General features: G+C 33.6%; 4 protein-coding genes across 4 annotated transcripts in view; 2 read left to right on the top strand and 2 right to left on the bottom strand.

Moving 5' to 3' along the window:
* The first annotated feature begins 8366 nt into the window (after positions 1 to 8366).
* LOC128165581 (uncharacterized) lies at positions 8367 to 16096 on the top strand. The gene is made up of 2 exons (XM_052830258.1): positions 8367 to 8987; positions 14411 to 16096. The coding sequence occupies exon 2, from the start codon at positions 14421 to 14423 to the stop codon at positions 15834 to 15836; it is 1416 nt and encodes a 471-aa protein (XP_052686218.1). The 5' UTR covers positions 8367 to 8987; positions 14411 to 14420; the 3' UTR covers positions 15837 to 16096.
* Positions 16097 to 17217: 1121 nt separating this feature from the next.
* LOC128157032 (TAF5-like RNA polymerase II p300/CBP-associated factor-associated factor 65 kDa subunit 5L) lies at positions 17218 to 30933 on the bottom strand. The gene is made up of 26 exons (XM_052819390.1): positions 30787 to 30933; positions 29848 to 29907; positions 29552 to 29755; positions 29181 to 29246; positions 28837 to 28935; positions 28083 to 28253; positions 27842 to 27924; positions 27252 to 27370; positions 27066 to 27169; positions 25795 to 26007; positions 25534 to 25665; positions 25284 to 25365; positions 23538 to 23697; positions 23210 to 23328; positions 22863 to 22992; positions 22017 to 22080; positions 21785 to 21845; positions 21404 to 21599; positions 20847 to 21023; positions 20062 to 20174; positions 19762 to 19843; positions 19528 to 19639; positions 19144 to 19312; positions 18608 to 18730; positions 18084 to 18147; positions 17218 to 17960 (listed from the first exon to the last, which is right to left on the bottom strand). The coding sequence occupies exons 1-26, from the start codon at positions 30925 to 30927 to the stop codon at positions 17846 to 17848; spliced, it is 3159 nt and encodes a 1052-aa protein (XP_052675350.1). The 5' UTR covers positions 30928 to 30933; the 3' UTR covers positions 17218 to 17845.
* A 439-nt stretch (positions 30934 to 31372) lies between these two features.
* LOC128158105 (uncharacterized) lies at positions 31373 to 46662 on the top strand. Its single transcript, XM_052820858.1, has 28 exons — positions 31373 to 31485; positions 31634 to 31839; positions 32641 to 32754; positions 33452 to 33516; positions 34445 to 34628; positions 35489 to 35619; positions 35906 to 35938; positions 36037 to 36124; positions 36971 to 37053; positions 37293 to 37367; positions 37617 to 37714; positions 37811 to 38725; positions 39132 to 39263; positions 39724 to 39750; positions 39912 to 40167; positions 40335 to 40446; positions 41321 to 42374; positions 42485 to 42602; positions 42704 to 42868; positions 43147 to 43260; positions 43478 to 43588; positions 44031 to 44134; positions 44264 to 44816; positions 45084 to 45159; positions 45253 to 45321; positions 45570 to 45658; positions 46040 to 46116; positions 46484 to 46662. Exons 2-28 carry the CDS (start codon positions 31762 to 31764, stop codon positions 46537 to 46539), a joined length of 4977 nt encoding a protein of 1658 aa, XP_052676818.1. The 5' UTR covers positions 31373 to 31485; positions 31634 to 31761; the 3' UTR covers positions 46540 to 46662.
* Positions 46663 to 51369: 4707 nt separating this feature from the next.
* Positions 51370 to 57128, bottom strand: part of LOC128158026 (uncharacterized) — a 15810-nt gene continuing 10051 nt past the window's right edge. The window contains 3 exon segments of the mRNA XM_052820733.1: positions 51370 to 53368; positions 53616 to 53722; positions 53833 to 57128. The exon segment at positions 53833 to 57128 is cut by the window's right edge and continues 1701 nt beyond it. Coding sequence (XP_052676693.1) covers positions 53636 to 53722; positions 53833 to 57128 — 3383 coding nt within the window. The 3' untranslated portion in view covers positions 51370 to 53368; positions 53616 to 53635.

Below are 57128 nucleotides of genomic sequence, written 5' to 3'. Positions count from 1 at the left end.
ATAATTGAATGAAAGGCACATTTTTCTCGTAAACTTTTCTGTGAGAAAAAATAAACTATTTTACTTTTTATCTAAGTCACAATGTACAAGTTTTGGCTAAATATTATTTAATCTAAATGAATATCAAATTGTATCGGATATTCTGCGACACCCTGTACTTGAACCTCTTGTTGAATGGGTTGAGTGCGGTTTGAAAACTGAAATATCTATTCCTGACAGTGTCAACAGATTTTACAACCAATTTGCTATTGTACAAGATTTAACTGCTCTGTGTGGTTGTATTAACTTACAAACAAATGTTTCTCTTCTGTCCTATTAATTTTGGTTTTTTCTACATATTCTATTGTACAAGATACGATACCTTATTTTGGTGTTCTTCATATTTTGGAAACTTGACAGAAATTGGGCTTTGTCCCACTCTCCACGACTTTGTTAAATCTTTCAAAGTAAATATAATTTCATCATCTGTGATGTTCATGTTTTCAATATCAAATTTGTGAATTTCAGATAACCTGCTTGCTGGGGCAAGAGCCAATAATAGATAGAGCTTAACTGAAATTTCAGTTTCAGTTTCAAATCTTTGTTATTTTCCATGAATATGATATGTGAGAGTACTTTATTTACATCCCACATTTGCATGTATCTTAGGCTTGTTGCCTTTCTGTTGAAATTCCTGTCATAAGTAAACAAATAAGGTCATGTTTACCAATTTATTGCCTTCAATTCCTACATGGAATGCAGGTATTGCAGATCTGTTACTGTTAATTGTTCTACACTCATAGCCTTTTGAATATAACACATCTAGAAAACCAGCTTCATGTTTCACAGAGGTTTGAAATGGATCAATTTGTTTTGATTGACACCAGTTATGCCACTCTCTCCCTTTGTTGTAAGCTCTCCGAGTCCCTTGTCCTCCATCCTGCAGCCAAGAGCTCGGACGTTTGCTCTATAACTCCTGCTGCTTGTTTTTGTCTCCTGAAACCTTCCAAGCCACTAGCTTTAAGGTTTGACTGTTGACAAGTGGGTGCACTACTCCCTCTGGTGACAGTAGCAGGTATTTCATGGGAGGTAAAAGAATTGGGTTGTCTATTGACAAGGTCAGAAGTAGAGGATAGTACGGTTGAGTCTGCCATGAGTTACCATAACAAATTTTAACTTCTCTTTCAGAACGTTAGACAAACACCTCGTTATTAGGCAAAATGGAGTGAAAACATACCCCATTTTGCTGTTCTATGGCATCTTGAATGCATCCATTTCCATCGCATATTGGTCTGGACGCCAACTCATGTACTTTTTCCAGTTGTGTGTTCATTCTGTTCGCAAAGAGATCTATTTTAAATGGGCTCAACATCTGATTTATTTGTTTGAATATCCCTTTGTTAAGCATCCAGTTGCTGGTATCCCTCATCTGAAGACTCCCCAAAACTGCTTGAACATTCTGGATTCCAGGCAAATGTTCTGCAGTATTAACCATGAACTATTTGGATATACAGTGAGTATAAATCTGCTTTGTTGTTTGTTATAACAGTTCTGATCTGCGCCCCCCCCCCCCCAATTTTATTCAGGTATGCAAACAATTGTTGTGTTGTCCGATTTGATGTTAGTATGAATGTTCTGTTTGTGTTTGTCAGTGATTGAATTGCAATCTGTACTGCCTTCAGTTCCAGTACATCGATCTGCAGTTTTGTTTTTTCTGAGGGATTCCAATGTACCCCTCCTTAATTCTGAGTGAGACATACTGCCCCTCCCCACCCTGTTTGTGACGCCTGTTTCTATTACTTAGTCCGGGTTTGATGACATTCGATTTTTTTTCCATTCCAATGCTCCATCTACTGTAGCCAACAGTTTATCTCCCCTCTTGAAGTCTGGGGCAGAATTATCATATTTTGATAATTTCTTTGTGTTTTTAACAAACACTCTATCTCCTGACTTTATGGTAGAGATAATCTTAAGCGAGTTTATTTTATTTTGATCGAGGCAGAAACATGCTGACTTCATAACAATATTAAATTACATAGCCGGTGGGTTAAAGCCGGCTCCTGTCATAAGGTGGGGCAAGGGTGGCCTAGTCGCCCACTTTTTCTTGCTGAAAACATCTTACATTTACGTTTTTCAAAAAATGAATACTAGTAATCATAGATTTGCCCCCTAACCGTTTTGAAAGTATGTAAAGAATCATTTTTTCTTGCTTGTCAAGACTTTTTTATGAGTCTGCCCCCCTCCCCCTCACCCCCCCCCCCCCCAAACTTTCAAAAAAGATGCAACGTACCTGTAAAGGTGGATCTGGCTTCTTTTCAAGAGAGTCTTAAGCCTGTTATCTAGACAAATCAGTCTGAAGTTATATGGGGAAGACATTTAGAAAACCAGCCCCCACCTAGACCTAAGATCCGCGCATGTGGATATCTGTTCTGGTGCATTGAGAAAATCATCATTCTATCTAAACTGAAAAAAATAATAAATTGATAATATTATTTTGTAGTTTACGAATTGAACGGTTCAAAGGGTTAATGAAATATGCGGATAAGGAATAATCAACGATAAAAGATGTAAATATTTTAATTTTCTGCGCATCACAGTGTAAGATAATCTGTCCATGATTTTGATCATCAGTGCATTTATAAATCGGCTCCTTTGCATAACCCTATATACCTGTCTAAAATTTCTAATGCTCAACGATATCCCATCAATATTAAGGATTGTGTTTAACTCATAGCTATTTTATTTTCATTAAATACCAGTGATTGTTATAAGTGCTGAGAGACTGTACTTTGACATTCTAACCCCCTATAGGCCATTATTATGCAATATTGATCGTTTAAAGGATATATAAATAAAATTAAATTAACATTCAAGATCATACATTTCTATCTTAAAAGTAAATTAGATAAATCATCCCTTATCTGTCCTTTATATGAAGTGGTTGTTTTAGATAACAGCTCCTGTAATTTTGAATACTCGTTACGCAATGATCAAAAATTACTGTATTTATTTCAAGAGTATGTTCGATGCTGTCTGTTACCCCTAGGTGTTTTCCTGATCTGATCCTTCATACCAAAGTCTAACATAAATATCGATTCTGTTATACGTCCATTCTTACTGTTATATTTATTTTCTGTGTGTGACAATATGTATGTATATCTACATGCATGTATGAAGATTTGTATTTGTGTCTATTATTTGTGTATGTGCCTCTTGTATTAAGTTATTTGGTTGATGTGAACAAAGTGAATTTAAACGTGAAATACTTTCTTGTTCTTTAAAAAAATGATTTCGGGACTAATCCTATTATCCTTATGTGGGCCGTTTAAAGAAATTGTAAGGTAGAATAATGAGAAGAACATAATTCTGAGCACCTTCTAAAGTTATCCCCTTTTTCTTGGTGTTAAATTAAAACTCGTTTATCCCTTAACAAATTTTGATATACATGTATATGTTAAAAAATATATACAAATACAAAGATAGACCACAAAGTCATATTTAGATGCTAGCCTCATACTTCCGTAAAGGCCAAATTTTATAGAACATTTTGTTAAAAATTCTTTTTAAATTATTTGATGTTGTCGAGTTACATGAATATAAAGATCAATGGTTCTTGTCCCTTGAAACGTCAAATGAAATAAATTGAAATATAAACACAGTTTAATCTACATGTGTTTACAAAATTTTATCTGAAAAAAAAACTAAGAAAAATGACGAGGCTTTTTTAACCTAATATTCGAGCTCTACCGAGCTTTGACGCTTTTTGTGCTAAACAGATATAGATGCCTAAATTACACATCTATAAGTTTTTTGTCTACCATCAATGAAAGAGAAATCGGTGAGAGAAAAAGACTATTAGAAAGAAGAATAGAAACCAAGCCTTTGAATTGGAAGACCTTATAAGGACTCATTGAAATGAATACATGAAAAATTAAACAGTACTGTGGTTTCATTAATATTCAAGGGTATCAATTTTCGTGGATAAAGTGAAAATCACAGTTTCAAGGATACGTAAATTCGTGGCCAATGACCCTTTCAATACAAAATGTTAATAGAAATTGCATTTCAATGAACATTTAATTTCATGGATCAACTCAACAACGAAATCTACGAAAATTGGTATTCAACGAATATTGATGAAACCACAGTATTTCATGATTTAAAAGATACAATGTCGCATTAAATGAATAATTTATTCGAATAGAGAATAGTCATTAAAATAAGTATGCATAGATTCATGGAATACACTGCAAAATCAATATCATAGAATGAATGTATCTGATTTAAAGTCGATATCTAATTAGTTAAACTGTCTTCATTAGTTGAAGGAATATGGTAAACTGTATTTACATTGTTGTGATTTTTGTAAGAACCTATTTTAAACATAGGTAATCATAGATTACTAAGCTCACCGAGACGGAGCATCACCCTTATGAGACATCACCTTCATAAGACCAGCTTTATCATTTTATATGAAAATCATACTTTATGATCTTGGATATTCATGGATTCTGTTTTGACAAAATATCGTATATCATCTGATAAATTTTTTTATGATAATCATATGTTCATATGTTAATCAATACAATGATATAAAATTAAATATTGCATCATGTCATATTTCTAATATAATATATATCATATAATAAATAAAATACCGTAATAAACAATAATGAGATTTGATATTGTAACGTATGATATGACATTGTATTGTGTTATACCTTATTGTATTTGATCACATAATACAATATCATAAAATATAATACAATATAGTATCATATTACAATATCATATTACATAATACATCATAACACTGAAACATGATATTATATTGTATAATATAGAATGATATTGTATTGAATGCCACTGAAACATATTTGATACATTATATGATATTATATCATATAATACAATATAATTTGATTCCAACATTGTATCTTATCAAATGATACAATATTATGTGATATGGTAAAATATTATAAAATACATTATTATATTATACATATTGCATCATATGACACAATAAAATATATTACAATATCATATAGAACAATTTCATGTGATATGATAATATATCATATAAACCAATATCAGATCATACAATATCGTATGATGCAATATTATATAATATTACAATATCATATAATACAATTTCATGTGATATAATTCTATATTACTGAAACCAATATCATATTATACAATATTGTATGATACAATATTATAGAATATACAATATTGTATCATAGGATACAATATAATATTTTGCAATATCTTATGTAATTGTATCATGTGATGAAATAATAAATTAAAAATACAATATAATATTATACAATATTGTATCATAATATACAATACTATACATAACAATATCATGATACATAATCATATCATAAAATATCAAAAAATTGATACAATATCATATCGTATCGTATAACTTTTTATAATATAACATATGATATCATATTGTATCATATCAAACAATATTGTTTCATATCATACAATACTTTATCATAGGAATCATGTTATATCATTTATCAACAAACACATCTATCTATCGAGCTGGTTTGAGTGAGGTAGGAGATTTCTTTAGCATCCTTGATAATGGAGATCAGGCTCTGCTTCTGAAGCAACCTCTGCATTTAATTTATAATAAAGTTAAATCAACTATGCAAGCTATCATCTATAAAACATGTGACCTGTTCCAAAAAACTAAACCTCATCCAGCATCCGAAACCTATGGCTCAGATTCAGCATTCAAGCCCATCAGGTGCATTTGTATCATAAGACGCATCATCCATGCAATTTTGGTGAAGTTTGGACCAGTAATAACTAAGATATCATCATCAGAGGGCACTAGCAATTAAAACCTTAACTTCCTCCAGCATCCGCAACCTATGGCTCAGATTCAGCATCCATGCCTGTCAGGTGCATCTGTATCATAAGACACACCATCCATTCAAGTTTGGTGAAGTTAGGACCAGTAATAACTAAGATTTATTTTTTAGCATCTTTGATAATGGAGATCAAGCTCTGCATCTGAAGCTACCTCTGCGATTCATTCATATTACAGTTAAATCAACTATGCAAGTTTGAAATAGTACTATCATCTATTAAACATGTGACCTGTTCCTAAAAACTTCACTTTATCCAGCATCCGAAACCAGACTGTCAAGTGCATCAGTATCATAAGACACACCATCCATGGAAGTCTGGTGAAGTAAGGACAAGTAATAACTAAGATATCATCATCAGAGGGCACCTGTTTCAAAAACTTTATCTAACCAGCTCTTAAAACCTTAACCTCCTCCAGCATCCGAAACCTATTGCTCAGATTCAGCATTCAAGCTTGTCAGGTGCATCAGTATCATAAGACGCACCATCCATACAGGTTTGGTGAAGTTAGGACCAGTAGTAACTAAGATATAATCATCAGAGGGCACCTGCAACAAAAACTTAACCAGCTCTAAAAACCTTAACCTCTTCCAGCATCCGAAACCTATTGCTCAGATTCAGCATTCAAGCTTGTCAGGTGCATCAGTATCATAAGACGCACCATCCATACAAGTTTGGTGAAGTTAGGACCAGTAGTAACTAAGATTAATCATCAGAGGGCACCTGCAACAAAAACTTTAACCAGCTCTAAAAACCTTAACCTCTTCCAGCATCCGAAACCTATTGCTCAGATTCAGCATTCAAGCTTGTCAGGTGCATCAGTATCATAAGACGCATCATCCATACAAGTTTGGTGAAGTTAGGACCAGTAGTAACTTAGATATTGCTATCAATGGGTACCCGCAACAAAAACTTTAACCTGCTCCAAAAACCTTAACCTCCTCCAGCATCCGAAACCTATAGCTCAGATTCAGCACTCAAGCCTGTCTGGTGCATCAGTATCATAAGGCACACCATCCATGCAAGTTTGGTGAAGTACAGACCAGCAGTAACTAAGATACTGCTATCAAAGGGCACCTGCAACAAAAACTTTAACCTGGTCCAACAACCTTAACCTCCTCCAGCATCTGAAATTTAGGACCCAGATTCAGCATCCAAGTCTTTCAAGTCCATAGGTAGGTCCAGATGCATCATCCATGCAAGTTTGGTGAAGATAGGACAAGTAATAGCTTAGATACAGGACCTGCAACAAAAACTTTAACCAGGTCCGGACGCCGACGCCGACGCCACCGCCGACGCCGAGGGTATAGCATAAGCTCTCCTTGACTTCGTCTCGGTGAGCTAAAAATGTATCCGAACCATTTGTATTATACAATAAAGTATGTTCAAACTAAAACTATATATATATATATATATATATATATATATATATATATATATATATATATATATATATATATATATATATATATATATATATTCAACTGCAGACAGTTCGTTTTTAAACTGGCAAGAGCTGGATCTTGTGTAGTTTTTTGTCAGTTTCTATATGAATCACAATGCGATTTTGGCAAGAAATAAAGGAAAATATATCAAGTGAATATAAATATTGCTCAGTTTAAAGTTGAATAACTTCTCTATCCATCACTGTACGTATATCCCTGGATAAACTGGTCAAATATTGCCATTAAATATTCTATGACTCGGAGTATCAAGTTCTCAAACTATCTATTGCAATATTCTGCATCAATCCTTATGTGGTTTTCATTATGCCCTTTAAATCCACTTTTAAAAGACCCTTTCACAATTGGCGCACGAGCAGATGCGACGTAAAATTAAGATTTGGATCGTAGACTGTTGCCAAAATATTCGCACATGAAAATTCGTACTAAATTCGCTCGATCTAAAGCGACCTTTGTGCGATGCAAACGCATTAAATCTTGCGATATATTTTGCGTCTATATGCGACTGTTTTACAATAAAAAGCGAGTGTTGTATGATAATGCAAGTGATCAGGTGGACGTGCGGCGCTCGTGCGATCATCCGTTCCATGGTAGGAATGCTTGTGCGAGTCAGAGGGGGTAACATGCGCTTCTTAATCCATGACCTGCCCACCAAGGTCTTCTTTGTCTTTCATATCGTTGTCGACAACGAATAAGAAACGCCAGCACGCCCATATGTCTTTTCTGGAGTTGTGCTCGGAGATTCAGTAAACCCAGCAGACAGCGAGGAGAGATTCAGTAAACCCAGCAGACGGCGAGGAGGTATTGGCGCAGCAGCATCCATGGTCAACTGTGGTCTGAAAGTGTTGACGAAGCAGCATCCATGGTCAACTGTGGTCTGAAACAGAGATGCTTATACAGGGTGTATATGCTAGTGGCAAATCATGGCAAATTGAAACTGATAAATCGTGCAATGAAAGTAAAACGTTGCAAGATTACATAAGACACGTTGAGCAACAGTCTCATGGTCGCAAAACACACGCATAGACGGCTGGTGTTCATCTTTAAAAATCGTGCATCACTTTTGCAAGTATGCAAAACGTTGTATGACGTTCGTACTAAAGTTCATGCGTTGCATTGCAATAATTTAGGATCGCATTTGGTCGCGTCCGAATAGTGTGCATGTCCATTATTTTAAGGAGACTTAATGCGACCACCTAAACGCATTCTATGATTGCGGGACATCGTGCAACGTATGCGAGACCTCGTGCGAAGCTAAAACATTCCGATTGCAAAGTGTTGTAAATTGCTCGTGCGTCAACTGTGAAAGGGCTTTTAGATGTTAATTTCCATTTTATATATGAAAAATTCAAATAGATTTCTAATGTAATTTTCTTTCTGACCGCGTCAATTGTGATACTCAAAACATTGTTTGGCGCTTATAGACTAATTAACGAACTACTGTATGGTGGCATCGATTTACGAATGCCTAGCACAACGAGGGACTAGCAGAAATGAAAGAAGTCGGGTTGCATGGATCGATATAGGATGTGGAATTCTCGGGCTTAATGAATCACCCATACCAAGAAAGCCTTCTTGAGCAACAGCTTATAAGAGAAATGCCGATGCTTCGGAATTTGGAGGACTCTGATCAGAAGGAAGGAAGCTGTACAGGTAATATGATCTTATGAAATATCTTCCTTCATTTTGTGTTCGATATTTTATGTGTCATTTAGTGCAAATGCACTCGGATAAATTTTCTAGGAAAAGCAAGTTACGATGCAGGTATTCTGTAAAACTTGGATAGATTTTACACCAATTAATTATAGACGTTGCAAAATAAATTCTGTTTTCGTCACAGACTCTAGAGGAATACTTTAAAATAAATGGTGTGTTCATAATAAATAATAACGAAAGTGTGTTAAAATTCAATAACCTAATAAAACATTTATGTCAAGTTGGAGGATCATATGTAATTACTGTTTAATTACATGTATGTCAGAGAAGATTATTTTAACAATCATATCAAAGCAAATCATATCAAGTAACAACACCGGTGCTGTTTTGTTTACAAACTCTGTGTATTTTTAAAATAAAAGGTTGAAATCGAGCAGCCAGGCTATGTGTTTGTGGCTTTTGGAGCTTTCTAGTAGCGATATGTGATTACCAATGTCATATATTAAATACTTTTAGCTTGCTTAGTGGAATTATTAGTTGTGATTTCAACAGAGCGATTTTCAATTCCAAAAAAAGTCCTACAAGTAACCGGGTGAATAATGATGTCTAATTCATATGGATGGCTTCCCTGTAATATTTTTTAAAATTGTTTGTTTTTCCAAAATGTATTGAAAATGAAGTATTCACGGGTTTTCAGACATAATACAGCAAATGATTTTAATGTTAGAGAGATTTCGAAAGGAGTGGCTTTGATTTAATTATTCATCATTAGAGTTTTCAAAGGAATAACGATGACTAATTCATCACTAAAAAAATAATTCCCGTAATTTCGTTATTTTCCTAACGCAGGAATGTAGCAACAGGGCTTTAAACTTTCTTTTCTTATATAAATGTATTGAAACATAAACAAACAAGCTGTTTGATCCATCAAAGTTTTCAATTTGTAGGAAAAAATGATGTTGGAAGTTGATATCGAAACATTATAATCGATCGTACCCCCATTCACGGATGAGTAATTTGGTGTTAGACGCTTAGGTGTTTGAAGAAATTTGGTGCCAGAAATTTTGGCTTCTCGACTTTACGTGGGTCATTATCAAAATATGCAGCCTTTTGTGTCAGTGTCAATTTAAAGGGGGAAAAATAATGTTCTGGGGAATATATACAGTACCATTGGATTTTAGAAACTTAAACCTATATTGTTGAACAAATAAATCGACAATTTTACTGCTTAAAGTATAAAAAAAATATTATTTTCTATGAGATTTCAGTGAATTTAAGTTGTCATTAAATTTTTCCAACGTCTTTAACCTACAATATCTTCAATAATATTGAGGTTTTATTCCAAAAATCACCATTAATTTTTAAAACAACATTCATATTTTAATTTCTGCTATGCTCCTTAACAAGTTCTCTTTTAAAAACAATGAATTTGATGAGATATATGCTTGTACAAAAAATTTTTGTCATTGGTGTTACAAGGCAAATTATATAAAAATATCTTAAAATACATCAAGTAAATAATATTGTACTACAGTTGGAATCCCCCAGATCATAGTGACATCATTCCCTGCAACTAAAAAGATAAATATATCAGTGATGACTTCATTGTGATAGAAAATATGGCAGAAAATATTTGTTTGCTCCGAAAAATACAATGTAAACTGTGTCAGTGGGATAACGTGCTATTTAAGGTTTTCTATTATGAAAGAACAAAAAAGTTTTTCACATAAATGATGAATGTTTATCACATTATAACATAGGCTATGTAGCTTTGTGTAGTATCTGTTCTCTTTGGTCATACTGCTACATTTACTATGGATACATCAGTGGTATAACGGTCAGTGGTGTAACCAAAAATTGTTGTTACACCACTGAAAAAACTGTTACACCACATGACATTATTTAATTATTTCACTTTTTCTTCCATTTCATATATATTTTGAGCATTTTGAACAATTGTTATTTATCAATTTTACAAGTTAGACACTGTCACAATAAAGAGAGCTTGACTATTTAATTGCAGTTGTGTTTTCTTAATCTGGAAAATGAGACCTGTTACACCATTGACATTATTTGAAACACCATTGACATTTTGTATGCTCTAATTATGTTTTACTCATTTAAATACATGATTAAAAGATAAAAGTAAAAACAAATTTAATCTAATAAAGAAATGAAATTATCCACATTTTATTTTTATTAAAAAATCAAACTTTTTAATGACTTATAGTGTATTATAAGATATGTTATTCCACTGACATTTTACATTCCCTATTATGTTATACTAAAATCTTTCAAATGCTTAAAGGTAACAAATGCTAGCTGAGCTTCAACAAACATACATAGACAAAGAGGAAGTGTATATGCGTTGTATGCATTGATTTTGGAGAAAATTGGAGAAAATTCAATTTAATTGTCCAAAATCTATGATTGATATGAGCTGGTATAGTATTGACGATGTTGTTTGTGAGATTGATGAGGCAAAGAAAGTTCGAACTCGGTACAAGGTGGATAAAAGTGTGTGGAAGCCAATAGTAAAAAATATAACATCAAAGAATGAGTGAATTACTGTAAAAAAAACATCTACATGCAATTTTTCTGTCAGTGGTGTAACACTGATTATAAGTGGTGTAACAGTGTGTCTATCTTCAGATTATGAAAGAATGAGGCACGAAAACTTTTATTTAAGATCAAATTTATCACGTTTTAAATGCAATCAAAAATAGAAATTAGTTTATTTTACAAAATTTAACATGCTTATCTCTTATTTATTATCGCTAGGTCAGTGGTGTAACTTTATGTCAGTGGTAAAACATAATAATCAGTGGTGTAACATGAACATTTTTCTCCTAATAAAATTAACTGACAATAATACATGTATATTTGAAAACACTAGTGCATTTTTAGTAATGTCTTTTTTATGCTCCATTGAAAGAAAAATCCAGTTGTGTTCTTTTTAATGCTCAAATTAAAAATTTGTTGGGTAACAGCAAGACTTTGTCTCAAATGTTATGTTGGTCACTATGTAAATGTGTCAAATATTTTCTGTTATCTAATTCTAATAACTTTAAATGAATTTTGTTGATATAAGCTTTATGTCCATCATTTTAAAAGAATTATTTTATTTTATTTAAGAATTTTTTCCTATACTATATACCTGTTACACCACTGACAAAATGTTCACAGTTAATTAAATTTCAGTCTAATTATCAACCAAATGGTAGATTCCAATGTTTGCAAATTTTTAGATGTTATACTTCATTGTTTGTTAAATGTGTTTTTTGCAATCAAAGTAATTTTTTCAGCAATAATTTTCTCATGTTTTTCATTTTTCAAAAGTCTGCATATTTTGATAATGACCCACGTGCCCCCCCCCCCCTCCCCCCTCGAAACACAAACCAGGCACAAAAAAACCTGCTTCATAATATTCTCTGAAATAAATTAAAACAGTTTAAATTGCATTTTAACGATGAACATGTATTTATTCAAATAAATCGTTTTTTGTTAAAATTGTGTTTTCTGTTCTATAAAAATCGACATACGATCATATCAAAACGCATTGTAAAATATTTCGTCACATGTAGTACGAGTGTGCTTATCAAGGGAAAAATTAACTTTGGTTGACGATTGTCTGTGCAAAGTTTGACTGTTGATAACATTTATGGAGCATTAATGCAATACATCATTTTTCCCACAGTCGGTTGCAACAGTCACAAACCTACTAGCTATCGCGGGACAATATAGCAATTACAGAGTATTGGGTTACATCTTCATTAAATATTGGTGTTGGATTTCATTATGAGATCGATATGGAATACACAACACGCGGATGAGTCATCGGCTTCTGTTGGAATTCGTCAGATCAATATTCTCCGATATGGGTTGCGTGAGAAAATCAGATTTCCTATACATATCAGCAATACATAATAATGCTTCTCTCTCTCTCTCTCTCTCTCTCTCTCTCTCTCTCTCTCATTATTTAACCCTCGATGACCCCCCCCCCCCTCCACCCACTGTCCAGCTTCGACCTTTTTTCTCATCATTTTCACTTTAGGCATTTTAGATTTTGACAAATATATTGGAAACAAATGTATCAATTCTGCATAATTCTTAGTTGTCATTTTAAATTATGACGGCACTGTATTGTATGGCATATCCCAAGTTTATTCGAAACGAAAATGTTTTACCAATTCATAGTAAAACATATTTGGTAACGGAATAAAAGGCCCACTGTTCGAAAAATCTTCTACCTTATGTAGCTACAATTAAAGGCATATTAATTATGCATCGATTATGTGTAATTAAATCGTGATTTCGTCCGAGACCGGACTATGACAACTTATGTGTTTATTCAGCGCGGTACTCTTGAAAGTGAATCAGAGGTATAATTGCTATTAAGTTACCCCCAACAGCTGAGTTAATAAAAAAAGAATAAGGATTATGACATCTGTTTATCTGGTACAAAGGGACACAGAAAACATATAACTACGCAAAGTAGAACGTGTCAATTGAACACGTTAATCCGATAATTCTGGGATATCCATTTGTCAGAGTTTTAGGGATGCCCATATTGTAAAACAGCTTAAGGTAGGTTTCATGATGGAAAATATTACATTTTAAATTTTTACTTTATTATAGTTAAACAACTTTTCATTCACTTTGAATTGATGTCAGGTTGGAGAAACCGATTCATTTTATGTATGCAGATTTAAATATACATTATAAGCATTAATGATTTAGCGTTATAAAGAGAACTAGGTGACAAAACTTTTCCTGATTAAATATATACAGATTTAATAAAGTATTGTAGAGTTGCAATTCTTTGGTGTTGTTCATGCGGATATGATGGTAGCGAGCATTGTAGAGAAAGAATGCACCCGCAATTCACGTCTAAATTTCTCTCAGAATCTCTCTTCATTTATCCATATATTGTTAGTCAAAGTAGGTAAATAATTGTTATTGTCAATCAGTAGGTTTTATTGATGGAACAGACAATTCTTCCATTTATGCCGAGTGCAAACATTTGGAGCATAACATCGGTCAGTGACGCCCGACGTCCGTCTTCTTATTGTAGCTTAAGTCGATCGATCCAATCTGTACGTATATTCAACCTTAAAACTTCAAGACAAGCGCGGGGCATTTTTGGGGAGACTGGTGCCTCCGCTATTTTTGTCAGCCAGCATGTTTCATATATTTATGAATAGGAAAAGAAATTATAGACAGGTGGATTGTCCATAATTTTAAGACGGTGTAAAATGAACCTGAATGTTGGTATTTCCAACAGACTGGGTCTTCTAAGACCTCACTGGTCAAGAATACCATACCGAAGTGTCTTGATAGGAAACTAATTAAAATTGTTCCCTTTTAGACGAAAATATGCTACATTAATGAAAAACTTTGACAATAATTTCTCATTCTAGGTCAAGAACAATGAAGATTCGACAGCTTCTTCCCAGCAACTTCTTTCAAAAATCCAAAAGTAAAAAGAAGAAACATTTTGGCAAATGCAAGGACAATTTAAAAGAAACAAATACTGTCACTGAACATTTCGACCATGCCGAAGTTTTAGTCCACTCTCGTGAGAACAGTATATCCAATTTGGTGGATCTTCATTCAGACTTGGACACTTTGTTTGAAACCCTCCGATCAAGAGCAAACCGAACGCACGCGACTCAGCAAACTTCGGAGACAGAGTTACAAACCCTAGAACAGAGCGTTGTGACTTATGAAAATATAGGACAATTCAACAGCTTGAAACCAAGAACGAGGATTCGAACCAACCCTTGGATTCAGGTTCCAGCCACTGAGCTGTGCATTTATCAGTCGGATTCGGACAATAAATACGCTGAAATTCAGAATTTAGGGAGTCGAAAGGAAAGCAAAGTTGTTGAAAGACTTGTAGTGTGTAATATTCCCGAGAAAGACGACATACTTGAAGCGCAAGAGAATCTTTTCATTTCGAAACGCCAGAGACGGTCTGCAGAAAAGAACATTGAGACCCATTATCGCTGGTCTATAATATCCGAGGGTGACGTGTCTATTGACTGGGAGTGTCACACATTTGATGAAGACTGGGACAATAGCAACCTAACATACACTTATAATGCACCATATGAAAATGACCTTGACTTGATCCTAGAGCAGGGGATGTCCGAGGCCGACTACACACGAGTTTCTATTGAGGACCTTTTACAGGAAATCGTGTATGACACCGATTATCACAAAAATACCACAGACGATGACACAGAAATGGCAAACAATGAAGACCGTTCAGATAATTCTAGCATAATTTCGTATCCAATGACGAATGCTAATGACGTCACAAGGGAGGGTTTAATGCAAGAATCTCTGGACGCAGGCTACGCAAGTCTGACTCGAGATGGGACTCTAAGCTCGGACGACGATGAAAGAATCGACATCGATAATATGAACTCTAATTTGTCATGCCGAGAATTTTCGCCATTGGAGGAAGATGACAAACCTCAAGAAATGGATTTCGCCGTAGGACAGGAAGCGGAATCTAGTGAACGTACGTTACCGGAAGTGAAACAAAGTCTTCAAGAGAAGATAAACCAGCTACGTCTTGAGAAATTAGTCGTGCAGAATAAGATTAAGGAGGCTCAGGAGGAAGAAAAAGCCCGGATAGAGCAGAGGAGGCTTCTGGAGGGTAAATTTCCAGCGGAAAGAAAATTATCATTGTTCAAAACCCTGATTGACCTAAAAGAAAGACTGGAAAACCAAACTATGCGTATACAGAGAAGCTACTCAGCGGTTTTAACCATGAAGAGGAACTTCTCTCGCCAGAAAACCCCAGTAATTTGTGTGTCCACCAAAATTACGTTATAGGGAGTGAATCGGAAATTGAAGGACTTTTTTTTTTAATTTTGAACTTATTTAAAATGTTTTAAGAACAATAAATTATCTTTTCCTTACTACCGAAGACCGCTTATATTACGTACGGTAAAACCGTATATTGATTGCAGGTGAATGTTTATTTTGTAAAGACAGATCTTTTACTTTTAGTGCTTGAGTTTAGAAACTTCGTTGTAACAATGTTGTAATTGCAGTTTCTTCATTAGTTTTAAAATAAATATATTATTATACTTTTTTGGTTTCGTTCTATCTCGAGGACCCTAAGGAAGCTATACACATTTTCCCCAGGGTGAAAACGTAAATTAGTACATAATTGCCACTGAAAGGTATGCATGAGCCATAACCTCAAAGTGGAAAAAATAAGGACACAAATGAAAAATTCTGGAAAATTAATTCAAGGTGTATTGACAGCAACACAATCCCAAATTTACTTATAAAGTTTCATATAGATTGAGTTAATTCAAATACCATATTCACACTACAAAGTGTAAGTATTCTCATTACTATAGTCATTAGATGGCCAGACCTCAATGTTGAAAAGGGCCAAATATCCCAGAAAAATACTAGATAGTTTTTTGGTAATTTGCCCATCTACACATGGTGTTCTTATAACCAATAGAGTTTCATAAATTGAAAGTTTGTACGGCAGTTTAAGAGGAGTCGCCTTGACAAACTTTTCATTAGGTAGAACATTCTATATACAGGCATGGCCAAAATTCTAATTTCAGAAGAGTCTAAATTCTAACCCCCCCCCCCCCAAAAAAAAAAAAAAAGGAATCGGAATTTCTCGGTAATATGCACACCTACACATTGTCCTTGGGTTACATTACCTTCAAAGTTTAATAAAATTCTGTGTGCAGCAGTTTGGGAGGAGAACTTGCGCTAACACACTGTCCATTACTGCATTCAATAAATGTCCAAGTTTAAAAGTGCAGAAATTCCCAGAAAAATAACCGGAATTCCTGGTAATATGTACAACTACGCATTTTATTCGTAGTTTTTACAAAATTCTAAGCTGTGGTTTAAGTGAAGTTCCGCAGAAAAAAAGAACAGACCGAAGACTGTTAGACCGACCGACTGACATGGGTCTAAAACATTATACATTATACCACCACCAACTTGTTGCATTGGGTTTAATAAATTTAAATTAGGAAAATGTTAAACCATTGAAAAGTTTGAATTGATCAATGGGTATATACTGCTTCCCTATATCTTCTGTCATTGCTGTAACTTATCCAGTATACCTGGATTTGTTTATCTAAAACAATGTTTGCCATTCATTGATTCAGCCATCAACTGAACAATACGTGCTTGTACTTGATGATGGCCTGTGTAAGAAAAACATTACAATATATACTGGTACATAAAAGATTTATTCTTTCATATTACTCTTCTTGAGATCTTTTAAGAACATTAATTAAATGCAAGTACCTCTTGCATGCCATAAATTTTACAAATATTTAAAGAAAAACACTACCCAAACCCATGATTATTTTCAATTGTTTGTTAGCATAGAGAATTTGTTTAAGTTACTGACTCAGAGTAACCAATTGTTTGTCAGCATACAGAATTTGTTTAAGTTACTGACTCGAGTAACCATTTGTTTGTCAGTATAGAGAATTTGTTTAAGTTACTGAATCAGAGTAAGAAATCGTTTGTAAGCATTGAGAATTTGTTTAAGTTAAAATTGACTCAGAGTAACCAATTGTTTGATTGTTTGATTGTATCATATATTACAGGAATAACCAGTTATTGCACTTGGAAAAAACCTTGACAACTGAGCCGCTTCAGTGATTACTGACTTCAACAGTACTTTACAGGGGATTAATCCTATAAATCTTGGTCCACATTTCTCTACAGTATTTGTCTATCAAATGGCAAATCTGACTGAACACATCCAGTGAACTTATCACTTCCTTTTGTTTTCTTCCAATCTTCAGACAGGGGAATTTCTCTCACTCAAGCAATACCAAATTTTATATTCACACCGCCCCTGCTCCTCTGAGTACATTGTGCTCTGAATACTGTAAATAAGTCACCACCGCAGATTTTGCGGAAAAGGATCCTAGCAGTTCAGGGGATGAAATTCCATCTGAGCTGTAACATAAATAACACTCAAGTTATCATCTCGTATCATTATTTCAAAACAATGTTATAATTAGATGACAAATTGCTTGAGTTAATATCTGTTAATAGTGTAACTGAGTTGAATGAACTCACTGGGAACTGCTACTGGCCACGCCTTTCCTGATGTCCCAGACTTTTATTGTACAGTCCATCCCACCTACAAAAGTCAATCAAATGCTCAAAACATTAAAATGTACAGGAAAAAATGGATACAATGTACAGTAAACCTTTTTCCTTCTATAGTTTCTGCTGATGTTGTTCCATACTAAAAAACCCCAAACAAAAGGATGGACAGGGAATTATATACAGTCATGTACATGCATAAAGTGGGCTTTTTTATATCATAGTTTTAGTTTCAGGTCGGCAAAAGTCATGTACAGCCAAATCTCAGTATCTTGAACTTCATGGCAGATAGACAAAACTTTATTTTACAAATATTCAAGATTCTTAATAAAACTGTAGTTGGGACTTCCAACTCAATCATATGTTACACGGGATATCAAAGTTTAACTGTATTTGCGGAAGACCTCACAATTATCTACATGCAAGTACCAATACATATACTTGTGATCTAAATTTTGAGGGTGGACAGTCATCAGTGTTGTGTGGGTGGTTACCTGAGGCCAGCAGGGTGCTGTCTCCACTAAAGGACAGGGAGTGTATGGTGTCGGTGTGACCCTTCAGTTCCTTGTACAGCTGTCCAGAGCTCAGGTCCCACACTCTTATTCTCTTATCTTCACCTTATTATTTGTAATCAAAACCATAATTTACTGGAGTTGTAAAAGATGATGTGTCATATTTTAGTAAAATAGATATATATATATACTTGTATTTCAATTAAAAAATACTAAAGAGTTGAATTGAAAACACTTGAATATAAATCATTTTTCAGACGTAAAAAAAAAAGGAATGGCATTCAGTACTCATTGAAAATGGTGATTTTCAATTTGACAAGAATTATATATTTTAGGCAGCCACATATATATATTCTAATTAAAAGTAATTGTTTGAAGATCTATACTTGCTGCAATTTTGTACCAGTCCCTACTTTTGCCAGGCAGTATCTCATACATTATTACAATTTATCTTTTCAAACAAGTATACACTACTTTAAAATCCTCACAGCCAGCTATTTATATATTAGTACATGTACCTGCAGATGCTAGGTAGTTTCCGTTGGGTGAGAATGTCAGTGTCATGATGGTTCCTCTGTGGCCGTGCATCAGTCGCACAGACTTCCCGTCCTGTAGCGTCCAGAGGCGGACTGAGCGGTCAGAGGAACCGGTGGCCAGATAATTACAGTTAGGATGGAACTTGACACACTACAAGGAATCAAATTCAGGTCTCCTGTCATTATGCTTAAGTTTAAACTTGAGGCAGATATAAAATGAATCCAGATAAAAATTGAAATTTTATGGTCTGAGGGCTGTAGAGAATTAAAAGGCCTGAAAACTTAAGATCACATAGTTCAGAGGCTAAAATTGCACCATTACTAGGCAAGGAGATGGCTTAACTACTGAATGAATAAAAAACTCACATCTACATCCAGGTTGTGCCCAGCAAATGTGCGTACTGGATAAATCCTGTCACTGACCCACAGTTTGGCTGTGCGGTCTTGTGAACTGCTGGCAAAGTACCCGCCAATGCTTCTGTAAACAGAAGGAACTCAAATCACTCAATGGTGGTTAATCTCAGAGAAAAAATAAATGTTACACAGAATTTTGTTGTTTCTATTTCATGTAAATTCAATATACATTGTAGGAATATTTACCCAACATCTAGATCCCAAATTGGAGCATTATGACCTTTATAACACACTTTGTTGGTATGTGTGCTCATATCCCACAACCGAACTAAAAGGGTTACAAAAATTATATTGATGCAATGATTCAGGAAATCAAATCATTACAAAAATGTCTAGCTAATATTTCTTCATCAGATTGAATAATTTTCTATACATGTAACCTGCTCTGTCATAAGGATGATACAGTTCGAGCACTGTATTTTTCTAAAATTTTCATACATAAAAAAGAAAATTAAATTATTTTGTTGAATTTGTGTGAGGTTAAACCTGTAGCATCCTCTGATGCAGACAGCAGGTGCTTGGAGTCCGTGGAGAAGCAGGTCTTGTAGACAGAGCCGCTGTGGGCCCTCAGGGTCACCGTCTCTGTGTAGCGGGGCTTACTGAAACATATGGCAAACATTGAAACTCAGGTGTCATAAAGCACTGTTAATCATGTTAAGTCAGAGATTCATTAAATAATTCAAAATTAAAAATGATTACAAAATTTATTCAGAAAGGTTACTACTTTGCGTACACATCATAAAAATCCAGGTCACACACTTTCCCTCAATTTGTAATATTGTCTTCCAAATTTAGCATTTGTTCATATATAGTCAATGAATTATTGAATAAAGAGAATTCAAAGATCCTACTCTTTATTCAATCTTTATTTTCTTTTATATTTTTCATATTTATGGTACTATCAATATCTAACAATCAAAGCTTTCATCACGCATGCATGCACATGTCTTTTAATCTCAAAGACATTATTCGACACTTTGTAAATCCTATTACAGTAATATGTGTTAGTGACTTACAAATATATATGCAATAGGACTACATTTCTTGTACCATAAATATGGTACATGTAATGGCAAAGTTTACTATGGCATAGAAGTTCACCTTCATGATACATTTCAAATGCAATTTCATCCCTGTTGCATGAACCTTGTAGGTTGAAGTAATTTGCTCAGTATTTCAATGACAGTAAAATCACAGTTGAAAGCATCTTCACATCTACTTAATTAAGGCAGTAGCTCTCTCATTCCTGTACACGATATTGCCTACCGTACCTTTCTTCTAAAACGTCCACGTTCCAGTAATCGGCTGCTATGTACAGTTTACAAGGGTCCACTGTTTGGGGGGTGGACTGCAAGAGACTAGGGGTGGTGCTCCAAAGCTTGATAGAAGCATCCTCAAACCCAGCACTAATGAGGGTTTTATCAGGCGAGATATCAACAGTGCACAGCCTGAATTAAAAGATACGTTTATGTCAATTATAAAGTGTTCTTTCCTTTTACCAGGCAAAAACTGAATTCAAATTTAAAAACACACAACATTTAAATAAAAATGTTTCCCTAATTTGTTATGTGTATACAAATATGTGTATGCTTTCAAATAATTTATGGCTTAATCGTATACATGTTCTCATGCACAGATGAAGAATTTTTCCATTTGGGATCTGAGGGATAATTTTGTTTGCCAGGAACATCCGAGGCCTATTTTTAGTAACTTTACAAGTTTGAATTTTTCAAGAGAGGTGAGCCCAGACCTCCCCATTCCCCTTAAAATTTTTGCATTTGTATATGTATTGCAAGGAAGACAACTGTGACTGAAGGAATGAACTAACCCTTGGTATGCATTGATGAATGTGTAGAAACAAATGGAGGGTAGACATGGAGGCCCCTCCCTCACTTGTCTGATTGACAGTTGTAATGCTGACATAGCCTCCAAGTGCTCTGGATCTTCCTTTATCTCAAAAGACTCCTCCTTTGTTGTACTCAAGCCCTCGGTTAAATCCAGCTTTCCTTTGGCTTCATTGTCAACTAATTTACAAAACACACATTATCTATGAATTAAAAATCCATTAATTTATTTCTTCACATTAAATGCATCCAGGTGATATATCACATCTTATTGCATTAAAATATCATTTCAAAATAAACTTATAAAATAATGGAAATTTCAAGAGTATGAAATGACTCAAAGAAATGGGTAGACCCAAAAATACCTGTATTTTCTAACTTAATATGTTGATTAAAAATTTGATATATTGTGCTGTTGTCTTCATGCTGAAATACAACCAAAAGGGAGATTATAACATGTAATATATAAAATAATATATCATCACATTTGTAAATATCAATAATTAAAATTTTTTGCTGCATTTCAGCAACAAGTATGTCTTGTATTCCATCATTTTTGCAATAAAATTCTGGCATTTTCTTTTACAAGCTTCTTACCTTTAAATGTCTAAGTAAATATTCCAAAGCCTCCTCTGATAACTTTATTTTGAATTTATTCTCCCTAGAAAACCAAAGCAAGGACAGAGTGTCATTTGAAAGCTTAAAAGTGTCAAGGGTTTGTCTATCAAATTATTATAAAAATTGATAATTTGTTGCCACAGCCCAAAAAACAAGTATTTTCTCCAATCTGATTAAAACCAGATCCTTGATCCGCTCCTTGTTTTTCTATTGTTGCTACACAAGGATATGAAGAAACCCCACTTGAGGTCACCTCCTGGCGAACTTTGATTTAAGAATATTCATGAGTTATTTAAGCCAATCAGAGCAATTTTAAGAAATGGTATTTTCGGGTTACAAATTGAAATGGATTCATTGACAAAGCGTTGACGGGACGTTAGCACATGTTCTCGAATCTTTTGGTATCAACGTGCTAGAGACGGAGCAGAAGTTGATATCCGATGCCCTCATGGAATCCAAAGATTGTATTGGCATAACTTCCAAAACACGTAACCGATGATTTCATTGGTCAAGACAAAGTTTAACAGGAGGTGACCTCAAGTGGGGTTTCTTCAGATCCTTGTGTAGCGACAATAGAAAAACAAGGAGCGAATTGAAAGTTTTATTAAGATTGGTACATGTATTTTCTCTGAACAATATCCATGAATTCCATTGTATTAATACGAATTCAAATCAGGTATACAATAAATATTAATTTGTATGTAAATACAGATTGTCTCTTGAGACAGAATCGTTGAAAATGACAAATAATGAGGTAAAAACAAATCTTATGAAAAAAAAACTCTGTATACAATATACAGGATTGCCTTTGATTTAAACTTTCACCTGAAATCTGTTGCCTCTAGACAACCTGACACATCAGATTGGTTGTACAACTTGTGTATAGATTCAAGTGTGTGGGTGAAGGACTTCTCATTCTCAAACAACTTCAAATGTTTACTGTAGAATCGATGAGCTGTAAGATGTAAAGAACATTAATATTTTAACTACCAGGTAAAATGCTTTAACCCTTTAACAGTGTGCTTTATACGTTTGAGATCTTTGTTTCTCTTTTTATTGCTATTTTATATGTGATTTGATATATCAATTTGACAAAAAAATTAACATACAGGGGATATTGTGTGTCCCTTTTTTAACACCTACCACAGTTTGACAATATATTGGTACTTTACCTGGTGTTTTGTGTCCATTGCACAACTGATCAAGGTACAGGTGAACAAACAACGGGTACAACAGGGGCTGAAGCTGGCTCCTGTATGGTTCACTTCCTTTGTTTATGTATGCTTTCAACCTGAAGAAAAATGTACTGGTCTTACTCATTTTCATTAATTCTTAGTACCAGTATTCGGTGTTCTATGATGAAAAAGAAGATAATACAAATACTGATTTTTGTAATAGGAACTTATACTTGAATTAAGCTATATGATATCAAATCAATTTGAAATTGAATTCATTTGACATGTTTGATAAATAAATGTTTATCCTGGACTTAAGTATTACCTGGAGAATTGTTCATCACATGAACTGGCATCCCCACTGATGCTACTGTAGGTTAGAAGATTGTCAACAGTTATCTCACCATTGCTGGCATTGTTCACTGCCATATCACTAATAGTTTGGGCCCATCGCGAATCCTTCTTTTGAGAACTTTCATGGTCCTGAAAAAAGTTGTTACTTTGAAAAGACGAGATGAATAATGTTGTTTATTAAAGGTCTTGTGGTTTTCAGCATTTATAATTTGTACAGTTGTAATGTAAAGTTGATTTTCACTTCTCTAATGGAAACCCACTTTTTCGTGTTTTTTTTTATTATTATTTAACCAGTTCTGATTACTTTAATGACTTACTAGAAACTGTCTCCGTTTCAAGTAATGGTGAACAGATAAATTTATCTGCTCATGGCGTACCCTCTTCATCACTCTCGATGCATGATCTAAAATTTTCGCCGAAGATTCGAGGAAAATCGAGCTAATGAATGGATATCGAACCCGATGTTATTTACAGATATAAAGGTACTTCGATTTACCCAAAGGGGCTCAAATAGAGACTAGAATTATTAACTGCATTATGCAGAAGGGTGCTGGTCACTTCGCCCCAAAGCCAAAGCGCCCCATGCACGAGCGCCCCAAATTTTTTTTGGAACGCCCCAAGTACAATTCACGAGCGCCCCAAGTGTATGTCACGAGCGCCCCAAATGTTATTTTTTTATGATTAATTTTTCTCACGTGTTTGTCACGAGCGCCCCAAATTTTTTTTTTATGGATCCTTTTTTATGATTAATTTTTTTCACGTGTATGTCACGAGCGCCCCAAATGTTGTTTTTTTATGATTAATTTTTTTCACGTGTTTGTCACTTGCAGTATAATTTCCAGTTACTGTACATATAAAATATTTTTAGATATCTATTATATTATTGTTACCCATTGAAATTTACGTGTTAGAGGATATTCTCATTAAATGAAATTTCATAATTACCGTTATAAGATTTGGGGGTTTTTGTGTACCATGGTGCATACTTCATTTCGATGAAACATAATTTTGCCTTATTTTTTTTCCACTGTTGGTTTAACTTTAAAATATTTGGGTTTTTCATGTAAAAAGTTGAGAAAAAAATCCTAGATATTCTTTGTTATTTCATACATGTACAACAATTCTGCGGACAAAACTTACACAACCATATACATATCCGACTAAAACTCACGCAAATTTTACTTAAATTTCATATTATTATCAATATGAATTGGGTGTCGGAAATTGCATGAAATAATGTACTGCTATTACAACCAAGGAAGTTTTACTAAGCATTTATTTGCCCTTCTCTTGAATCCACAACTTAATCCTGTCATGATGATGCTGTCGGCTTAATATTGATATTTATCGATTTTTTAACGAACACTAAAGGAGGGATCTGCGCGGAGTGTCGAGGCGTATAGTTCCTTTCTTGTTTTATTGCAATTTCAATAACATAACTTAATTTTACGCTTCCTTTATTATACATGTATTTTATAACTGACATGTTATACAAATAATAAATGGAAACAAATACAATTTTTCTTATTTCTTTATTAAAAAACACAAAATATTGCACAGTGCACAGATTGTAAATAATCTAAAATATTTGTATATATTGACGAAATATCTCTCTCTCTCTCTCTCTCTCTCTCTCTCTCTCTCTCTCTCTCTCATCATACATGACACGATTCTCCACTACACATTTCCATATGTTCTATTAAGTTCAAATAATCTTTCTTTTTGTCTTCTGGCAAAGTGACGGCCAGATTCTTAAATTCGTCTGGATCCGTATCCAAATTGTACATTTCTTGAAAATTCTATGAAAAAAGAAACAAAAAACAAATTCAACTGTGGTTTTTAAGTCCTGTATGAAGTCGTTTTCATCTTTACAAAAAAAAAATCTGTGAAATAATTTTTTTTACACAATGTTTTTTTTTTTGCATAGTAGACAAATTTGCGTTTTTAGCATGCGATGTCATGGTTACCTGGTTGTCTTTGAGTAAGCAATATTTGACACGGCGGCCCGGCTGACTGGGTGAGACTGCAGACTCTCGCTTAATCACACAGGAGTACGTATTATTCCAAGAATCTTCACATACACAATGATTATTACAGTTCTGTATGAAGTAAAATGTTAAAAACAAATGTTTATATATATTTAATAGTAAATAAAGACTTTCTGCATCTGCTTAAATTTTCAATCAGATGATCATTTGGAAGAACACTTTTCCCGATTTCAACCATACCGCCATATTTTGTCGTCCGAATTGCGGACATCCGGGTGTATTCTCATGGTATTCTCCCTGGTGTTCTACAAGAATGGTTGACCGGCCCCAGGTTTGATTGGAGGCAGAGGAAAAGAAGGGGGCCAAGGACAGTCCGTCCATCTGCCCCGGGGTTGAAAGAAGACCAGCCATCTCTAAGAATGTCGGTGCTAAATCTATGTTCATAACCTGCTCCTGTTATTTATTAAACATCGTTATTAATATTCATGTTGTAAACAATTTTTTCCCCTATCAATTATCCCATAAACAGAGAGTGCATTGGCGGATCCAGGGGGGGGGGGGGGGGGTCCGGGGGTCGGAACCCCCCTTTCTCTGGGACATGTGAATTTTTTTGAAAAATTTTAATGCCTATTTAAAGGCAATTTTCCCCATTTATAATATAAATACTGTAGTTATCTCAAATAAATGCTTTTAAAATTGCTTATTTAAAGAATTTAATACAACGTATCGTAATTTTGTTCTTATATGAAAAAACCCTATCGAATTTTTATCGAAATAATGTACATTGTACTCCCCTTCAGCATCCGATGTTTACTACACTGAGTAAACATGTGGAAAATTAAAGAAATACAAAACAATAACTTAAAAAATAACGACGTTCAAGTACGAGTACACGCATTCGTTTTACTTTTTTAAGCCGCTTTCAAATGTATTGTTAGTTTATTAACTTTCTTAAGTATCATAATAGATAATTTTTACTTCGTTTCGTACGAAAAATACAATTTGAAAGAAAATTACATGACCCGCTTGTTTATTGACAATTAATGAATTTTGCCCGTATTGATTTTCATCAGTTGGAACCCCCCCTTTTCCAAATAGCTGGATCCGCCTCTGGAGTGGGGTGGTCAGCCCTTGAGAGGACGTGAATCATGCAATCGATTTGATTGATTTCTCTCTATATAAACCATGTATTGTATCTGCATCAACCATGCATGAATTAATCGATTTGATTTTCACTCTATAACAATGCATTGTCCGAATGAACAAAGCTCTCTTCCTTTCAAGTTCTTTTAGTGATCTTTAGTTTTAAAAATTATGAGAAATAATAATAGATAATTTTTCAACAGTCATGTACACGTAACACAGTCGTTTCATGCATGATAGAAAATAAATAAATCAACTTAAAAAAACCCCAACTTAAACCCCCTAAAATAGACGTTGACAGAGGCTTCAGTGACTACATGGGGATTGATCATTGTTGAGTGAAGAATGAGCCGACAGTACAGTAATACCTTAACCACTCGGCCGGCTGTGACGTTTGGTCCTCGGATCATTAGCGGCACACGGACGTCGAACTCGTATAGCTGACGCTTGTCAGAGGGCATAGAAAACTGGCCTGTGTAAAGAGATATCGCTATCAAATGTCAGGCATTTCAACGTAATGCAGGAGCCTTATGCAGACAACAGCAAATGCTCACCTAAATGGAACCCGTTGTCGGAAGAAAATACGATGTATGTGTTTTCCAAGAGGTTTTTCGTTTGGAGAATATTGACGATGTTCTCCATCATATCGTCAACAGAGAGCAGCGTCCGCCACCTTTAATAGTCATTAACACAAGTATCAATTAATTAAGACCATTTCAGACCATCCAAATACATACATGTACAGCTTTTAAAGTCCAACGGATGGGGTAATTTGAAAATAAAAATGCAACAAAACATTGGGGAAAGTGGGCCGACTGGATGGGGGGATTTCATGCCACAACAACGCAACAATTGAGGCGCACGTAACATACAATGTACATGTATTATGTACATGTATGCTGTAAAATAGCACTATATCGTTTTATGTGACAGTGTAATGGCGTTTTGTTTGATAGTGTTAAATGTCGATTTTCCCGATGGACGTATTCGTATAACAACATACCTTAACACTACCCAACACATCTGAAAATTTAGTTTGACTTCACACTTCGGTCATACATAAAATGCTACATGTATATATGTACTTTGTTGCAATGCAAATATATGATTTTTTTTAATTCATGTCATCAAAAGACGTCCCTACCTGTTTCTAAACACTTGGTCTTCCGTCTTGACCGTGTCGTTGGGTAGCGGTGTTATTGCTTGTTGTATTAACCAGTGCTTGTCCTAAAAACATATGCATTTTAGTAAGTTAATGAAAAATAACATGATCTATAAATATAAATAATAAAATACGTCTAACGCATTGTCTGAGCTCATAATATCCAAGTTAGGACACATTATATGGATCGTGAGTTTTAATAAATCCTAAAGCTCTGGCCTACATGACCGTGTTTATTATAACTTCCGTCCCGTGGGGCTGTCTTGTTGGGGAAGTTGTTCTGGTATTTGGGGGCGGGGGTGAACGGACCGTGACAAGCAGGGGTGGACAACATCATGAAGAAAGGGGCGGAGTCCGAGTTCTGTAGACTCAGAAATGATGTGGCCCGTCTATTCTATAGAAGAAAAAATCATAGACAAATTTTATTTATTAAAGATAATTTTTTTATCATAACATTCAAACCCAGTACAATTAATCAACATACATACATGTAAACTGAAACTGCAGTATTCCCCCATTATAGAATATGACATATAATTCAATGCACAATACGGTTATCATATACATACACAAATTACGGAATCAAGTATACATTAAGCAAACTTTGATATCAAGATACAATGTATATCACGGTAGGATAGAGTAATTGTTCTACTATCTGAGACAAATAAGAGATTTGTTGATGGTACATGTATAGACTTTTATTAGTACAATTATATCACGGTAGTCACAGATTACCGCGCGTTTCTGTGGCGTCACCTCCTCTTTTAACAGCAAATAAGTATATGTTATAAAGTTAATTAAGAAATCCATATATCGATTTTAAATGTGTTTCTCTGATAGCCAGGTATGGGTATTTTTTTCTATAAAATTCATCAAATTAAATGAAATAAAAGGTAAACCGGGACGGAGTGTAGGGATGGCGGGGGTGACTGACTAACTATGACGTCGGTGAGTGGCGGGGGTGACTGACTTACTATGATGTCGGTGAGGTAGTCGGTCTTGGGGTCATCCTTATGGACCTCCAGGGTACCGTTCACAGACAGGTGATAGTTGTAGTATTTAGAGTTCCCAACCTCATGAAACATTTAGTAAAGGAATGTAAATCATAGCAATGAATACATACATGTATATACACAGATAGAATGCAGTAGTTAAATATTATTGCTGGAAACTCATTCAGTTGTGTAAACAATGATCTGAAATATCATCATGTAGTTTTTTGTAAGTTGTAAATATAACCAAACATTACAAACAAATTACAGACCAACAACTGATATAAATTACTACAGAAATGATTGACCGCTTTGTGTATACTCACCAGACCGATCCACCAATCCCAGCCCGGGGGTACGTGCTCCACCCCTCCCGCCATCGGTGTCCCATACTTAAACACATTGAATAAATTATTTTAGTCTGTACGTAACTTTACATGAATTATAAGTTATACAGTTAGTCTGTTCAACTAATTGGTTGCAAGCGTCTTATTTTAGATCAAAATTAACCCGTATACGTTCTTGTCCTAGATTTTGAAGAAGTGCAAAATAAATTCATTCAGTTTATCTATATCGTTTAATTGTAGGCATAACATTCTGATAAGTAGTTGAGACTGAAAAAATAGCAATGGGTATGGTGCATGGGCACCATTTTCTATGTTGGATCATTCTGAATCTGCGGCGAACTATTTCCCACCTGGTTTAGATATTTCCCGGCAAAGAAGGTGGAGTATCCCTGGCCTTTGAGGTAGGTGGGGAATGCCTTGACTTCCTGTGTCCGTTGCCAATACGGACTGCTACAGTTTCCCGTCAGAGAATTGTTAACGGCGCCATTACTGTGGACATATTTCCCGGTCAAGATGCTTGACCGACTGGGACAGCAAAGGGGCGCACTAACGTACTGGGGATTATAAAAACGTCAGTTAACATAAAATTCAGGATTTGTAATTATTAATTTGATGTCTCTCTTTAAAAATCTTGATAAATGTTTACCATATTTTCGAAGATTATCCCTTTGTCACCAACAAGATTCTTTGTTTTGGTCATTGGTGTCTAAATAAAAGCATAAACTTAATAAAAGCATAAGCTTTCTCATTGAATAGTACCGTTAATTCATACCATACTTTTTTGTAGCGTATTTGTTTAAATTGAATAATAAATAACCGTAACTTCAAATAATTTAAATATCTACTTCATTTCTTAACGGAGACTACAACCTTTTTTGTACAACGATAAGCTTTTATATGAAATTTCAAACATCTTATGGGCAAAAATATTTAAAACATACACGTAACTTATACATTAAACTAATGTTAAAAAACAAGGTTCACTTCCATGTACCACTGAAAATGATATTTGGTAATTTTGATGTATTTTTTCTAGATCCATAGATTTTCCCTACTTTGAAAGATAAATATGATGCAAATTTTGTAAATAAATCGTAATACTATAATAACGTCATCTGTTCTTCTTACATAAAGATTCAACTTGCAAATGTCACATACATGTACATTTACTGCCAAAGAGAATAATTACATGTATAAACGTTTGATGGTGAAAGTCAATAATGTGTTTACGTTTTTATGTTATCTAGCTATAGTATACTGTATAATGAAAGTTTTCATTGCAAAACAATATGATATGCATACATTATACATCTGTAGATCGATATAGATGTTAACAAGAAATGGTTTTTTCTTGTTTTCGGTCTATGTAAACAGGTAAAATGCATAAATTAATTTACATTGAGCATTTAACGTTATATCTTTAGTCATGACATGTACATATCGTTGCATACATTGCAATCTTAGATAAAATAGAATGAAACACTGGTAGGGTTTTTTTTCTTAGATATTAATAATTTGACTATGTGATCTGTGTGCTTTATGAAAATCATTGTATGGAAATGATAATAGATGTACTGTAACGAACCTGTCCCCCAAGCTTAACATCTTGGTCATCAGTCAATAGAAACACAATGTTTGGTTTTCTGTTCTTTGTTGAAACTGCAGGAATAAATAAAGTTAGAACTGTAATCCAAAGCATTCGCATTCTGAACACGTAAGGGGCCATTTTGTCCAGTCACATGATCAACTTGTTTGAGTTGAACTGAATTGGGAACTATCTCAAAGGTGTTTAAAAATGCCATCTTATTTTTTATCATGTTTATTGTTGTTTTGTTTTTTATTTTTAATCATAGTAATAATAAAATATATTTCAAAGGTTGAAGTGATATACACGCAATTTAATCAACATGTCATTCCTTCTTGCACGTTTCATTTTATTTTTAATTTTTATATTTTGAGATGATCAACTACAATCGTTGCATAAAAAGGTAGTTTGTACCTTTTGTATATAGGAGGGAAACTGAAGAAATAGACGATAAACAGTGACAAAAATGAAAAATTATTAATAATTATTTTTATTTATTTTATTCAAGTTTTTCAAAATATTTGTAACCCCCCCGTTTAGTGAAATCGTTGACGAAATTACAATATGAATAAAATACGTACAACTTACTTAATACTCCGACGTCTGATCATATGACAAGAAGGTGGTGTTGTGATTTCAGTGCAAAAATAGAAACTTGGCCTGCAGTGATATCACCATACTTAAAAATTCGTCAACGAGGTGAATACATACAAGGATACGTGAAACTTAAAAATTATGTCTTTGATTTTTTAAATGTTAAAACCTGTTGAATCCAAACCCCAAAGAGTTTGGTTTTATCGGCTGGTTAACGGTGGTTAATGTTTACTTTTCTTTATTTCATTTCAAGGATACTGTTAAAAAATGAAATAAAGGACAAGATGGGGACGAATAAACCAGTTAATGGAATAACCTGAAAACTTCTGGTCAAAGAAGTCGATATGGATACTGAAACAAGAGCATCCAGCATCTGAAGGAATGACAGACTATCTTCTTGTGGAGCCATCCTCCTTGGAGGATTTAAAGGCTCCCTTACGGGGATCTGCTAGGCTAAAGGTAATGCCAAAGCAGTAAGAAATTACATATTCTCTATTATTATAATATGAATGATATGTTGATATTTTATTTTGTTTGGACGTACACAAATTACTAAATAAGCTTTTGATAATCAAACTGTGTCTAATCCTAAAAACAATATCATTTTTACTAGGGATTTACTTTCTATTTATGTAATGATTTATTTTTGCTTTAGAATCTAAAATGTTAACTTTCCATTTTTCTCCTCATCCTTTAAAGTAGGTGAACACATGGTATGCTCACAAAATAAAAAAAAATTAATCTTCCTTGTACTTTTAATTAAACAATTTTTGCTAGTGTTTTCAAGTACGTGTATCAGTTCACAGGCCAGATTAGTAAAATTAAACGAATATTTATGACCTTTGAATTTCCTTCTCAAGATTTATTTCCTCTGCATTTTTTTCAAGAAAGATATACAACTCTTCGAATAGTTTAAGGTAATACATTTATAGGAATGGTACAAAAGCAAAACAACTTTGCTTATCAATTATCAAAATTGCTTTGATTTTCAATTTTACTACCCAAACCAGTTTTAATCAACCTGGACCTAGCTCAGATCCAGACTGAGAGGTTATCTAAAGATTGTAATACATGTACATGTAGTAGCACATGAAGTCTACATTTTTTAAAGTAAACTTTTTAATATAGATTGATATTAAGTACAAGAAAACAATTTCATGTTGTCAGTTTTTAATTGTGATAATAACAAAGAGTTCTTTTTGCTGTATTTTGATTTCAGTCACTGAGTTGAGAGGTATATATTTTTATATCTATTTCCAGTACACCTGCTTTGATGTGTCTAGTCGCTACATCGCTGTGGGGAGTAATACTGGCTCTGTTTACATCTTTGACAAGAACAGTCTGCGACATCTCCAGGTTGTCTTCACCGAAGAGGTAAAAGTCAAGCACGTGTTGTCTGACTGGCTAAACTTGTACAGTAATTCAGTCATCTTTCAGAATGATTGTTTCTTGTCAACATGATTTTACATGCACTCAAAGTGGCATGGATTTTGTTCTTGAATATACATGTAAAAAGTCATTTAACATGATATAGACTTGGAACAAATCTAAAAAAGAACAGTAAAATAAACAAAAATGATAAAATGAAATGTTCTGAAACCCTACCGCTTATCAGAGGATAATTGAGACAGTGACACACAGTAGCAGAATTAGAGCATCTAGTAATTAAGACTATTAAAGATAAGTATGGGGTGTTTAAAGTAGCTGTAGTTTTATTGCAGCATGTAGTCTAGAGTATATGAGGAAGTTTTGCAACTACAGTGTTGTACTCTATAGCAGGTTATTTTCATGGGTTTATAATTTCACCATTTTAAGAGTTTATGATATACATGTACATTTTATTTTGGTGGAGATAGTTTCAAAAATTTCAAAATGCATGTATATTACTATACAATTACACAATTACATTTACTGTCACATCTGGATTACTTCAATTTTGGCTTGGAATTTACCAGAAAATTAGCATCAAGCTAAATAATGTACATACAGCATGCACATTATAACATAGCATTTGTCATGTTCATTATGAATTATAGACTTAATTGTGTAAATTGTTCTCTCTTATCTGCAGGAACCTTCTTCAGTTAATAATGTGAAACTGTGTGCATCAAACAAAACAGTGGCCTTCTCCATGATGTATGTATTGATATTAAATTTGAAATCCTTGTTGATACAGAGGCTGCATGGCCTTGTTTACGTTCTCAATATACTACATATGTAAATATTTGTGTTCAAATTACTTATAGATGTATTATTTTCTACGGGTCAGCATTTTACAATGGAATCATATATGTTTATCCATTCTCATAATTTAAGAAAAATACTTTGTAGATTCAGAATAAGTGCACATGACTTACGAGTTGAAAGAGGTAGATATGAATATACAAAAAATAATACTGGTCAAAGAATTCCTTTAGAAAGAAACAAAAGGACATGTTTATTATGTAACGAAAATTGTGTAGAAGATGAAAGCCACTTTCTTACTGAATGTCTATTAAATAAAGAAGAAAGAAATTCATTTTTCAATTATGTCTCAATACTCAACAAAAACTTTATACTTTTAACAAAGAAAGACAAATTTATCTGGTTAATGTCGAATGAAGACAAAATAATAACTACAAAGTTAAGTGAATTTCTGATCAATGCTTTCAAAAAAAGACAGAATACTTTGAGATCTAAATGACCGGTGAATTACTTATACAAATCATGATACTATCTTTATATTTGTATAAATTACCTTTATGACTATATATTATATGCACACTGTTCATATGTTTTGACATACTGATGTACATTTGCCCGGCTGTTACAAGTTCATGTATGTGTATGGACTATTTTTATATGTTGAATCTATTATTTAGGCATTTCTATCTAATATCTGTAATCTTGTATGCCCTCTGGGCCCAAAATTGGAAATAAACTATTATTATTATTATTATTATTATTATTATTCAGAACAAATCAATAGATTTATTGACAGAGAAATCTTATTTAAAAGATTAAAGTCATCCAAAGTAAAATTCAATCCTCAAAATAATGATTATGCTCCATGATTTTATACCAGAAATGGCCTTGTCCAAGTGATGGAGCTGAATATTGACAAGAGACAGAAACCTGAGAGGCTGCGGTCAGTGAGCAATCACCTACACCGGACGGTCAGCTGTATTCACTGGGACCCATCAGGGCAGAAGCTGTATACTGCAGATAACATAGGCAATGTAGTGGTCGCCAACATCCCGTCCTCAAAGGTAACCACTGGAAATGCGATCAGATGGAATAACTGATTCAACAATAACTTTGTGAAATGTGTAAAATTCTGAAGCAGTTTTCTAATAATTTCAACTTAATAACCACTCTGATTAAAAATAGAATCAATGGTAGCTAAGACACAGTGTCAATCAGACCCAGCCTAACAGAAAGTAGACCCCAACTAAACCCTTGGTACTTTTGGGGTCTGCTTTGGATTTACTCTGGGTTTACTAGAGCAGACATTAACTGGCCTAAGTTAACCCCAAGTATACCCAGAGTGGATATGAGAGTAAACCCAGATCAGAAGTAGACCACTAAAATCAGACTCTTCATATGTATTTGGAATATACAAGGGGTAGGAATTACAGGGAGTAAGGTGGTAAGATAAAAGATGGGTCTAGTTCACACTTTAGTGCGTATATTGGACCCACAAAGCAAACCCCAAGTAAATCTAAAATAAATTCCGAGTGGACCTAAAGTTAACCCCATGTGGACGCAAATTTTCAAAAAGCAGACCCAGAGTAAACCCTTATGTAAACCCAGGATTTGATTGGAGTCTGCTCTGGTGTTATGTTGGGTCTGGTCGGTACTGTAATTTATGCTGGTCTCTGCATTTTTGTATGTATAAAGATCATAAGCAGTTTTCCCTATCATTTAAACATTTTGGACACTTTTAATTAATTCAAAATTGAATCATTGTAGCCAATATATTTAATCTGGTCAGCCTGTGCATGTGTATAAAATTGCCAAGCAAAAAGGACTCAATATAGAATCACTGGTAACCTATAAATCTTACTGGTCTCTGAATAGTTTTATTGTAGTAGAGAGTTATCTCCCTTGTACTGCTCTCTTATTGTAGATGAAGAACTTGGTGCAGGTTCCAGTAGAGGTCATCCTGAATTTGTCTGTGCCTGTCATACAGCTAGACTTCTACCAAGACAAGCTCCTCGTGTCCACACGCACTGAGTGCTTCCTCTGTAACACAGCCAAGTAAGTCAGGATTCCTTTGTTTACATGTAGTTACACTCTGATGTGCAGGAAATACAAGCTACCTGGACTAGAGTCCAGAAAAATAATAATTTGATTTTTTTTCTATATGGTCTTGAATGTCTTACCTTAATACTTTCATGCATACTCAAAATAAAAATTGTAACATGAATTCCAAAGTTTTAAACTTATATGCATAAATTTATTAGTTGACCATGAAATGCACAGATGGCAGTCATATATGAAAAATTTACAAGTTTATTTATTGGCATACTAATTTACATTGCAGACATAACTATCTACAGATTGGAACAAAACCAAGGTAAATTTTTACACCTTTGAATTATTTTCACTCATATTGATAAGACTACAATATCCCTATTATATTTTTGTTACGTGATGATGTAACTTATTTTATAGAGATGGTGTTTACGGAGCCTGTTTTCTACAAGGTGATAATACAGTGCCCATTATGTACTGTGCCAGACCTGGATCTCGCCTATGGGAGGTATGTATTAAATAAATCAGATATTGTTAATCACTTATTATATGCTTGAACATTGTAAACACTCAAATTTGGTAGACTTTTATTTTGCCCCAAATAATTCCTTATTAATACATGTAATGTTTTGGTGTACAAATCAGTTTCGTAAGTTCAGGAATTAGTAGAAATTATTATTCTCAGACTCAATAAATACATAGTTGTAAATATAAATAAATAAGACATCATCTGGCAAAATAAAGTGAAGCTATGAAAGATGTTATAAGATCTTAAACTTTTTTTTACAAGACTAAGGAAAGAATTTGCTTGCACTCATGTAGAATTTTTGTCTGCTATCTTTGTATGGTAAGCAGTCATTCCTGGGTACTGGTATTTAATTTCTTGTAATGACTTCATTTGTTGTGCGAAAATAGTTTAATCTCTAGATTATTTGAATTATAGAATTCGAAAAGCATACATGTACTTGTCAATGTTGGTCAAATAAGGAGACAGTTAAGTTATTTCCTTTTGTAAGGAAGAATTTTACGACAAGGTTCATTTTTTTTAGTTAATCATTTCCTGATGTTTTTCGTTTTTGTAAAGAAAACTATTAATGGCAAGAAATTTACATTATTTTGAATTGTTCAAGGTATGAAAATGGGCTGATTAGGATTTTGAGATTAATTTGCAGAAGTATTTAGGAAAAGATGAGAAAATCTTGGCCACTGCTCATTAATTAGCAGTACAAAATTGTTGCATGTGTTATATATATCCTTCAGCTAGAGAACTTGTGTACGGTATTATATACCACCCCCTCTCTTGTTTTTGGTTTCCTTGTACTGTATTAATGGCCTGATTTGATGTTTGTTTCAGGTAGATATTGAGGGCAATGTCCAACACACTCACCAGTTCAAACAACTGCTGGCCATTCCACCAGTTCATGTGCTGTCTATCAGGTATTTACAAATCAAAAGAAAAAAACTGTCAAAATTATTTTTGTCTGTACTTTTAATCAATCCGATTAACATTTTGTGGTCCTCATTAAAACTGTTGATCATGGTAAACAAGGTCTCGCAATTTTCTCAGGTTTTAAGTTTCCTGGTGCTGTGACAGTTTAAGAGTGTTAAGAGCTATTGCAATGAAAGAGGGTAAAGGAAGTATAATTGGTTAACCTTTGCAGTTTTATTTCATATAGAGATAACACATGGAGATTAGAAAAGAAGGAATTTCCTCCTCTGGGCATCAATTTTCCTGTTTTGAAATGTTTAAGGTAAGTAAGTTTATATAATGGGTGAATTATAGTGATGTTGGCATTTCTTGTCGTTGTGCAGATTTATATTTGTACAAACATTTTGTCAATATGAATTATATCCATAGTTATGTTATATGTGCTGAATTAAAGAATGATGTTATTTAAATTACACTGAATCTTCTTTTAAAATGCAACTGTTGAAATAAAAGTCACTTTAATAAATCTCAGTATCATCAGTGTTATCTTTGTGGTTTTGTTTGTTTGCAGTAATAAGTTTATATTGACATGGAACAAAACCAAATTAATCCTGCTCGACCCCCTACAAGAACAGCCAAAGGTCATACTATGGACAGAATTCCAAACAGGTGATACTTGGACTTCAGTATTCTCACTAAAGATGATATTCATTCATACATTTCTTAATCAAATGAGTGAAAATAATTTTTTCCTTTTACAAATAGATATATTGGAAGCTGGAATTCATGGAACAGAGATATACGTTTTCTTGACATCGGGAGAAATCCTCAAATTGATATTGATGTCAGCCTCTCAGACAGTTTCTGTTTTGGTCAGTCGTAAATTGTGGGAGCTGGCGGCCCAGGTGTGTGGGACGTACAGCCAGTCAATCATGGCCAACCACGGTGGAAGACATTTGTCTCGGAAAATGTTAAAAGACCTTGTACAAAACATTCACAATGGCTGCCAATCAGAACACGAAGGAAAAGTGATGGAAATATTTGAAAAGATTTCTGCAGAAGCTGCTTCAAGCTCAGAGACTGAGGGGTCGGAATATAGTCGGAGTCGATCAAGTTCTGGAGCTTCCGTAGTACGTCTGGATTCTGGAATCTACCAGATAAAAAATTCTAAGAGTTCCGCTTCTCTGGATTCCTGGAATGAGACGGGATCTCAAGATGAAGTGGATTCTGGGACATCTTCTCCAGGAAAGTTACCATCTGGTACAAATGAAGTCATTGTGAACATTGTAGATGAGGATGAATTGGAGAAAGACTTAAATTCTAATGATAAATCAAAACAAGACCAAGAGAGGTGTTTTGTGGATACTGAGAGTTCAGAACAGTTGGAGAAAAATCAGGATATGCCAGTATGTACTATTAATAGTGGCCATGTAAAGGTTGAATCATCTGAAGTGGAGAATCATACCGAACTGAACAAAGAAAGCCTGAACCGCTTAATTAATTCGGATGACATATTTGCTGATGATGAAATTCTTATACCAAGGGGGTCTATAAAATTGGCAACAAAGAAACCCAAATTAAATGGTGATTTGAATGAGAACTCATTTGAACAAGCAAATTCTTCTCAGAATGGACTAGTTAAGGATGAGATTATTGAAATAGTATCTATTCAAGACCAAGGTAATAAAGTATTACACTTCGTCAGACTGTCAAACTGTAGATTAACTTCATTTCCTTAAAGGTTAGGAGTATGGGATTTAAAGTATTTGATCAAATTAAGTCTGAAGATCAGTAAATGTACAGTGCAAGAGTTGGTTACTCTATGTGCTGATCATGTATGGTTTTGTTCGACATAAAAAATGTATTCCTTTGATATATTGTGTTTGACATTGAGCTATTTATTAGTGCACATACTATTTGAAACTGATGTATTTATATTTGTATTTGACAAAAATGAACATATTATCAGCTAGATTTGAGGTAACAAAAAATTTGTCTTTTAATTCAAAAGTTTGTTAAAAGCAAGAGAGAGGTCTCTGTCTTACTAGAGGGTCAAGTCATTGAACCAGAAATTTGGTACTTACAGATCTCACACCGCTCATTGTGAAAAAGTCTGTATCAGACGGGCAGAGAAAGTCAAGCACTCGCAAAAAAGCAGTCACGGTGGACATTGATGGAAGAAAACCAAAGGACGAGAAACACAGACGAAGAAATTCAAGTAAAACATTAATTTTGTTAACTTTATTAATTTTATCTTATATTTGCAAATAATTATCTTATATTTGCAAATAATTGTAGAAAGTAATGTCTTTCTTTTTGCTTTCATTTTTATTTAAAATCAGTTCAATATAAAATCACCAACAGGTATTAATTTTCTGATTAAAAAGATTTTTTTTTTTTTTCAAATATTGCTATATGATTATAGAATAGTATCACTTTTTAAATGATGCCATTACACCATTTTTAATAGAAGACATGAATGATGGATTTTTAAAAAAGAAATATGAATATCAATTAATACATGTATATCTATAACAATTAATAATTTCACAACTCGAAGAAAATTTTTAAGCATGTAAAAAATTGATGTATTAGACTCAGAATTATATTATTTTCAGAAGGACATCACAAAAAATAAAATATACTGAAAAATTTAAGCATTTCCTTTAAATTTTCAGGGAGTAAATTAAAGGAGACAGATAGAGGTAATTGTGATTTCTTTCTTCAAAATATGACATGTAAATAGTGTTTATATAGTTTAATACTATCTTACCTGAATTTCAATTTACAAATTAGGCATAGATATCAACATATTGTACCTGTAATGTAACATGTAATGTAATTTGAATTAGTGTCTGATTTACAGAGCACAAGAAGCAAGAATCCTCCCATTCCTCCAAAGAAATGATCTCAAATTCAGCTCCCAATGAATATTTGAATAGCATTCCAGTCACCCAATCAAATTCTTCCCCTCTTAAAAGAACAGAGAGTTGCCCTGCGATGACAGAGAAACCCAGTCTGATCCAGCCTAATGCAGCAGAATTACCTTCACCTTCAGTGTCTCCTCTCAGTCAGTCATGGGAAGAACCCACCAAAATGACCTTGACCTCTGTCAAGGGCAGGTCAGTCAGTCATACCATGCTCAATTGTTGAACCTTCTGTGAAAAATTGTTGTTTATTCATCTGATATTGCCCTACTCCAGTAAAAGTTACTTTATGTACATTTTATAAAAACACCCACAAATGAAGAGCTAACCAGTAAATATGGCCAATGTGTTTTTTATTTCAGTTTACAGTCTAAGTTTGCTAACACTAAGAAGAAGTTCTTGGATACAATCAAAGAAAAGAAAAGAATTTCATCTTCCCCCAAAGATTCTAAAGAATCACCAGTTCAGATACAGGTAAGTTTGAGGTTTAAGTTTCGTCCGCATCTTAGATGTTATTTATCTATGGATCATTTTTTTCTATATTACATGTACATAAACAGATTATTGTGCCCCTACAGTGTGTAAATGGATATGATCCACAGATCACAGGTCCAAATAATTGTGCTGACTGAGGTTTGTCTATATGCCTTTCATTGACAGGGACATCATTCAGTTCCAGTTTCTCTCTGACTTTGAAAGCTCCCCAACATAGATAAAAAACATGTTGTTTGTCAGTCAGTCAAAAAGGGCCTTTTTATACCTATCAGAAGTCAAGGTTGTGATATATTGGATTCAACATTACTATCTGACTCCATACCTGCCCAACTTAACTTTCATGTCTGATCCATAACTTTTAAAAGAATTCAAAACACCAATGGTTCATGCTCCCGCAAATGTTGTTCGTGACCTAAGGGTGTATCATAATCTTCAACTGAGGTCATTTTAACAAAATCAATGTTACATCATCATCAACATTTACCAAAAGATGACCCAAATAATGTAATCATAAAATCCATCTTGAACAGCTTTAACTTATATTCGCACTGACAGAGCAAGGAGTAGGTAAATCTCATATTTCCTTCCTTGCTTTTTAAAGTGACTTTGGATGAAATTTCATTTCAAATAGAGCCCAAGGTTTGTGATAAGGGTATTAATTTCCACTGCTTAAAAGGTATTTCATACTTGATGCATATAATTATATGCTATTAACTCAACTAGCCTATTATAAAGTAGCTATTTTTATTTTCACAGAAAACAAAATCAATTTGACATTGTCTTCTTGTATGTTCATATTGGGAAAATGGTTTTTTTTTCATGTATCATATTATGTTTTTTCTGTTTGATTAAGGTAACTTCCTGTATACCTGAAGAACAAGAATTGAAACAAGACATTCCCCTTTCTGATCCAGTGCAAGAATCACCCATATTGGGCCTCAATGAGTTTATCCAGAAAACTGTCAAAACTAGGGCAAAGCTGCAGGACTTTTCTGTCATGCTTAATCCTGATGCATTGTGGGAGACACTTGCTGATTGGATGATTTCTCTGAATACTGTGATGAAGAATTTAAATACTCAAAAATATTTGAAGGTGCTACAAAGTAAACATTCAGAGAGATGCAGGCTAAGGCTGGTTACCGAGTCTTCAAAAGAGGAGAATAAAAGTGATGTTATGGAAGATGTTCAGACGGCTCTAGATGACACAGAGAAAGACAAGGAAGTAATGAATACAGAATGTGAACAACCATCAAGTCCTATGTTAGAGCTCAGTGATTTTGAGAAGTTCAGTGTTCAAGATTTCTGTAATGTAGAAGATCCTCTCCAGCTATCTAGTGAAATGTTTACTCTAGTGAAAGATTTGACTAGACATTGTTTTAACTCCCGATGTTTCAATAATATAGTTGGTTCTATTGGACCTGATCTTGGTGCTATTTCTTTCTGTGATATCTGTCCAAACTGTTACCAGACAAATGAAACGAACATCGCTTCTGTGTTTAATACCTCTGTGAGATTAAGTGGAGAACATATGAAAACAGATGTGTTTGGTAACCCTGGTGACAAAGGAGAAGGCATTAGCGGCTCAAGTATTCTTGAGTCTGTAGTCAATACTCAGGGACCCTGCAAAAGTACTGTAAATGAAAACTCAAGTGTTTGTGATACTGAAGAAAATAATTTCTTAGACAGTTCACATTGTGAAGTTTCAGAACATGGCATATCAAACATACGGTCTTTAGGAATGAATGGAGTAACAGCACTCGATACTAGTGATATAGCAGCATTTGTCAGGTGCTATTTCTTCTTACTGGACAAAATTGATTTGATACAAAGCGTATACTTAACGAGGAGTACTTTGTCACAAGACGATAAGTTCCAAGTGTGGACAGCTTGGATGCAGAGTCTGCAAGGTTAATATTTTATTCTAATGTTTAATCCTTATGCAAATCAAGATGTATTGCATTTATTGCAATGAATATCAACTTATCTAGAAAGGTTTTATGATTTATTTTTTTTTCAGTCAAGAATGAAGCGGACAGTTCCTTGTTAGCACTAGATAAGAAGAGTAAAGATGAAGCCATTAGCATGTTGGAGTTGAGTAGACATGACCAACAGAGGGCGTTGTTTTCTGTTTACAAGTAGGTTTTAATGAAATCACTTAAATCAAGAAATGGGGTTAGAAAGAGTTACTGATAAATTGAAAACTGCACTTATAATTTCACTGATTTTAATATTTTAGATTGTTCAAGAGGTTTCCAGTGGAGACTGTCTCCTTCTGTGTGAAATGCGACCATCTCCAGCCAGTAGATATCGTATATTTATGTCAACACTACCAACAAGATGAGAACGTCCTTCTGGATCAGTACATGTGTGGGAGATTTGTAGAGCTTCAGTCATCTAGAAGGTCATTAGTCATTCATTAACTATATATAACATACATGTATCAGTCCACCTTTTTGTAGGCAAAATTTTAAGACCAGGTATTCAGCAAAAGGGCTTAAAACTAACTTGTTTAAGATCATTAAAAACAGTAAAATCATGATGGTTATCGTCTTTTAACTTGTCCTTTTAGTCATGCATTGTGAAAAAGTTATTGATACAAAATAGCTTTTCAGTTTCATATTGTAATGAAATTTAAAAGTACAGTGCAGTTAGTGACAATATTGTTTTTCCATTTTGCAGGTTGCTCAAAAGTAACTTGATAACGGAGGAGAGAGTGGCACTGACTTGGCTTCGTACATTACTGGGGAAGACTGTGGTATCTCAGCAGCTCAAGGATGAAGATGGCAACCCCTGGTATGACAGGCAATTTGTTGTTCATGCCATCAATTGGGTATTTTTGGTCCCAAAACAATGGTTTAAAAAGTATTTGTCTCTCAGTTGTTTTATCTTATATATTTTCATATGATATATATTTGAAAGGATTAATTTTGAATTACTGAGTATTAAAAGTTTAACAATTTTAGCCAAAGCTGATATTTAGATGTATTACATTAATCCATCTCTAACACAGGCTGTCTAGCCATTGTGTGGCTTGGGAAGACAGGGATAAAGTAGACTTTATTCTACTCAACATCAGTGAGGATCACAGAGAAAAATGTTTTAGCATGTGTACAGAGTCAGGGTAGGTAACTCTTGGTGTTTTCTATTTCGTACACCAGGGTTTTAGTACGAGCAACTCTAGTTTTGTGTTCTCTATGTAAATTTCATAAATGTTGCAGAGTTTGACTACTTAAAGTGCATGATATTAGAACCTTATTTCACAAATTCTATTAAAGATGGAGAAATTTGATTGAATTGGAAATGAAATGTATGAATTTTAGAAACAGTAATGATATTTATTTACTGGTAGTAAAATAGATGTGTTGTAGTATGAATGTAATTAGTTGCTGTTTTTAATGCATGTAAAAATCATTTATCAAAATGGATGAATAATACATTATGCATTAGGATTTTTAAAAAAAAAAATGCCTCTAAATACAATGATTAGACAAATATACCATTTGTAGAATGTGATTGTTTTCAAGGGGAATAACTCTTGTTATTCTTCTCTATTCCTTAAACAGTTATTGGAGAGGTTGTCTCATCTTATTGAAAAAGCAGCAGAAATGGAGAGAAATGGCCACCATGATATTCTGTCTTGGAGATCTTCAACTTTTCAGTGAAATGGGTAAAAATCTGAACCTTATCTTTTAATTGTGACAAGAACAGTACCAACAAATTAAAATTTTTTTTATAGATATACATGTACTGTGTAAATATTTTCATTATTGTAATTTCTTTGAAAATGTTCCAACAGATCTTCTTCCAGAGACAATAAGTGACTGGAAATCCTTCGTAGAACTGTTTCAGTTGTATTCTGACAATCATCAAAAGAAGTATCATTCTAATGTTGAAAACAATAGCTATAGAAATCCAACAGCCCATGATAATTCATTGGTTCACAAAGAGGCGTCAGATAACCAATCAAGCTTCGAAAAGATGTCTGAATCGTCTGATTTGCATTCCCAGGTGAAAAATAGTGATATAAGTGTTCCAAATACCCCCGGTAAAGAAAGCCCCTGTGGAGATCTTGAGAATAAAACTTTTCATGAAAGAAAATCCGAATCCCCAGCATTTTGTGGCTTAGAAACTGAAAGCTTAACACATAAGGAGACAACAGAGTTTTCAGATGGACCAGTGTGTGGTGGGGGGTGCATCTCCTTGGGTGAGGTGGCATCTCTGATGCTCCAGCACTTGGACGAGTCGGTCTGTGTGGGGATTTGGACAGAGATGGAGGTCGCAGAGGGCTGCATTGACCAGTCTGTCTACCAGTCCAGTATTACTACAGCATTAAACCACAGACATCAAAGGTTAGACAGGGTCACTTTTGACTCATATATAATTACTTATCAATAATTCTTTTTTTTAATCGTTAAAGAGAGGTAGAGTCTAAAAATTCAAATTTGCACCAGATTTTGGATTTTGAAACACGTTTAACTGCATTTTGGAGTTGCAGAAAAACTGTAAAAATTATTATATATGCATGCATGCATTTTAAAATTAGTATGTATTGAATTTTTTAATTGTTGAAGAAAAACATGACTGTTATGATACAGATTAACTTTTTGCCTTTGTAGAAATGTGATGCACAATCTTCTAGAAAAAATTGACTCATATTTGTGGGCCAAGAAACCGAACACACTTATGCCTGAGGTTGGTACATGCATACATCTACAAGATTTAATTAAATTCATTAAAATAGGTTTCCAATCATATGATGTTTAACTGGAAACATTTGGTTTGTAGTTACAGTATGCTGTGTCTGTAGAAAGGAAATCCAGAGGTTCACGCAAAGAAAGAACCAATGAGCAACTGGTAGATTTGAAAATTTATCCTTTAAAGAAATAACAAAAAATTCTAGACAGGGCCTTGTAGAATGAAATGAAAGATGTTGAAAATGACTAAATTTTGAAATGTGAGGTGCTTAACTTCGTGTCTTTTTAATGTTGAAAAGGCAATGGCAAATCATCTGCATTTTGTGTTTCTCATTTAAATTGAAATATCGAGGCACAGACTGTGATTTCTTTTAGTGGTTCTTAAATTATCACTCCTTTATGTGACAGATGACGCTGCTGTCAGAGAAGCCTGCTGATGGGAGAAGATACATGGAAGATTCGGAATGTCACTGGGGCATTACTACTAACATTCTCAAGTATGTGTCTCGCATGCAGGGTTTCTAAGGTATCAACCCAAAGCTCTGCAACTGTAGCCTCCTATAGTAATAATGTCTGATAATCAAATGATTTACCTATTTTATTTAAAATCAGATGGAACTCGAATATTGAAAGACCAATCTTGGACCAAGATTTTCAATTAAATGTCAATTTCAGATGATCTGCTAAAAGCTCCTTTTCATTCTTACATGTACATTGTATGTCTTTTTCTAACATTAGAGCCTTTTGATGTGGTGTCCATGTCTAGCTTAAGTAATCAATTTCCATAGTGTAGCATACGTGCTATTTATGGTTAACAGAAACCTGCACACTGACTGTAAATTGTTCCGTAAACTACTGAAAACATTGTGTATTTTCAGGTGTTGTCGAATGTGCAATATTTCCTTGTCGGAGAGTATTTCTCATGTAGAACCAGGAATTCTTGTGTTTGACTGTGGTAAGGAAATTCTGTATCTCATATATCTGTATTGTTACATTAGCACTATAGTAAATATTACTGAGTTGCAAGAATATCCAGAAAATGTATATATAGAACCAATGAGTACGCTGTAAGAATCTATCACTGTAAAAAAAAGAACAACGTAACTTTATTTATTTGACAACGATTGATAAGCAAGTTCTACAACTTATTTTAATATCTCTCGTTGGCACGGATGTTAGTGTGAGGGGGTCATTGGTGTGGGAAGAAGCCGGAGTACCTGGAGAGAACCCCCGTATCCAAGCGGGCGACTGCCATACCCTATCACACACAACCACTGTAATTCCAAGCTGTCACTTTAATAACATACCTTTTTCATTTTTAGGTCATGGATTTCACAAGTACTGTTGCCAGGGCAGAGTATGTCAACTGTGTTCATAAACTTCCAAAAATTTAATTTTTGTATTCCCTCATGTATGAATAGCAAAATGAAATGTACACTTATAATTTATTTTGATCATTTACATGTCATTCCAATTATTAAATAAATTTCATAACAGCAAACATGTTTATGATATTAGATATGCATTAAAAAAAAACATAATGGAAAGTTTTTTCTACATTTTTTTTTCTGGTACCGGTATGTCATTTAGAAGTTTATAATACTATTGGGTAGTTAAATGAATGAATTTCACCTTATATTTAAAAGGAGAAAAAATCATGGATAGAATGAAATGAATGAGTACAGGGCTGACCCCCCCCCCCCCCCCCCATTACATGTACACAGTAGACCCATTGGTCTTCTTTCATTAAATAATCCTTGTATGACTTATTTTATATGATTAATACCTAATTTACCTAAATCAAACAGTTAATGAAAGTCATACCCATCTTTTAGAAATATGTCATTAAAGGATTATTTAATGAAAAAAAAATAAAGACTGGGGGATTAGGGATGGGGCGCGAGGGGGGGGGGGGGGGGGTCCTGCCCTCAAGTACCTATAAAAATCCAGAAGGCAAAAACTGAATTTAAGATGTATTTATTTTCAATAAATGCCTTTGAAGAACTTTCTTTGATCATGTTAATATGGCATTACATGGACAATGACTTAGCGTCAAGGTAACGTGTTCGGGTGAATGAAATACTTGAATGCAGAGAAGCATGAATACTGCTCTCGACCGTATACATGGTATATACGGGGTGTGTAGCGATGAGCAGAACAATAGAAATCGACAACTAATATGGCGGTAGTCGGAGATAAAAGGGAAAAATGCGCATTTATGAATTCATGTCCGCTATTAATATTCTGAAATTTTCCGAGTGCTTCAATAAAGACACACATGTTTGTGGTATTCAGCTTTAAAACCTTGCACGGTAACTATGGCCCTCTAACGAAGTATGCGCTTGAAGGTAATATTAAAAAATTTATGGAATATTTGCATATTGATAAACGACCCGATTTTGCCTTCCGCTTTAAGACCACCTTATAAGGAGGAGAATACTTAGTAAATTAAATACATACATGTACTAGCAAGGAATGGGGGAAGGGGGGTACGGTGCTTAGTCAAATCCAATGACTTCGCCATTTTAAGTAATCCGTAACTTTCTCAACCGGTATATATACCCAAGTGGCAGTAGATTTAATTTTCTGTGTATATATATAATTCGAGTATGCATTTACATGCATTTATACAATGCCTATAAACCATGTGGTTTTGAGCTAATGAACTATACTATACTAATATACATTTCGAGTATGTTACAATCGTAGTATTATTATTCATGTCAGCTTTAAGATGGTTGTATGGTCGAACTGAGAATATTTAGAGTTAAGACCTTTAAGTAAAATTAAAAGAATATTTTGACCAAAAATGGGTCGAATCCCCATTTCTTTAAATTAAAAAAAAATGCGTTTATGCACTCAACAGGCTTGAATGCTGAATCTGAGTAATAGATTTCGGATGCTGATTGAGATTAAGGTTTTTGAATATTATTGGATCAATGTGTATCAAATTTGAATAGATGATGCATTTCGCGATGCACTCTGCAGGCGTGGATGCTGAATCAGAGCCATAGGTATCAGATGCTGGAGGAGGTTTAGTTAGGTATAGGTCACATGTTTAATAGAAAATAGTACTTCATGTATATCAAACTTGCATGGTGGATCTAACTATATAAATGAATTGCAAAGGTAGCATCAGATACAGAGCCTAATCTCAAGGATGCTAAAAAAAAACCTCCTTACTCAGTCAAACTTGATAGATATGTTTGTTGTTTGATAATATAACATGATTCCTATGATATAGTATTGTATGATATGACTTTTGTATTATTTGATACAATACAATATTTTATAAGATATTTTATTGTAATAATTGATATATGATATGATATTGTATCAACTGTTTTGTATAGAAAGAGGTCCGTGTTGCTCTGCTTTGAATTTGTTTTATGGATTTTTTTAGTAGATTGACCGTTTGTTATTGTCATTTTTTCATATGATATTGTATCATATGATATTGTTATATATAATATTATTTATTATGATACGATTTTGAATAATATGATATTGTTTTATAATAAATATTATTGTATCATATGATGTGATATTTTATGATAGTGTAATATAAAGTATTGAATTATATATGATATGGTATTGTATTAGATAATATGTTATTGTATCACATAAAATTGTATATCGTATGATATTGTAATATATGATATTGTATGGTATACTATGATATTCTATAATTTTGGGTTTTTTTTATATATCATTATATCACATTATATTTTATCATATGATCTGACACGATGTCGTATTAAATTGTATTCTATCATATGATACAATATCATATTATGTATCATATAGAATACAATATCATACAAAACAAAATTTTACGAAACAATATCATGATTTATAATGACGATATCATACTATCCCATACAATATAATGTCTTTGTTACAATATTGAGATTTATTATGTGATTTGATACTGTACCATCTGATACTTTATTGTGTCATATATCATGTTATGATATTCTATTATCAAATTCAATAATTTATAACAGGATACAGTACGGTATCATATTTTGATACAATATCATATCTTACAATATTATATTGTATCATTATACATAATATATATTACAGTATTATATTGTATTATACATGTAAGATATACTATATGACACAATATGGTGTGGTATCATAGAAAGCAATATTTTTTATTAGTGTATTGAAAACATTGTATCTTACAATACCGAAAGAAGGTAACAAATGATTATCAAGTAATTGTTTAACATATGATTTACGATATTATGTCAAATCAAACTACAGTATCAAGGATCATTAACTATAATTTTCATATAATATTGTAAAGGTGGTCTCATAAAGATGATGCCTCGTCTCGGCGACTTTGTAAACAGTGATTACCTATGTTTGAAATCTTGCGAGAAAGTCGGTCAACTGCACCACTGTTTATCAGTGTGATTATCAAAATGTGCAGTAAAATAAATTTTAAGCTGTATTTTTGAGTTTTAATATATATTTAAATAATCGAGCTTTCAATGCCGCCTCCGGTTGAATTTCCAGTTTTCGTAATGGCGCCCGTTCTGGCATGTTCCTGATATTTCCCGATATTTCGGACAAGGTCTACTCATGGAATACTGTCCTGACATTGGCCGATAGATTTGGGAACATTTATAAATGCAACAACACTTGTCTGACTTAATTCAGGGATGTATATTTCAGTTGAAAAAGCGTCGTACAATAGAGCAAAAAACCTTTCAGGGAAAAACTTTCAGATTTTAAGAGTCTATGAATATTGTTGTGCTTCCCTTAGAGAATCAGATGAAAGGTAGTCAATATTTGAAAGCTTGTTTTGTTGTGCACACTGGATTAATACACCGAAAGTCAATGCTCTTGGCAAATTGGCTCTAAATGCTGAACTTAATTATTTTTGACTTTTATTTGATTAAAATGTAAATAAGGCTTATATTATATGTACAAATGAATGCACTCTACAGGCACGTAGCATCAGAGGGGGCCAGGGGGGGGGGGGGCTGCCCCCCCCCTTTTTCCCCACAGAAACTAATTTTTTAAAATTTATATATAAAAAATTGAATTATCATGGAGTTGGCCCCTGCACTTTTTTGGAGGATGTAAAAAATTGATATGAAAATAAGGAAATTAGGATCATTGAAATTGAAGTTATATACTATACCCCCCCCCCCAACCCCCGGATTAGGATTATGAAAATTTTCGGAAAGTCTTATTCCCCCCCCCCCCCTTTTTTTTTTTGCTTGTCAAGATTTTTTGGATGAGTCTGGCCCCCCCACTTTCAAAATTGATGCTACGTGCCTGTTCTAAAGAAATTTTCTCCTTTTAAACAAGGCTAGCGGCAAATATCAATGTTATCAAACTGTGTTAAATGGTATAAAAATATATTTTTTTTGTTTTACCTAACATGTTACCTATAATTGCAAAACACTGACACAACTCACCTCGCTTGTACTTGATGCGTTAAAGTTAAAATTTCTTAAGCTTTTGAATAGCGCATATAAGATCTTCTAGGCATGAAACACGGAAAACTACTAAGTTTTTAGCTCAAATTGTTATATTGCGTCTTAATGTAATAACCTTTAATTAAATGCATGCTATAATTTGTGTATTGTAAATAGATGTTTGATTCTGACTGTTGAGATTGAAAATGCTTCACGGTTGTATCTTTCTTTTAAACTTTGCTATATTAAAGGGGCATGGTCACGATTTTGATAAAAAAAAATATTCTCCCGATTTTAATGTTTACAATGCTACAGTGATGCTTTTTTAATAGGTAACCGAAATTTGAGTGTCTTTTGTTGCGTTATAAGAGAGTTACAGAGCTTGAAATTATTCGCTATGTAAACAAAGCGTTTGTTTACATTTTGAACGTTGAAGTAAAAATTTGAGTTTTAAACATAAAAAGATAGACAAATAAGCTAGAAAAATATTTCTTAATGGTATATTGAACCTATGTAAACAAAAACAGGGCACGAGCCTTGTTTACATGAAAAAGATTTGTGAGCCATGTATCTGGCTTATAACTCTACGAATGACTCTCAAATTTTATTTCATCATTAGAAATGCATTTCTAAAACATTGTAAATAATAAAAACATTAAAATAGAATTTGACCAAAATCGTGACCATGCCCCTTTAAGTCTATAGGTTAACCTCAAACTGTGCGCAAGTAGATGTATTTCATCAGGAAAAATAAAATCAACAATCAATAAGACAGTGAATGTATATTATCAGTCTAGTTATAGAGTAAAAAAATCAAATACAATTAGATTATACAGTAATATATAATTAATACCAACAGTAAAGTCTGCGTCAACAGACATCAGTTGTGTATCTATGACAGTAAACAAAAAATTATTCATATCAACAGTTCAAATTATATGAACTCTCAATTTTTTTTCAGGGAAATTGTACCTGTAAGAATAAGAATTTTAGGAAAACATGTTATATCAAAAATTATTGTATCAGTGATTTTTTGTTTGCTTGCCCCTTGTCAGTTACTTGGTTGAGATTGTAATTATACTGCTGGGTCAATACTTAAAAAGACTTAACAATATAAATGTTCATTTTAATTTTAAAGCCTGGTCTCAAAACCACAGATTTAATCAAGTTAGAAAGATAGTCTCAGACTTACAGACACGACAAAGTCTGTAAATCTGAAATTTACAAATATTTATTTGGTTCTCATTAAAACCTATGAAACACGTAGAAAGATTTATAAATGAGCTAGCAAAATGCCTTGTTTCAATCATTACAATGTATGATACATGTACATACAATATAAGGACAACTCGGGCGAATATGTAATTGTACAGCTCAACAACTACGCTAAATACTAGTATTACAATGAACTACAAGTGATATGATTACAATGCATCGACATCTTCCTTTTATTTTATGCATTTCAATTTCGAAAAACTTAAAACCTATTATGATGAATATCCAATAAACCATGCATCTTAGATATGGTCACTCCATGAGCCCGACTGAAAGTAATCATTTATAAATCTACCCCTTCATGCATATAGGCTTTACTTCCTTCTTTACATCTGATTTCTCATAACCTCACACAAAATTCAAAGGACTTTAAATGATTTTAAAAAAATACATACATATACTCGTATATCGTAGGATAAGTTATCACCGAAGCAACATGATATAAGCTAGTAGTTTCACAGTGGTAGTTTCACAGACCAATAGAATGCGTTGTAAAGCAATCTATTGTTTTATATTAAAAAATCTATAATCTATAAGTTTTATATTAAAAAAAAAAGTCTCAATTTTTTTAAAAATCAGACAAAAAATAATAGATTGATAAAACTTGCAATTGCAGAGACAATCTAAATTCAAAAACATAGATAGAATATTAAATACTGACTACAATTTTCTTATTTGCATTATAGCAGTCTACAAACTCGAAAAATACAGATAAACATTTGAAGCAGATTCCTTACATACAAAATTACAGAGTACATAATTGTATTTACATTGACTAAATTCTACAGTGTGAAAATCTCGCCAACAATTATAAACAATTGATGCTTTATATTACAATTCACTGTATCTTTTTCACAGAAATTATCCAAAGTATGAATTACGCGAAAAGACCCAATAGGGATATTTTTCTCACGTACCGCAAGTATTGACAAAGTTATTGAAACATTAATATAAATTCAAATGTATACATATAACAGTATTAGATGATCCATCAGTATTGAAATTTTAACAATAACGAATGTGTATAGAATGCAACTGCAATATTGAAAAATCTATGCAAATACACGTAAGCAACCGATGATATTGAAAAAATCTCAATAAACATATGAATGCTAAATCAATTCATGCAAGCAATTTATTAACACAATACACACATCAAAATAGATACAATTGATACGTCAATCAGCAGGAATTTCTTTCTCATTCCAGTTTTGCGATACCATGTCAATATAGTTACATAACAATAAACATATGTGTTTGACAAAGTACTTTCTGCAGCAATTTACAAAAAATATTTTTAACAGACATTTGCTATCAATGCAAAAAAAAAGGAAATATTATTTTAAGACTATATAAACAACTCAAAATATCCAAAAATATTACACAAGATAATATCACACAGGATAATACACAATTAAGTCTGTTTTAAATATCTTCCACTGTAGAATAATTCCTCCTCTCGGTCACACTTTGGTGTGTTGGCTTTGAAAGCTAAAAGACTGCTCATGTATTAGTAAATCTATAATTATTAACAGTAACTGCAATGGTGTCAATCCTTGACTAGATTAGAATCATTTTATCTAAATGTAACATTCTCAAAGTTAAAAATGTTATTGTTCGTTTTGCAATGGTGTCAATCCTTGACTAGATTAGAATCATTTTATCTAAATGTAACATTCTCAAAGTTAAAAATGTAAATAAATAAATTCCTTAAAAATATTTTGTAATAAAAACGTACCTCAATGAAATCGATTATAATTAAGTTATTCCAGCAAGTGCTTTTCTTTTGTTGGTTTTCCTGGACCCTTGTGACAACTTTGAGATGCGCGTTTTTATTTGGTGGAGCTAGGAGTAAAAATAATTGATACTGCATTTTAAAGAAATTCCTATTACAAAAAGAAATCAGAAATAATGAAAATAATCAAAAAAATTATGTTGAAACTGACATAGCTTACCCTAATTTGTTCTTTCAGAAGCTCTATAAACTTGTATACATGTCTGATCAGAAGTTCTTGTGGAAATACATCCTGCAAAAGAATTTCGAAGTCCAAGTTTGGCAGTATAATTCGTTGGATCAAGATCTGGGCGTTTTTCCACAGTTCAGTACTGCTCAAGTAGTCTGCTATCGGCTGTTGTAGACTGATGTCATTATCTCTGATGTATAAATACCGATGAAGAAACACATGCATTGCTGACTCACATGCTCTTAGCAAGGTGATTCTTCCACTAACCACATGTATAATTTGTTGTTTAGTCTTATCTTGCATGGCATCTCTGAATTCGATGTCCAATGCATTGAAATATTTTTTACCATTTATCTCTTCTAAAAGAGTATAGAATGCAACCACTTTATTCAATGTCAAATCATACTCGGTAAAGGGTAACAAACAGCTATTTGAAAGTCCTATTAGCGGCAATCCCTCTAATCTTCCAGCATATTCAGCCATGTGCAGACGCCCTTCTGTTGCTTTTCTTCTTACAATGATGGTTGTAATTGTTCCAATTAAAGTTAGAAGCTGTGGTCCCTGAGATGAATCATCTTCTAACCTCTCTTTGATTTTTTCTTCCATTGCAGAATCAATGGTTGTTTGTGGTATGAGAGCAGATACCTTTTGCAAAAGCTGTACACAATGTCCATACAAATCGTCTTTAAATTCCATAAACATCATTGTTTCGTCAATCAATATATAAGCCTTGTTATAAAACACCTTAAAGGCCCACTTTATTTCTATTTTTCTGAAGTCATAGTCGGTGCCTCTTGTGTTAGCTGTACACCCGACTTGTGAAAACAGTTCCAATTTCTCAGCATTGTCTTCAACAATAGATTTAACTATATGTTTTGTCTGAAGATCCATAAAAGCAACTACTGGGATTGCTGCTTGTTTAGGTCCTAAATGCAAGAAACCAAGAGCTTTGCACTCAAATAAAACACATATTTCTAATATTTTATCAAGAAGTTTGTTTTGCAATGAGCATAAAACATGTAAGACTTGAAAAACTGTGGAAGTTTTATCTTTCAATACACAAAAGTCCATTTTTGAGTCTTCCGTGATTTTCTCAACACATGGCAATTTTGTTGTATGATATTCTAATCTTGCAATCAGGGTAACAATTTCTCCCCATTTATCAGAAAAGATCTTGAAACTTTCTCTCAAGTCTCTTTGTATTTCTCTGTTTTGTTGATTTATGAATGAGCCAACTGACATGTACTTGCAGTCAACCTTTTTAAGACTGTAACTGCATCTAGTTATAAGCAATCTATGCCATCGAAGTATGCCCTCGATGTACTGTGGAAACTGAAGCATTTCTAAGCTTTCCAAAATCATGTTCAAACAGGGGTGCTTCTCTTCTGACTTTGACATATGCAATTCTAAGTAAAGATTGTGAATGGATGGTTTTTCTGTTAGAAAAAACATATGACCTGTTTCAACATTTTCAGTTTCTTCTGCATTTTCAACAACGACTGTTGTCCTTAATGCTTTACAAAATGTATCATGTCTGATATTGTCCATCCTCATTTGCCGGTATCTGTTCTGTAATACTTTTCTCAGTTCATCATCATATTTAGGATTCCATTCAGTCTTAGAAAAAGTTGAATCCGAAAATATTTCCTTCACATTCTCCAGGAAAATCATCAGAAGCTGACATTGCTCACTATCATTAACCTGAAGATATTCTCGAAGTTTTTGCCAATTTATTTGGAAGCTTTCCTCCCTTGATTCGACTTCTTTTGATCCAACTTCACTGACAACATCTTGAAATAAGCATGATGTTACCAAGGCAGCGTCTATCAATAAATTTCTAACAATTGTGGAAAATGGTTCTGTTTTAACTGGTTGAAACACAACATTGAAATGCTCGGACATGTTGCTTGAAGAACACCACGGACAGCTCAACTTTTCCGATGTTATGACTCGATGACTACATGTGCAGGTTCGTATTTGAAATGTAGTCAATGTCTTTCTTTCGATTTGTGTACATTCTGAAACTTCGTGGTAAATGGCTGCTTTATATAGAGTACTACTTTTAGATTCGTGAATCAAAATTAAGCTGACAACATGGATCAAAAATGATGTCAAAGATGTGTCTTCTGCCGATTTCTGTACCCTTTGTCTCAGAATATCTCTCTTGCAGTCCCACTGGAAAGTTAGATGTTTAATCAACTGTTGGACTCTATCATTTTCAACACAAGCATCCGCTTTTTCAAAAGATTTTACAAGCAATCGATCTGAATCGGCAACCTTTGTAAAACATTCGACGTAAAAAAAGCGACTGTGCAAGAAGCACAAGAGTGACGCTACAGAAGTCTTTTCTCTGTCAATGAGCCTTTTGAGAAACCCGGCATCTTCTGATATATCACTCAGGGATTGAAGAAGTATTAAATCAGGTATAACACAATATCTAGCCAGGTTAAGGGACTCTAGCGAGCAGCCTATATTTTCCACTGATGGAAGCATACTACTTGTCCTGAAAAATTGCATTGTCACTGATAATTCTGCTGACAATTTTAGCAATTCAAGGTCTCCTGAACGTCGTTTTAAACAATCCAAGAAGTATTTTTGCACGACTACCTGCTCGTTGGATTTTGTTCCACTGCACATTAATTGATCGATTGCAGAAAGCACAAATTTATTCCTGTAGGAGGCGGTAAAAAGCAATGAAGCAGTAACTGACAAAAACGTTTTCAGGTAAGCAACTGCTGCACTGTGCCGCATTCCAGTACATTGACTTCTTAATGCATCTTGAGCTTGAAAGAGTTTTCGTAAGAGGACATCATTGTGCGTTGCAATGTTTGTCAGTTTCTCAATTCCAATGACTTCATTGAATACTTCTTCCTCTAATGTTGAAAGAAATAGCAAGGGGAATGTTGTTTTATTCTCTTCGTCGAGTAAATTGTGAATTGCATACAAATAATCATCCAGATCTTCTTTGCTGATGTCGTTTTCAAGCATTTGTAGAAACAAACTAGAATCAAAATCCTCCTCTTCATCTGGAAAGTAGTCAACAAGACTCAACTTCAAGCAGTGATTGTAAAATTTTAAGGATTCATCAAACATTTCTCCATTTGCTATTATATCAACAGCTTTTAAGTTAATCTGCTTTTGTTCCAAATCATCGTTTACATTGATCCCGTTACATCTTGAAATAAAAGAGCAGGCTATTTGTTGTAACTCTAAAGCACTTACACGTTCGCTCAATAATTTCAAATGGTTCCACAAAGATTCGAATACACTCAGTTTGTTCAAATCCC

The sequence above is a fragment of the Crassostrea angulata genome, chromosome 1, assembly GCF_025612915.1.
Source record: "Crassostrea angulata isolate pt1a10 chromosome 1, ASM2561291v2, whole genome shotgun sequence".
Taxonomy (NCBI): domain Eukaryota; kingdom Metazoa; phylum Mollusca; class Bivalvia; order Ostreida; family Ostreidae; genus Magallana; species Magallana angulata.
Note: the sequence above shows the minus strand (reverse complement) of the source record. Positions and strands in the feature narration are given on the sequence as shown.

What these genes read in the sequence shown, in the direction of transcription:
- LOC128165581 (XM_052830258.1), top strand. Translation starts at nt 14,421, where the DNA reads ATGAAGATTCGACAGCTTCTTCCCAGCAACTTCTTTCAAAAATCCAAA.
- LOC128157032 (XM_052819390.1), bottom strand. Translation starts at nt 30,927, where the DNA reads ATGGCCCCTTACGTGTTCAGAATGCGAATGCTTTGGATTACAGTTCTA. An exon ending in CAATGGACACAAAACACCAG is followed by an intron (nt 22,993 to 23,209) that starts GTAAAGTACCAA and finishes TACATCTTACAG; the next exon opens with CTCATCGATTCTACAGTAAA. An exon ending in TATTAAGTTAGAAAATACAG is followed by an intron (nt 21,600 to 21,784) that starts GTATTTTTGGGT and finishes TTTGTAAATTAG; the next exon opens with TTGACAATGAAGCCAAAGGA.
- LOC128158105 (XM_052820858.1), top strand. Translation starts at nt 31,762, where the DNA reads ATGACAGACTATCTTCTTGTGGAGCCATCCTCCTTGGAGGATTTAAAG. An exon ending in TTGACCTCTGTCAAGGGCAG is followed by an intron (nt 40,168 to 40,334) that starts GTCAGTCAGTCA and finishes TTTTTATTTCAG; the next exon opens with TTTACAGTCTAAGTTTGCTA. An exon ending in AAAGAACCAATGAGCAACTG is followed by an intron (nt 45,322 to 45,569) that starts GTAGATTTGAAA and finishes TTTATGTGACAG; the next exon opens with ATGACGCTGCTGTCAGAGAA.